Here is a 66,042-nt window from a genome sequence, read left to right as displayed (position 1 = left end):
ATAGCCTTCTTATAATGTGTTAACCTAATAGGGTTCTCATTATCTTCTAAGTTCATTTAAGTCCATATCATCTGATTTGGTTGTCTAAGGGACTCACTTGATTTGATCACATAAAATAAAACCCACTAATGATAAATAACTAATGTAATTGTCTTATAATATTAACCCACATTAATTATTAAAATAGAAAATTTCAACAATCTCCCACTTGGGCTACATATATATTGTACAAATTATATAAAGAATCCTTAAGCGTGCATATGTATGCTATTTATTTTTAAACTTTCACCTTAACAATCTGGTTCATCTCATGTATCAATAATGAAATCATCGCAGCTTTTGTCACTACAACAAATGTAACTAGACCCCAATGACCACCACATTAATACATTCAATGACATAGGTCAATATGGATAAATAACATGGAAATTACATGTAATGTGATCTTAGTCATGTCTATTTCCAACTGATCCAAACTTTATTCTTTATATAGATCAATCCAAACACAACATGCTTGTAAACTGTAAGATATATAACATAAGTAAGACTCCCACTAAACTAAGGTACTATCAGGAATTACACCCATATGAACAATGTGCTCATGAAAAACTTTAAGTGTCATACCTTTAGTAAGTAAATCAGCTAGAATGAAATGAGTTCCTATATGTTCTATACAAATCTATATTTTTTGAATTCTTTATTTAAGAACCAAATATTTTATGTCAACAAACTTTGACTTAGTTGAATCTTTAATGATATCATTAAGATATTGTTGCAATAAACATCTGATGGCTAATTAATGTTGGCAACAACAAGCAAGCGAGTTACAATAATTTAGCAGTTATAAATTCTAGTATGATGTCTCATAGCTAAATATTAACTCCACCAACACGATTAAATGTGGATCCTTATGTGGAGTGATTACTATTAAGACATTTCGAAAAAATCAAAGTCATAATACTCAATGATCTCTAAACTTCTAGACTTTTGATATGAAAACATGTAATTTCTTGTTCTCTTCAATTAACGCATAATTTGTTTTACTATTTTCTAGTGTTGCATACCAAGATTAATCATATATCACCTTAGGACCCCCATACAAATTATTTTATACATGCATATTTGAGATTTAAATAATGTGAGTAATTTAAATCATAGTAGTAGCAACAACAATTAAAGAAGAGAATATAAACATACAATACAAAAATAATATTTATGGTAAATTTCAAGAGTCAAACATGATACCTAGCGCATCATTAATCCTCAATCTTTGGATCGAAAAAGATTAATTGCAAGTGATACTCTCAACGCATTGATCAAACATTGGTGATAAGTCCTGTCAAACAAAAGTTGTCGTTGGACACTTCATTGCTCACATGAAAAACTTATATGATAATTACCCCAGTCAAATAATGATTGCCTTTGAACATTTCATTATTCACATGGAAAATCACACTATTTATAATCACCACATGTTTACCATCGCAAGCAATAATTATTCTACCAAATTGTGTTTTCCTTTGGGCCGAGCACAATTCGCATGAATAATTTCATGCAACATCCATGTAAATTCAATCAAATCAGCTTATGCAACAAAGGTTACTTTGACAACATGTTGTTTCAATCAATTAAACCAAAAAATACAAGACAATTTAATATAATAAATGAGAGGTATTAAAATTACACAACTTTCACATATAATTTAGTTATATAAAAAATATATAATAAAACATGTAAATATTTTACAGAACACACCCATTACAAGATACCTAACACAACATTAATTTCTAGATAAATTAATTTGTAATTGGTACTCTTAATGCAACGATCAAATATTAACAATAAATCTGTCAAATAATAGTCTTTCTTTGGACCGACTATTATTCACATGAAAATACCTTATAATTGTCACACATTTATCATCACAAATATAAAATATTATTTGGTCAAATTGTGTATTCCTTTGGTCTGAACATAATTCACATAAATGATTTTATACAAAAATTTGTAATTTTAATCAAATTAATTTTCACAATAGGGATTACCTTGACAATATATCGTAACAATCAATTTAATTAAAAAAATCACTAGATATGCAAATAAATGGAAAGGATATGTTAAATTAACTTCCATCATGATACTAAAAAAATATAAAACATTAATTACGATAAGTAAATATCATATCCTTAAATTATATTTAATGCTATCATTGATTTACACTTAAAATACCCCAAGTAAATATTGCATATTTGTTTTGTTTCTTTTGCTAAGGGCACCTTTTGTTTCCCCTTTTTAAACAAAAAAACAACAACAACGACGACGACGACAACAACAACAACAACAACAATAATAATAATAATAAACAAAAACAAAAATTATATGAGCAAAAACTTTTTTATATAACTTTTGCCCTTATACTTCATGGAGATGAGTTTAGCCAAAAGGTTACTCGTTTCCGCCTTTTCATTTTTGGCAAAGTATTATTCAATTCCCTCAAGAAGAGAAACTATCTATGTGTCGGTGATTCAGTATATTTGGGGGACGATAGCCTTCTTGTAATGTGTTAATCTAATAAGGTTCTCATTATTTTCTAGTGAGTCAACACTGACACTGCTCATTTAAATTCGTATCATCTGATTTAGTTGTTTAACCGAGATTACTTAATTTGATCACATAACATAAAATCCAATAACAATAAATAACTAATATAATTATCTTATAATATTAGCTCATATTAATTATTATTGAAATAAAATCCAAACAATGATTAGATAAAGAACTCATGTTTGTTTTGGAGGAACCTTTCTCCTAAATAAATTCTAAAATATAGTAGGTTCATTATTTTCCGAAAATATCCCAAGTGCCAAGACAGTGAGCAAAATACAGCTGTTGTTAATATCAGTATTGTAGGGAAGACTATGGTAACGGTTGACTGGCCAGCAAAGAAAAAGATGTTCACCAACCCAAATTAAAGCAATCGTACTCAAACGCGTGACACACAGTGATTAAAAAATGTCATGGAAAATATTCCAAACGCTACCCTCTGTAGAATTATAGCCACTGATTCATTCATGGAATAAAGCTCACACTGATATTCCTAACATGTGCTACTGTATTTGCTAGCAAAGATCGTTCATAAAAATAACTTATTACTTATTTCATCACTTCATTAACCCTGCACTGAATCTGGCCAGCCTCAATATATAAACTTAATGGTGTACATTTGAGTTATTTAATTAATTTGATCAGAGTTTGTTATGCTCTGTTGAGCTATTTAAGTTGTTCTTTTTACACATGTTCATTAAATTAAATATGTGTAAGATGTTAGATATCTTGAATTTAATTAGACTAACTATGTTGGTGTTTCTTTATGTATATCTGAGATTTATATTTGTTTTGTAATAAAAAAATCATTTTTTCTTAATATTTTAATTTTTTTTACTGCTGATGACTTAATACAAACTTTCTTCTTTATCCGAGCTTGGTGGGACCACCTATAATTTATTAATGATACAAAATATCTTCTTGCAATAATCATGTCTCAGAAAACATGTAAAATAATCGGTATTATTTTGCAGACCCGAAAGTTGATCGAAGACATAAAATTTGCTAATGACATGGAAATGCAAGGTGGCAAAAACAAACTAGAAACTGATTCCAAAACTCTATTAAGAATATTATGCGAAACAGTACAAAATACCCAGTTCTTCTGCTTAGAGCTTGGAATGTGTATAACAAAAGGGACTGGCAAAATTTTCATGTTGATGTGCTAGCTTTATGTGAATATCAGTTGCTGCCATTTTTTCATTTTTTTTGTCAGAATTATTAAAAAATAGCTATTGGTCCGTTGTGTGGATTTATAAATAAGACTCAGAATATATTTTGATACTCAATAAATATAAAAAATTTGTGTTTGTTTTTAGATAAATTTTTCTTTACATTAGATTCTTAATAAAATAATTTTATTTTTGTCCTTCATACTTTCTGTTAGTCTATTATCAATTAGTTAATTTTTTTATTTTTGTTCTTAATAAAAAATTTCATTTGTTAATAGTCGGAAATAAATATTTTTTATTTCTCAAACAATAAACACAAAATTTATTAATTCAACAAGGACAAATAAAATATGAAAGGTCAAAAAATAAAATTTTTGTTTTACTAGGAAACAAACATACATATCAAGTATTTATTAGGAATAAAAATATATTTAAGTCTATAAATAATTTAAATGATATAATTTTGAGATATATTTCTAAATATTTTTAAAAATATTACATTAAATTATGAAAGTAATCCAATGTAAAATGTTTGTTGGAATTACACATAAAAACATGTTTAAAATAACATATATTCATTGTATAAATTATTTGTAAATTAATGTTTGTATGTGATATAATTTGAAATTGTTAAAAGTATTGAAACAAAATAAATAGTTCATTAAATTATTTGAATAAAAGTGTAAAAATATTTCTTGAAATTATACTATAAAATAAATATTTCAAAAATAATATTATTTATACAAATTAGAAAACATTAACATGATATATGATATGATTATGTGATGTATCTTTATCTCCATATAATATATATATATATATATATATATATATATATATATATAAAGGAAGTAGGTGGAGCAATATCAGAAATATATTTGTGGTAAGTAAATGTGAAAAAAAGTTTTAATTGAACTTAATTAGAATATGAAAAGAAAATAATTGAGGTTGTTATGATTTGGGAAGGCAAGGTTCAGACCCCTTTTGCAGTTGTGCAGAGAGCTAAAAATGGCTTTAGAGAGTGGAAAACCCTCGTTCTTCATGTTCTTATTCTATTGATTATTCTTAATTATCTTCTAATAAGCAGTTGCAACCTGCCGAATGGGAAAAGCGCCTAACAGAGTGCTGTTTTTGGTCCCAAAGGTGAGTTTGGAGTGGAAATCTGCATAAGGGATCAGACTTCACCCGTATGCAATAAGTAGTTTGATAAAAAAAAACTCAAATTGAATTAATTTTAAATTATTTTAGTTTAATTTTATATTTAAATAATTAAATTAATTTAAAAATTAATTCAGAATCGAATTAGTTCTAAAAAATTGATTCTAAATTGATTTTTAATTAATTTTAAACTAATTATAAGGATCAGATTAATTTTAAACTGATTTTCAAATTTTCTTTTTTCAAATAAAATATTCAAATGAAAACTAGTTTAGTTAACCAATTTGGTTTTGTACAAATAATTTTGTTAATTGAATTTGTTTTATAAATCAAAGCATTTCTTTTTTCTTGAATTATTTCAAAAAAAAATCTATTCAATTTATGTTGGGTTACAATGAGAATAGGAATTTTTACACACCCGCATGCAATAGAGGTGTGTTTTTCAGGGCCAAAACGTTTTGTTCTGATGGAAATATTCTTCCATTAGAGGCTGAAGCTTTGGCCCTTTTTCATTGCCTGGCTGAATGAGCTTGGTCTTCAGGGAGTGCAAATCAGTGTTAAAGGTCCTTATTCTTAGAACTTGCAAATGCAGGATTAATTTTTACCCAAACTCTAGGGAAGACTATGGTTGACAGCCACAAATAAAAATTTGCTACTGTTTTTAGTAAGGTCCATTCATAAAATAGCTTGTTAGTTTTTACACGTTTCATCAGTACATTAACCCTCCACTGAGTCCGGCCAGCCCTAATCTATAAACTTAATAAGAGTGAACGAAAAAATTAAGAAAATGAAAAAAATGGAAAAAATGTGATAAAAATAACAAAATGTTCCAAACGAAAAATGGTCGGAAAATGAAAAAAAATAAATGATTTATTCAATTAGTTTTTTTTATTGAGTTATTTAATCAATTCGATCAGAGTTTCTATCCTCTGTTGAGTTGCAGTACATGATTTATATAAGTCATAATGGCACGCTATTATGACTTAAATATTTTAACCACTGAAATTGACTAGACAGACTAAACTTTTCATTAATTAACCAAGATCGGACATAACTTAAGAGCTACCAACTACCAACAAATTAATACCATTCTTTGGACATAATAATTAAATCATCAAATTTAAACATACTATCGGACTAATTGTGCTAAACTTGCTTAATTAAATATTTCATTAAGTGAATAAAGTAAGGGTATCAAACATATTTGCATGCAATATATTATATCGGGTTAAGAAATCCTATCAAGTGAGAGAATATCCAAGAAGTTGGAAATTTGGGAAATACACTTAAGAAATAAGACCTCCTCTCTTTCTCTATGTTGTTTTCTTAATTAGAATATGAAAAATAACATGATATATGTTAATGGATATGACGGTGAAATAAAAAGGTCAACAGAAAAATAATTGATTAGAAAAATTGAATGAAACCAAAATATCAAAAACATTAACATCAATAGTAATTAGTGGACATAAAAATATCATTTCAATCAATAATCATTTTTTCGATTAATTGTGTAAATATCAATAAACACATGAAAACTTCTGATTTTATGTTATATTACACTATTTTTTCATCCAAATGAGACCCTGTAGAAAACTTCAATCAAAACATTATTTTTCATCCAAAATATTTGAAGAAAAATGTTTTTCTATTGTTGTCTTAAAGTTTAATACCTAATAATGGTATTTGAAGAGAAAGATTTTCATTTTTTTTATCAAAATAGATTCATTTAAGGTTAACATGCATACATCTATTCGTCAAATTTTTAATATATAAATACATATATCATACTATGTCATCGTTCCATTTTTTATTTTTATATAAGACATATCGTCATTTTATTTTCAATTATTTTATCTTTTTCATTTCCCACATATAATTTGCTTTATAATTGGAATATATAACAACTTTTAGGCATGGATCTAAAAGGATACCCAGGTAAATGCGTATGTAACAACAATTTAAATTGATCGAATTAATAAATATTTTTAAAATTTTCATTTAAATCATTAAACATCTATATATGTTTCTTATTATTTAAATGATAAATTAATTTTGACTTCATTAGAAAGTTTGAATTAAGATCAATTTTATACTTATATGAATAAATATTTTAAAATTTAACTTTATATTGTTTACCATGTTTAAATTTTGAATTAGATAATTGCACTTTTAAAGTTATTATAAAATTATTTTATATAAGTTTATATAAGGGTCAAAATCTTCAATAATTTGTTTTATACTTATTATTCTGATTAAAATTTAAATTTTAATTAAAAATACAAAAAAATGCATCTTGAACAATAAAAATATTTGAATTATTGATTATTTGTTACAGTTTTGATAATGTTTAATATAGAAGATATTTATACTTTTAATAAGAAATTATAACTAAATCAAAATCAAAATAAAAAATTCAATTTTATAATAATAATAATAATAATAATAATAATAATTGGGAATAGAATAAATATTTGATAAAAATCCAATTTTTTAAAAAATTTCTAGGTAGGTACATAAGTTATAAGCATTTCTAATATTTTATTGATTGCAAAATTTTAGTCTAATTTTGTGTCACTAATGCACTTAAATTTAGTATTATTTATGATATGTCTCATTTGTTCATGTAAAAAATTATTAAATCCTAACTCAATACACAATTTTATTAAAAAATAACCATGATTTCTAATTTTTCTAAAAAAGTATAATAAAATAGTTATAAAAAATATATTTTACAAATTCAATTTAATGTGTTAAACGGAAAGAATTTATTTTTGATTTGTAGGATAGAAAATTTAAAAGTTTTCAGCATTAGAAACAACAAAATATTACTCATCAAAATTGATTTATTCAAATTCAATATAATATTAAAAACTTTCTAATTGGTTTTTATTATCATAAATTAAGTTTGACGTAAATACAATTAGTATAAATTAATTAAAAAATTGAATTAGGATCAATTTTATATTTTCAATGATAAATATTTTAAAAATTGAAATTATGATATTTAAAAATAGTGTTTCTAATAGAATTTAATGTAACAATAAATTTTATTCATGTAATTTAAATTGGATCATTTGATTGATATTTAATGCTTATTAAAGTATCATTAAATCACATTTCAGACAATTGTTTCATTTACTAATTTAATTGGTATTTAAAGATAACCTTAATTTATCTAATAATTACAAAATTTAATTTAAGAATTGAATTAGTGTAGAGTGTGAAACGTTATATTGATTTTTTTTATTAAGATAAATCATATTATTGGATTGAAGTATGAATTAAAAATAAAAAATTATAAAATATTTTAATAATTTGTGATGTTCTGGAATATTCTTATTAGAGAAAGAGGTAATTTTTATATAAGAATTAAATTAATATAGTGTGAGACGTTGATTAATTTTTTTTATTATGATAAATCATATTGTTGGATGGAATAATAAATGAAAAATAAAGATTTATAAATTATTTTATCAATTTGTAATGTTCTCACAGATTTTTATTAGAGAATCATATATAGGATAAAGCTATTCTTTATAATAATAAGTATATATGTAAGAAAAGTAAATTCTAATTATATATATATATATATATATAAGAAAATTAAATTCTATTTATACTAATTATCCTTTAAAATGTATACTTTTATGATTAGGCCATATGATTTTCATTAGTTTTACAGACCCGAGAGTTGATTGAAGACTTGAAATCTGCTAGTAGCATGAAAATGCAAGATGACAAGCAAACATGGAACTGAATGTGCAATTTATTCCCTACCTTCCCAATAAAGCAGTTTTATTTCTATATATTGTACTTGAATGAGCAAAGTAAATAAAATGTATGTAAATCATCGTTAAGTAAGATAAGATCGTTATGATATATTTAAATGCATGTTTGGTTAAAGTTGTGAGAGGTCAAAAGTATTTTTATTCTATAATCAACATTTTTTTCTTATTTCATTTGGTGTTTTAAAATTTGTTATTGTGCATTAAAATTTAGAAAAATATTTACCAACTCGAATCCTAAGATAACCTAAGTTATATTAATATTGGATATGGTTTTGGTAGTCATTAGATACAGTACTCATGTTTGCTTTAGGTGAGTTTTCTTTTTTCTTTTTAGGTGAGTTTAGGTGATCCTACATTATTTATAATTTAGGCGACTTTCCTTTTTTTCTTTCAATTACAATTTTTGGGTTTGGTTTGTATTTTATTCATGGTTTACTTCGTGTTTTATATACATTAGTCTTCGATTTATTCATTGTTTAATTTATCTTCTTTTAATTATAATTGTTGGGTTTAATTTCATCTAGATTTTTTTGTCATTTTTTTCAAACAATCTAATATCATATTATTTCTATTTTTATATAAAACAATCATTCTTCTACAATCTTATTCCATTTCATAAATATTAATTTCTCTTACTCAATACGGGTGATGATTATTATTGGAGAAAAAATATTAGTAAATAATCACATACAAACTATGTTTTAATGATTTTGAGAAAATGAGTGTAAAATTTTAGTATTCATGTTCAAGTTATAACAATATCACCCATCTAATTATTTTGATAATTTATTATATTACTTCAACAACTTTTGATTTAATTGTAAAGAAAATAATAAACTGTTTAGTTTTAATATCTAAAAGTTTAAACATTTTTTGTTTTTATGTTTAATCCTAAATTCTATAATATAGTAGGTTCAGTATTTTCGGAAAATATCCCAAGAGCCAAGACACTGAGCAGAATCAGTGACTCATTCATTCCTGGAAAAACACAGCTAGCTGCTGTTAATGTAAGTATTGTAGGGAAGACTCTATGATTGACGGGCCATCAGAGAAAATTAAAGATGTTCACCAACCCAAATTAAAGCAACCGTACAGAAACGCGCGTGAGACACAACCTTTGGAATAATAAGTCATGGAAAATATCCTAAAAGCTACCATTTGCAGAATCATAGCCACTCATTCATTCGTGGAATACAGCTCACACCTACATTACATGCATGCTTATGAATTCAAGTCTCTCACTAAAAAAAATTAACTTATTAACAACTAAATATTTGCGGGTTAAAAAATAAAAAAATGCATGCTATTGTATTTGCTAGGAAAGTTTGTTTATAAAAATAGCTTATTACTTATTTCATCAGTACATCGACCCTGCATGAATGAGCTTGGTCTTGAGGGTGTGCAAATCAGTGTTAAAGGTCCTTATTCTGCTCAGTCTCACCCTTCCACAATTCTTAGAACTTGCAAATGCAGGATTAGTTTTTACCCAAACTTTCAGTTAAATTTTTTTTTCTTTCTAGGGAAGACTATGGTTGACAGCCACAAATAAAAAAATCTCAGGCCATCGTACAGAAATGTGTGACACACAGTACGTACAAACAAAACCCTTTCTAATCAAGTCATGGAAAATATCCCAAAAGTTTTACCCTTTCAGAATAAGAGCCACTCATTCATTCATAAAATAGCTTGCTAGTTTTTACACATTTCATCAGTACATTAACCCTCCATGAGTTTGGCCAGCCCTAATTTATAAACTTAATAAGAGTGAACGAAAAATTAAGAAAATGAAAAAAGGATGGAAAAAATGTGATAAAAATAACAAAATGCACCAAAAGAAAAATGGTCGGAAAATGAAAAAAAATAAATGATTTATTCAATTAGTTTTTTTTATTGAGTTATTTAATTAATTCGATCAGAGTTTCTATCCTTTGTTGAGTTACGATATATATATAACGGCATGCTATTATGGCTTAAATATACATGTACGATATTTTAGCTACTGAAATTGACTAGACATACTAAAGTTTTCATTAATTAACCAATATCAGACATAACTTAAGAGCTACCAACTATCAAGAAATTAATATCATTCTTTAGACATAATAATTAAATCATCAAATTTAAACATACTATCTGACTAAATGTGCTAAACTTGCTTAATTAAATCTTTCATTAAGTGAATAAACTAAGAATATCAAACAAATTTGCATGCAATATATTATATCGGATTAAGAAATCCTTATCAAGTCAAAGAATATTCAAGAAGTTGGAAATTTGGGAAATACAGTTAAGAAATAAGACCTCCTCTCTTTTTCTATGTTGTTTCCTAAATATAAAAGTACAATGATGTATAACTTGATAATTTAATGAATATGAAGGGAGGAATGCAGGTGTCATTGTTTGTCTTATCCGGAAGACTCAGCAGTTATTGGTCATCAAAGAAAAAAATGTTCATTTTTCGGCAACCTTCTTCAAGTAAAGCCAACCATCATTCATAGAATATCTTATTACTCATTTCACCAAAATATTTTGATCGTTCCCTGCACTTAGTCATTGGCATAAACTGCTCTTTTCAAATTACTCATTTTCATTCATCTACTTTCATTCCTACCATGGCAGCAGAAATGGTTGCTGGTGCTCTTGTTTCTACTTTCGTTGAGAAGACAATTGACAGTTTGGCTTCTCGTTTTGTGGACTACTTTCGTGGAAGAAAACTCAATAAGAAGCTGCTGAGCAAAATCAAGGTGAAGCTACTAGCCATCGATGTTCTTGCTGATGATGCTGAACTTAAGCAGTTCAGAGATGCTCGTGTCAGAGATTGGCTTTTTAAGGCCAAAGATGTAGTGTTTGAAGCAGAGGATCTCTTGGCTGATATAGACTATGAACTCTCCAAATGCCAAGTAGAAGCTGAATCCCAGCCCATTCTTAACCAGGTGAGCAATTTCTTCAGACCTTCTTCTTTGAGCTCTTTTGACAAGGAAATTGAATCAAGGATGGAACAAATCCTTGAAGACCTGGATGATCTTGAAAGCCGAGGTGGTTATCTAGGTTTGACAAGGACTAGTGGTGTTGGGGTTGGATCAGGATCGGGTAGTAAAGTGTTAGAGAAATTGCCATCAACATCTTCGGTGGTAGAAAGTGATATTTATGGCAGAGATGATGACAAAAAATTGATCTTGGACTGGATCACTTCTGACACTGATGAAAAGCTATCAATACTTTCTATCGTGGGCATGGGCGGGTTGGGTAAGACCACGCTTGCCCAACTTGTATACAATGACCCAAGAATAGTGAGTAAGTTTGATGTCAAAGCTTGGATCTGTGTTTCAGAGGAATTTGATGTTTTCAACGTATCAAGAGCAATTCTTGACACGATTACTGATTCGACTGATGATGGTAGAGAGCTAGAAATAGTTCAGAGAAGACTAAAAGAAAAATTGGCAGATAAAAAATTTCTCCTCGTTTTGGATGACGTTTGGAACGAAAGCAGGCCTAAATGGGAAGCTGTGCTGAATGCTCTTGTTTGTGGAGCTCAGGGAAGTAGGATCCTTGTCACAACACGCAGTGAGGAAGTTGCTTCTGCCATGAGGTCAAAAGAACACAAGCTGGAGCAATTACAAGAAGATTATTGCTGGCAATTGTTCGCAAAACATGCATTCAGAGATGATAATCTTCCACGAGATCCAGGATGCCCAGTGATTGGTAGGAAGATTGTTAAAAAATGTAAAGGACTTCCTCTGGCCTTGAAGTCAATGGGAAGTCTATTACACAACAAACCATTTGCCTGGGAATGGGAAAGCGTGTTCCAAAGTGAAATATGGGAATTAAAGGACAGTGGTATTGTTCCTGCTTTAGCATTGAGCTATCACCACCTTCCTCTCCATCTCAAGACATGCTTTGCTTACTGTGCTTTATTCCCCAAGGATTATGAGTTTCACAGGGAGTGTTTAATTCAGTTGTGGATGGCTGAAAATTTCCTAAACTGCCATCAAGGCAGTAAGAGTCCAGAAGAAGTTGGCCAGCTGTACTTCAATGATTTACTATCAAGGTCCTTCTTTCAACAATTAAGCGAATATAGAGAAGTATTTGTCATGCATGACCTTCTAAATGATTTGGCAAAATATGTTTGTGGGGACAGCTATTTCAGGTTGAGAGTTGATCAAGCAAAATGTACACAAAAAACAACCCGTCATTTTTCAGTTTCAATGATTACCGAACGATATTTTGATGAGTTTGGAACTTCATGTGATACTAAAAAATTGCGTACATTTATGCCAACAAGCCACTGGCCTTGGAATTGCAAGATGTCGATACATGAATTGTTCTCCAAGTTAAAGTTCTTACGCGTCTTATCTCTGTCTCACTGTTTAGACATTGAAGAGCTGCCTGACTCTGTTTGCAATTTTAAACATCTTCGTTCGTTAGACCTTTCCCATACTGGCATTAAAAAACTACCTGAATCCACATGTTCACTCTACAACTTACAAATACTGAAGCTGAATAGTTGTGAATCTTTGAAGGAGCTGCCCTCGAATTTGCATGAACTCACCAATTTGGGTGTTTTATCTTTGTCTTCATGTCATTACCTTACAGAAGTGCCCAACTCTATAGGCGATCTTAAACATCTTCGTTCTTTAGACCTTTCCCATACTGGCATTAAAAAACTACCTGAATCCACATGTTCACTCTACAACTTGCAAATACTGAAGCTGGATGATTGTAGATCTTTGAAGGAGCTGCCCTCGAATTTGCATAAACTCGCCAATTTGGGTGTTTTGTCTTTGTCTTCATGTCATTACCTTACAGAAGTGCCCAACTCTGTAGGCAATCTTAAACATCTTCGTTCTTTAGACCTTTCCAGTACTCACATAACAAAACTACCTGACTCAACATGTTCACTCTCCAACTTGCAAATACTGAAGCTGAATAGTTGTGAATATTTGAAGGAGCTGCCCTCGAATTTGCATGAACTCACCAATTTGCATCGCCTTGAATTTGTAAATACTGAAATTATAAAGGTGCCACCACATCTGGGAAAGTTGAAGAATCTTCAAGTATCCATGAGTTCGTTTCATGTTGGTAAAAGTAGCAAGTTCACTATTCAGCAATTAGGAGAGCTCAATCTTGTTCATAAAGGATTATCATTTAGGGAGCTGCAGAATATTGAGAATCCCTCAGATGCATTAGCTGCAGATTTGAAAAATAAAACACGCCTTGTGGAACTAGAGTTTGAATGGAATTCGCACCGGAACCCTGATGATTCTGCCAAAGAAAGGGATGTAATTGTAATTGAGAATCTACAACCTTCCAAACACCTGGAGAAGTTGTCAATCAGGAACTATGGTGGTAAACAATTCCCTAATTGGTTATCCAATAATTCTTTATCAAATGTGGTGTCCTTAGAGTTGAGAAACTGTCAATCTTGCCAACATTTGCCTTCCCTTGGACTTTTGCCATTTCTCAAGAAACTTGAGATTTCAAGTCTTGATGGGATAGTGAGCATTGGTGCTGATTTTCATGGGAATAGCTCCTCTTCATTTCCATCGTTGGAAACATTGAAGTTCTCCTCTATGAAAGCATGGGAAAAATGGGAATGTGAAGCTGTGAGAGGTGCTTTTCCATGTCTTCAATATCTTGATATAAGCAAATGTCCAAAGCTGAAAGGTGACCTCCCAGAGCAACTTCTTCCTTTAAAGGAGCTAGAAATTAGTGAGTGCAAACAACTTGAGGCTTCAGCTCCCAGGGCTCTAGTACTAGACCTGAAAGACACTGGAAAGCTGCAACTGCAACTTGACTGGGCTTCTTTGGAAAAGCTCAGAATGGGCGGACACAGCATGAAAGCATCGTTGCTGGAAAAGTCTGATACTTTGAAAGAACTGAATATTTATTGTTGCCCGAAATATGAAATGTTTTGCGATTGTGAAATGAGTGATAATGGATTTGACTCTCAAAAGACTTTTCCGCTAGATTTCTTCCCAGCACTCAGGACCCTTCGTCTCAGTGGCTTTCGTAATCTACTGATGATTACACAGGATCAGACCCATAATCATCTTGAAGTTCTGGCATTCGGTAAGTGCCCTCAGTTAGAATCATTGCCTGGAAGCATGCATATGCTGCTTCCATCTCTGAAGGAGCTAGTAATAAAAGATTGTCCAAGAGTTGAGTCGTTCCCTGAAGGAGGTTTGCCATCAAATCTAAAAAAGATTGAACTCTATAAATGCTCATCCGGACTCATAAGATGCTCCTCCGGACTCATGGCCTCACTGAAAGGGGCTTTGGGAGACAATCCCTCTCTGGAAAGCTTGGGGATAGGAAAGCTGGATGCGGAATCTTTTCCTGATGAAGGTTTACTGCCACTCTCTCTTATTAATCTAAGCATATATGGTTTTCCAAATCTAAAAAAACTGGACTACAAGGGGCTCTGTCAGCTCTCCTCTCTCAAGAAATTGATTCTTGATGGCTGCCCCAACCTCCAACAGCTACCAGAGGAGGGTCTTCCCAATTCCATTTCAAATCTTTGGATTATTAACTGCCCCAACCTCCAACAGCTACCAGAGGAGGGTCTTTCCAATTCCATTTCAAATCTTTTTATCATAGCCTGCCCCAACCTCGAGCAGCGTTGCCAGAACCCAGGAGGCCAAGACTGGCCAAAGATTGCCCACATTCCAACTGTACGATGTACATCTTATTTTAGGGATAGAAGAGATGCTTGTGTAATAATGTGAAGAGTTTACTTTTAAAGAGATAATTGTATTTCTTATATAATAAAAGTATATTATAATAAAAAGTGATATTATCTCTTAAATTTTATTTGTGTAATATGAAATTTATTTGTTATAACATGAAAGTCTATACTCAATAGTTAAAAGTGATGTTATCTCTTAAATGACATTATTTATCTTAATAATTAAATCCAAAAAAATTATATATAAGTATTTATTTGTAAATAGTTTCATTCTTTGTTAATTTTAAAATATTCATCAATGAACTCATCTAAAATTGTGGGTCAATAAAATGAGTATATTTAAATATACTTATCTTATAATTACTTTTATAACTACTACTTTTATAATTAAAAATATTATTTTTTAGGCTTGTGAATTTTAACTAATAACTTTTTTAAGATATATTTTTTTTTCATTCATGGATATAATGAAATATTGTATTGACTTCTATAGATCTTTGATTATAAATTTTTTATTCAAATCGATAAACTCTAATATGATTACTTATGTAATACACGAATACAAATATGGATTAACATGATAAAAATAAAATAAATAATAGTTTTAAAATATAATTTTTTATATAACCAAATTAAGAAAATGTTTTGATACAAAAAAATTTAAACATCCCAACGAATTTTTCTTAGTATATGATTACCCAGTGATAGATGGATACAAATATGAATCAACGTAACATAAATAGATTATATAATAATTTTAAAAATACAATTTTTTATACTTTCAATTTGAAAAGAAAATGAAAGGTGTTTTAATATAAAAATAAATATAAATTAAAATATGTTAAATATCTAAGACTCTTGTAATAAAAAGTCCAAATGATTTTATATGATACTTGTGTTGATAGATAAATATAAATATGAATTAGGCTAACATAAATATAATATATAATAGTTTATAAAATATAATTTTTATAATTTCAAATTAAAAAAAATGATGCTTTGATATAAAAAAAAATTAGACATCATTCATATAAAACTTGTATGAATTAATTTAAATATAAATATTTTATAGTTTCTTAATATAAAAAAACACAATGATTATTAAAAAAAATAATCATCAAAATGAGTTTGTTCTAGTATGATTACCCGGGTGCATAAAAAATATAAAGATGAATTGATGCAACAAAAGAAGAATATATAATTGTTTAAAAAGTATAACTTTTTATAGATTCATATTAAAAATATGAAGGATGTTTTAATATAAAAAGAAATATAAGCATCATTCTTATAAACAATTTATACATTAATTTAAATATAAATATCTAAGAGTATCTTGATATTAAAAAAATCAATGATTATAAGAAAATCACTCAAATGAATTTGTCCTAATATGATTACCTATGCAACGGATGGATAAAAATATGAATTATCGAGATCAATATCTTGTTATAAAATTTTCATATTTAACAATAGAAATAAAAAAAACTTTAAATTTATAGACAAATGAAATTTAATTCCTTTTTAATAAAAACCAATGGTATATCAATCTTTTGAATCATGTTTTAACAATTGACGTGTAATTAAAGTTTTCTTTAAAGAAAAGATAAGCTTCCCAACCACCCCAAAAAAATATATTGCTTAACCATATGAAGAGTTTACTTCTAATGAGATAATTGTTTTTCTTATATCATAAAAGTTTGCTATAGTTAAAAGTGATGTTATCTCTTAAGTTTTCCTTGTGTAATTGTGGAATTTATTTGTTACAACATGAAATTCTATACTCGCGAAATATTGTTTTTCACCAATGATGCCATTTAGCTTAATATTGAAATCAAAAAAGCATTTATACATGTGTTTGGTTGTAAATAGTTTCAATCTTTATTAGTTTTGAAATATTCACCAATGAGTCATCTAAAATTTTGGGTCACTAAATAAGTATATTTAAATATACTTATCTTATAATTACTATTACAACTACTACTTTTATAGTTAAAAATATTACTTCTTAAGCTTGTGAATTTGAACTAATAACATCTTTAAGATATTTTTTTTTTCATCCATGAATATAATGGAATAATGGAATATTGTATCAACTTCAAGGGATCTTTGATTATAATATGGTCACCGATATAATACACGAATATAAACATGGATTAACATGTCATAAATAAAATATATAATAGTTTAAAAATATAATTTTTTATACATTAAATTGAAAAAATGAAAGGTGTTTTAATATAAAAAGAAACATAAATTAAAATATGAAATATGTAAGACTCTTGCAATAAAAAAACCCAAATGATTATTTATATATATATATATATATATATATATATATATATATATAATCATCCAAATAAATTTGATTTTGAATGGATACGCATGATAAATAAAGATATAAATTAGGGTAATATAAATATAATATATAATAATTTATAAAATATAATTTTTACAATTTCAAATTAAAAAAAGAATGATGTTTTGATATAAAAAGAAATTTAGATATCATTCATATAAGAGTTGTATGAATTAAATTTAAATATAAATATTTAAGATTCTTTAAACATAAATAAAACCCAATGATTATTAAAAAAATTAATCATCCAAATGAATTTGTCCTAATATAATTACCCGAGTGACATAAATGAATATAAAGATGAATTAATGCAACATTAAAAGAATATATTATTGATTAAAAGGTATAATTTTTTATAGACTCATTAAAAATATGAGGATGTTTTGATATAAAAAGAAATAAAAACATCATTCTAATAAAATTGTATTCATTAATTTAATTATAAATATCTAAGAGTCTCTTTACATTAAAATTTTGATGATTATATAAACATCACTCAAATAAATATGTCCTAATTTGATTACTCATGCAACGGATGAATATAAAGGATTTTTATTTGGTTCATGTAATTAATATTTAATATGATTATTTTATATTATTTGTTTAATTTAATTGTTAAACTTTAAATAAATGTCATAGTTCTTGTGTTTAAAGACTAAAGGAGTATATTAAAATAAGATAAAACTTCACAATTAAAGCATGCCTAATCTACCATCGTCACATATATACCATAATATGTTAAAATCATACATAGAGCATAAGTCTCATAATCCACATAACAAAGAAAATCATAACAATCACCACCTCATCAATATCATATCAAGATTCAATCATTAAACACCATCATCATTATGAGTGAATCAATCATCATCACCATAATTTATCCAACAAACACCATCATCATGTAGTATGCGTATGAAATAACGACATTCAACTCTTTTATGGCTCAAATTTTATCTTCCCACAACAATTTCATGATTTCTGCATGTTACACATAAAGTGTGATTTTATATAAAGAAGAAAGTAAAACAAGATGACACTTCACCAGCACTACTTGATAGGAAAATATAAGGTTAAAATATATTTTTCATCCTGAAAAGTTACCGTAGTTCAGATTTAGTCCTTGCAATTTTTTTCTTGTCCCTGTAAAAATCTAATGTACTACTTTTTGGCTTGGAATTAAGTTTGAATAAATCCAAACCTACATGAAATTTTTTAATTTAAATTTTAAAATGCAATTTATGGGAGTTAAAAATTGTCATAAATTCCAAAAAAAAAAATACAAGAATTAAAGAAAAATTTAAAAGAAAAAATTGGGACAAATTAGATCTTAAGTTTGAACAATGAAGAATAAAACTTTGTATGAATGTTCACCACACTTGGCATAGCTGCCTTTGACATTTATTCCCTCTATTCCCAATTCAACAACTACCCACCCCTAATCAAGAACTTCAACTCAATGATGGCCACTCTGTTAATTTCAACAACTTCTTTTTTCTTTCCAACACCACCACTATTTAATTCCCCAAACACTCTTCTCACATCCAACTCATTTAGGTCACCGAGAGAAATGACGTCCCCACCATATTCTATGATGCCATTTATACACACTCTTCCATAACCCAATCTATGATCTCAAATGGAATGCAAATCCCTTTGTTATCCAACCAACTCATTGATGCTTCTTCTCAAGTTTCCATCAAAGACAAACCCCCGATGGAGAATATTTAGTATATGTATTCACCCATGAGATGTTGAAATATAAACTTGATTTTGAGCCTTATTAGTCTAAAAGCCCAATTTCTAGAAACATCGTTAGGCCAAATTCTACAAGAATGTTCTAGAGAAATCTATTTTAAAAGATAATTCTAAAGTAGCATATAGAATGATCTATAATTTGTGAGTAAGATTGTATCTACGAAGAAAGTTATAGAGAATTATTTGCAGTCATTAAATTCAGTGTGTGTTAACAAAATCCTAACCATTGGTTTAGGAGGAGCCTCTAATATAAATAGGGGTGATGTCTTAGAGTTTGTATCAAATCAAGCCAAAAATGAAGAATCATTTATACAAATAGTATCTTCTTCTAAAATGTCTAATCTCTCCCATTCTCAAATATTTCTTACACTACTAAAAATTTCATTTCAACAAATAGGCATCAAAGCTAAAAGGTCCTTTATAAGGAGATGGCAAGTAGCGGCATGGTTCCATTCCAAGTTCCAATGCTCAACAAGAACAACTATGAAAATAAGAGCATGAAGATGAAGGCTATCCTTGGCACACAAGATGTTTGAGAGATAATAGAGAAAGGCCATACCGAGCCAGGGAATAAGGATAGTCTCTCTCAAAATCAAAGGGATGGTTTGAGAGACTCAAGAAAGAGAGACAAGAAGGCTTTCTATCTAATCTATCAAGGATTAGATGACAATGCTTTTGAGAAGGTTTCAAAAGGAAATTTGGCAAAAGAAGCATAAAAGACGCTTCAAACCATATACAAGGAAGTGAATCCAGTCAAGAAGGTATGTTTTCAAACATTGAGAGCCAAGTTTGAAATGTTTCATATGAAATAAAATGAAGTCATCTTTGACTATTTCTCTAGAATTTTAACAATCACCAATCAACTTAAGAGAAATGGTGAAAATATTTATTATCTAAAAATTATGGATAAAATTCTTAGACCGTTAGATCCAAAGTTCGAACATATTGTCACCATCATCGATGAAACAAAAGATTTGTAGGCTATAACCATTGAGCAAATTTTGGGCTCATTACAAGCTTATAAAATAAAGGAAGGGATCATGGAACAACTACTTCAGACACAAGTTTATTCAACCAGCGAAGAAAGTAGCCAAAATAATAGAAGCCAACAAGGATGAGGTTGTAGTGAAGATCAAGGAAGAGGACAAGGTCATGGACAAGGACAGGGCCATGGGCAAAGCTCAATAAATTTCAAAGAGGAGAAATCTCAACAAGAGGTCATGGCCAAGACAACTCAAGATCAAGGTATGACAAGTCAAATGTGAAATTTTACAATTGTGGCAAGTTTGGTCCTTATGCTTCTAAATGTAGAGCTCCTAGCAATGATAGAGTTGAAGAAAAGGAAAACTACGTTGAAGAACAAAGTAAAGAAGGTGATCCTTTATTGATGACTTGCACGACTGATGAAAGAAGAAAAGACAATAAATGGTACCTAGACACTGGTGCAAGCAATCATATGGGTAGTAAAAAGATCATGTTGGTGGAGCTTGGTGAATCGATGAACGAAAATGTGGCCTTTGGAGATGAATTCAAGCTAGAAGTGAAAGGAAGGTAATATTCTTATCCGTTTGAAGAATGGTGAGCATCAATTCATCTCAAATGTTTATTATGTGCCGAATATGAAAAGTAATATCTAAAGCTTGGGGCAATTCTTAGAGAAAGGTTATGATATTCGCTCAAAAGACAATAACCTTTCTATAAGAGACAATGCAAGTAATTTGATTGCTAAGGTGACAATGTCAAGAAATAAAATGATTTTGCTCAACATTCAAAATGATGTCGCAAAATATCTTGAGATGTGCTACAAGGATGCATCTTGGCTTTGGCATATTCAATTTGGGCATCTCAATTTTGAAGGATTAATTAGAGTTGCTCTCCAAGAAAGAAATAGTGAGAGGATTGTCTTGCAATAGTAACCCTGATCAAGTGTGCGAAGGATGCCTACTTGGTAAGCAATTCAAGAAAAACATTTCAAAGGAGTCTAACTCAAGAGCTAAAAAATTATTGGAACTTATGCATATAGATGTGTGTAGTCCTATCAAGACAAGCTCACTTGGAAGGAGCAATTATTTCCTTTTCTTTATTGATGATTTTTCAAGAAAATCATAGTACTTTTTCTGAAGCATAAATAAGAGGTGTTTGAGAATTTCAAAAAGTTCAAAGCCCTTGTTGAGAAGGAAAATGGCCTTGAGATCAAAGCCATGAGATTCGATCACGGTGGAGAATTTACATTGGATGAATTTCAAAAGTATTCTGAAGATCATGAAATTCAATGACCCTTAATAGAACCGAGATCTCCCAAGCAAAATGGAGTCGTAGAAAGGAAGAATAGAATAATATTAGACATGGCGAGGAGCATGCTCGAGAGTAAAATACTTCCAAAGGAATTTTTGATAGAAGGAGTGACTTGTATAGTTTATCTTTCCAACCAGTCTCCAACAATAAGTTTATGGGAAAAAACACCACAAGAAGCATGGAGTGGAAAGAACCCCGACATTTCACATCCAAGAGTCTTTGGAAGCATTTCCCATGAGCACGTACTAGATGAGAAAATAAGCAAGTTGGATGACAAAAGTAAGAAGTACATCTTCATTAGTTATGACTCAAATTCCAAAGGCTACAGGCTCTACAATCCTAATTCGGGGAATACAATCATCACTCAAGATGTCAATTTCAACGAAGAAGGAGAATGGGATTAGGGACCACATGATGGAACCTACAACTTTTTTTGTGTTTCAAAGAAGTAATAAAGGATCCTAGTATCCCATCAACTTCACCAATTGCAAATACTCAAGAAGATGAAAGATCTAGTTAAATAGTTCCATGCTTCAAGAGCTTACAAGAAATTTATGAGGTAACCTAAAATCAAGATAATCTTACTCTTTTTTGTCTATTTGTTGATTGCGAACCCATGAGCTTCCATGAAACCATTGAGAACAAGAATTGGAAAATTGCTATAGATGAAGAAATAAAGGCAATCAAGAAGAACGACACATGGGAGCTTGTTTCACTTCTAAATTTGTCAATGGTAGGTGAAAGTTATTGTTGGACATGTGGCCTTAGTTATCTTAAGAAGTGGTGAATTAATTTCTAAATGCTCTCTCAAAAGAAATCCTTGGCCAAACACTTGCAAAATTTATAAGGATTCTTACATGATCTTAAATTGTAATATCCTTCTTTTAAAGAGAGAATTCCTCTTCTTTCTTCTTATTCAATGTAATTGATTTAGGGACCGAGGGTCTCTTAAGTTGTAAGGAATGCTGAACACAAGGGAATGGTTGTCCCTGTGTGGTTCAAACTTTGTAAAGGATTTTTACAAAGATAGTGGAAAATCTCAAATGGGTTGCTTGAGTACTGGACGTAGGCAACGGACTTTGCCAAACCAGTATAAAACTGAGTTTGCATTCTCTCTTCCCTTATCTCATTTATTTTGTTATAATCAATTTTGTCTTCCATGTTTAAAGAACATTATTAAATTGATTGTTGCTCCTTCTGCATTCTGAGTCTATCTCATTTAGAAGGGAGTTAAAAGTTTGTTAGTGGGAAATTAATTCACCTCTTCTTAAGATAACTGAGGCCACATGTCCAACAAGTGGTATCAGAGCAGGATTCTTGTATAAAGTTTAAAAACTTCAAGAATACTTGTTAGTTTAATAATACCATTTTCTTTAAAAAAAAATTAAAAAACAAAATTATAAAATTTAATTTAATAAATAAGTAATTTTAAAAATAATTAAAAAAATTATATAATATAATATTTATTTTTTATAATATTTAAAAATTTTTTAAAAAAAAAAACAAAAAAGGACAGAGAGTTGGGTATAGATGGCATAGCTATATAACTTGTTTGTTCTGAGTAGTCCCTTGGCCACGTTGATTTGCAAACTAGTGTAGATTGACCACTTTTAAAGCACAAATTTCGAAGTAGTATATATTGAAAATTAAATTGTAAGGTAGTGTAGATTGGGAAAAAGCAAGAGAGACAGAGTGTATTGGCGGAAAAAAAAACCAAAAAATTATACTCTAATTTTACCCAAATTTTTTATTTTTCTTTATCTGTATATTTTTCTTTAAAAAAATAAAAAACAAAATTATAAAATTTAATTTAATAAATTAGTAATTTTAAAACCAATTAAAAAATTATATAATATAATATTTATATTTTATAATATTTTAAATTAAAAAAAAAACAAAAAGGAGAGAGTGTGTAGATTGGGAATTAAATTACAATGTAGTGTAGATTGAGTAAAAGCAGGATAGAGAGGGTGTATTCACGGAAAAAAAACCACAATTTTTTAGTTAAGTTGTATGTACTTTTGTAGTTAAATTTATGTGCTGTTTATATTTAGTTTGTTATGTTCGTTAATTTAAAAAATAAGAAAATTAGTTAGTAGAATTAAAACAAACTAAAAAACACAGTAAAAAATAATGAAACACGTTAAAAAAATACAGTGGGTTATGATCAAGGGAGAAAGAGGACTGCAAATGGTCGTCCCGTCTCGACTCGCATTCCTACCGAGATGAAAAATGAATGAGAAAGTAGTAAAAAATGTGGAATTTGTCGGCAACATGCTCATAACAGAAACAATTGTCCTAATATATCTTCATTTAAGTTTTTTCTTAGTCAAGTGTAATTGTTTAAGTATTTTATTGATAATGCAATATAATGTTTTTCTATAAATAAATTGTTGAACAAAAAGTCTTCTCATTTTTAATTAAATCTAATGACATAAACAAACTAATTATATTTAGTAATATAATTATATTATAAAATTCAGATTTTAAATAAAAATATTCACCTAAAAATATGTTAAGTTAATTAAATAATAAAATAAAAATAATTATATTTAATAATATTATTTTATTTTAAAAAATTAAAAAACAAAATTATAAAATTTAATTTAATAAATAATTAATTTTAAAACCAATTAAAAAATTATATAATATAATATTTATATTTTATAATTTTTAAATTAAAAAAAAAACAAAAAAAAGAGAATGTGTATATTGGGAATTAAATTACAAAGTATAAATTGAAAAAAAAAGTAAGAGAGAGATGCATTCACTTAAAAAAAACCCATTCATTTACTATCCTCTTAACATGTGATTTTGAAGTAAAGGGACGTTAAATAAAACTTCATAAAAATTAATCAGATATTTTTACTATAAATTGATTACAGAATAAAAGACTTTAATTTGTATACCAAACAAGACTCTTGAAATAGAAAACGCGTCTTTGTCACTTAGATGCCTCCTACTTAACCAAGAGAAAAATTCATCCAAAAAAAAAAAAAACTTAAGCAAGAGAAAAATTCACCAAAAAAAAAAAAAACTTAAGCAAGAGAAGCAGAAAATGTCAATGTTCAACATTTATTGGTTCTTGACCTTGATTTTGTGAAGAACAAAATCTACGTGTTATAATAGTTTTTTATAGAAGCAACTTAAAAAGTAAATTTTATATATTTTTAATTTTTTGTATAAAATTGTTATAATTGAAGAGTTATCTTCTTTCTTTTATTTGATACAATTGACTGTTCTGAGTATCATAAGAGAAACAAGATTTTTTTGAAACAAAATCATCAAATAGTCCCATGGAGCAGAATCATGGTTTGGGTATTGTTGAAGGATCAGAATTTTCTCATCTTGATTAATATAGGCGGATAGTTGGACGCCTTATTTACCTTTGTTTAACTATACCAAAATTGTCTTATTGTGTTTACATATTGTCTCAGTTCATGCATCAACCTAGACAAGAGTATTAGGAGGCTGATGTGAGTAGTAGGGAATCCAGAACAAGGTGTGTGCTCTTGAGTAGAAATTTTGATTTGCAATTGACGGCCTAGTGTAATTCAGAATGGGGAAGTCGTCTCCATACTTACATATCTTCTCATTCTCATGTAACATCCTAAAATTTTAATATAATAATTGTTATTAATTTTAATTAAAATAATTATGATAATATATATATATATATATATATATATATATATATATATATATATATATATCTTTGAAATATTGAATAAAAAGATTATGTATCTTTTAAGTACTTTATTGAGTTTTATAAATAAAAAAGATTAGTCAGTTAATATAAAAATTGTTGAGATTATTTTATAATTATAAAAGAAAGCGTGACTCTTTCATATCCTAATTAAGAGGATTAAAAAGATTATTATTATTGTAAAAATAATTATTCTATTAATAATATAGCATTGTATATCTAGTTTGGATAAGATATTTGTTACATGTAAAATTGTGATAATTGACAATGATTTAAATTTTACCATGGTTTATCTTAATATATCTTGAAAGAAAATAAAATATTAGATAATTTTAATAATCAGGTAAATCAAGATAATAAGTAGGAAAAAAAAGAAAGATTTGATTAGCCAAATCTACTAAGAATATATCTCATGTGACCTAATCTTAAATTATATATCCTTGTATTATATAGGAATAAATAATTCTCTTCTTCTAAAGTTTTATAGACAGTCTCTTAGAAAATAAAAAATTAGTAAATTATATAGGATTGAGAAGAAAGAAGAAACAAAAAGAATCTTGTTGTCCCAGTAGAAGAAGAATAATAAGTGAAACGCGTGAATTACTATGTGTTTCAAGAAGTGAGTAAAATGACCTTCTTTTTCTAAACTTTCATGATATAGATTTTAGAAATACATCTTTTTGAGTTTACCAATGATAAATCGATAAATTGATACATTGATATTTGTGTCAATTAATCCATTGATGATGCAAAATTTAGGTTCCGTCGTATCATTGCATGACATTATTTAAGGGTCTGATATAACCATATTCACATGTAATTGTTACTATTCGTGGGGTTTGATTTAATTTTACAAAAGGGGTATTATAATGTACAAATCTTCATTGGTTACATATTTAATCTTGGAATTTATTTAAAAATTCATGAATAAGTTTGCTTGAGTTTTGTGTTTAGCTATCATATATATCAACTAAAATATATTTAATATTGTGTGTGTGTTTTATTTCATAGTTAATTATTAATTGACTCTCATGATGTTATAATTTGGGGTATGACTTTGTAATTTATTAGTCATCTTTTAGGAAGTGGTGACAATGTATATTTTATTGAAAATTGAATATCCAAAAGATATTTTCATTTGGGATGAGAGAAAGATATGAGATATCTCCATCTGAGATGAGGATGAGATTATAGATACCTTCATATGGGATGGGAAAGAGATTCTTGACACCTTCATCTATGATGAGGTAGACAGTGAGATGTCATTGCATGGATATAAACTCATAGATCCTTTAAAGAATTTGAGATGCACATCCGTTCTAAAAACCAAAAAGTTGAGTCTAGTGATCATAGAAATCACTAAGTTGTGTTGTAATACTTGTTAGTTTACAACTCATGATCACTATCTGGAAAGTAAAGACTGCCTGCAATACATGTTGGACTAACACAAATGATCTGCAATAAGAACAAAGGCCAAATATACATCATTTCCAGACATCATATGATGTTTTAGGAAGTGCTTGGCCTAATTTATTTTGGGTTTCTCTTCTCCTTAATAAGAGAAGCTGGACTCAAACAGAATTCTAATCCCACACTTCTACTGTGGGACTCAAGTCTCGTACCTTGCAATTGGATCCAAATATGACCTCTCCAATCTATTTAGATATTTTAAAGGATCATAGAAATCCCTCCAACAGAGGCATGGACACAAAGAAGCCATTATATTATATAATGCTTAGTTGGATGTTACTGACTCATGGATGAGTGGTGCCAGGGCTAATTAGTTCTGATTTAGAAGATGGTTCCTCTTGTAATTCATACTGTACATAATATAAACATATGCATGTACTGATGAAAATTCACACATACTTTTCCTCACTTATATTTCATATAAGATTTATGCAGAAAGAAACCTTGGCTTTTTTACATCCTCTTTAAGCTGCACATGTTGTCCCCTGTCTAATGGAACGACTTTTACAACTTTATTGGCCAAAACACTATAATACTCTCCAGAACAAAATGAAGCAATGAGATTATCTTTGTCTGGAACTCTCTGCAAAAAGCCCACCTGCTTCTGCCGATCACCTTCCCACCCATTTGTTGGAGTTATGGAAGTTTTTCTAAACTTCACCCAGTCTCCCAATTCAAATCTAAAACAATAAACAAAAATTATAAAAAAATAGTTGGATGTGGTTAGAAAATAAATATGATATCACATCTATTGAATTTATGGGGCTTAAGGTAGGAAAGGAGGGAAAGAGAAAAAGAAGGAGCTAAATTGTATTGTTTTCTCAGTGAAGGTTCTTGATAGTATTCCATTAGATTACAGACACTGGCACTTATTTATACTATGAATTAGGTCACTTACAGGTGTAGTTCTATGCTACAAGTGCAAAAAGCACACTAAGACAATAAACTCCTAACCCTACTTAAATAAGGAAAATAATTAAAAACATAATGAAGTTAGGAAACAGCTAAAATTTCTTCCTATATTCGAGAGGTAATTGATATGACAAAATTCAAAGATTTCCTACGATATTCTAAAATATTTTAAGACATACAATGAAGATATTTCAAGAACAGTAAATAAAAAAAATAATAATAAAATGTCGTTGCCTTACATTGCAGGAGAGAGACAAACTCCTTTCTTCATGAGTGCCTCCATCAGATCTTCTGATATCCATTCTCGGGGAAGGACATCCAAGATGTCACCTAGAGTCTTGCCACTGTAATAAAACATAACTCTATAAGTCATAGGAGGGACTTTCTTTTGGAATGGAAAAATGAAAGTTGCCAAAGTTTTCTAAAAGGATGGACAAAAGTTTTTCAGATGGTTAAAAGATGAAAAAAAATGTAATCAAAATCTAATGAGAATGAGTGCACAGAGCTGCAACTTGCCAGTAGTTTCTGACTATCAGCATTAGGATTCCCAAGCATACAATGAGCCAATCAAGATTTTCACGTATCATTTTTGCTGTTCATGCTGCTATATGGAGAGCAGTGTTACCATCATCATCCTGAGACAAAATAAACAGCTTAGAACTTTAAATTAGAAACATAATAGCAAAACTTATTTCAGACAATAGGCGGACACTAGAATGTCAACTTTCAAATATTTATAGCATGTAACAATTTTTTGTTAAAAAAACATATTCCACCCTGTTTATCCTTGTGCATGTACACAAGCCAGCCTAAAATGTAAAAGATAGATATGATAAAGACAACAGTAAATCAAAACTAATGCCTACTTACTGTTTAGGATAAAAGGTAGATTTAAAGTTTATGCACTTTTCAGTGTTGGTACAGAAGTTACGCTAGTAACACTTTAACAACCCCTGAACTCTGGCTCACTATTGAGGAGTTAAAATGAATGGTGAGGTTTCATTTGTAAAACTTCATCCTCCAGAAGTTCGGTGCAATCTAAAAACTGTCATTGAGAAGATTTTAGTTCCAGTCAGGTGCTACTTGTAACTGCCTAGTTGTCAATTTTAGAGTGCACCATAAAATGTTATGAACCAACTCTTAGTTTGAGATATTATGTACTAACTTTTTGAAGAGGATAAACCTCAAATTGTTAAATTGCAATTTGTCTGACAGATTAAATGCCTGCAATGGAAGCAAACACTAAACTTTCAAGTTTCAACTATATCATTAGATCTCAAATATTCCCAAACAGATGACAATTGTATAAACTTAGAGAGACTTCAATATTCCATTCTACATTTTCAACAGCATATGTAACTTTTTGAGTTCTAATAAGAATCATGTCCCTTAGATTAGTCAGTCCCCCAACCATTTATAACCATATAAATTATCATTAGGCTTAATTTACTCTGTGACGAAGTGGCTGACTACAGTGAACTGGAGACTGAACTCAGCAATCAATCAGTCATATGATGAAGTTCAATTCCAAATCTACTATAATCAAATAGAAAAATCATTTTATAATGTATCAGAGAGATCAAGAGGAAAAAAGAAATAAGATCAAAGCACCATATATTCGTTTTGAAACAATACAATAATAAGAGATATGAAACTTTGCCTTTATATTTACTTTTGGAATCAAATTTTAATTTATGACATTATTAATTAAAATTAACTAAACTACTTTGATTGGTCTTGATGAATTAATTATTTGTTTCTTATATAAAGAACCAACAGTAGTATAACACTTAGTGTAATGCTGTAGTTAAACAGAGTAAATTCAGAACTTGAATTAAAACCTGCAAATTGCAATCTGCCCCAATACATAGAAGTAGTTCAACACATGACTTAGCACCCCTAGCTAAGGCTATGTGAAGAGGAATGCCATTGTGCACATTACGAATGTTCACATCAACACCAGCAGCAAGAATAACCTACTCAACACCAAAAAAAAGAAGTTAGTTAACATCAGATACAAAAGGCACATACTTCATATTCCAACATGATATTGAATATTGATGGATATTTAATCATTCTAATCAAGAATCTGGTTTACTCACCTTAACCAATTTAACATCGTCAATCATAACAGCTGTATGCAAAGCTGTCCGCCCATGCTGTGAATGTTGAGCAGATGGATCTGCTCCGCAGAAAGCAAAATTTGCACCTATTCTCTCTCCTCTATATTTTGCATGAGCAAACAAAATCAGATGACTTAACTATTTTAGAAAACAGAAGCTTTATTAATTATTAGCATAAATTAGGAATACCTACTAGAAGAAAATATGCACTGAACTTTGTTTGGAATAAAAAAAAACAGCAATAACAACAGGTATGAATAAAAAACTATAATAGCCCAATCAACAGACAATATGAATTCTAAAATCATTATCAAGTATCAACCAATAATCCCAGATATTCATACCACTTTCATGATCTTTCTTGGAGGCAGCAGCCATCCACAAAGCAGTGCTCATAGGGCTTGGGATGTCATGTCAATTGATTCAGCAATCTCATCAGAAGTTGCAACTTCAGCAATCCCATGTTTGAATTTAGATATCATTCCAAGTTGTCACACACAAGTGCAGCAGTCTGCAACATCAAAAGTGTAAAACTAGATGATCACAGATGCATGTGAGGCGAAATGATATCTATATTCAAACACCCACACAGAAACAAGAATGCATTTAAAATGTTGCAATCCCATATAGAAATTCCAACAAATATGAGAAGAAATAAAACACCCAAGAACTAAAAAACTAACCCCCAGAATTATGATAAAAAGAAGCAATTTCCTTTAAAATTAGCTAAAATACCAGCTTCAGTGGTATTTAACTTGCTATTATATGATTGACCTACAGCATATGCTTTCAGTTTCCTAGAAGCATTGAAGGGGATGTGAATCATCGCATTCAAGCAGGATGGATGAAATGGAGAAAAGCATCGGGGGTGTTATGTGATGCAAAGGTACCGATCAAGCTAAAGGGAAAGTTTTATCGGACTGCGGTAAGACCGGCAATTTTGTACGGAACAGAATGTTGGGCGGTCAAGAGCCAACATGAGAATAAAGTAGGTGTAGCGGAGATGAGGATGTTGCGGTGGATGTGTGGTAAGACTCGACAGGATAAAATTAGAAACGAAGCTATTAGAGAGATGGTTGGAGTAGCGCCTATTGTAGAGAAGATGGTGGAAAATAGACTTAGGTGGTTTGGGCATGTAGAGAGAAGACCGGTAGACTCTGTAGTGAGAAGAGTAGACCAGATGGAGAGAAGACAAACAATTCGAGGCAGAGGAAGACCCAAAAAGACTATAAGAGAGGTTATCAAAAAGGATCTCGAAATTAATGGTTTGGATAGAAGTATGGTACTTGATAGAACATTATGGCGGAAGTTGATCCATGTAGCCGACCCCACCTAGTGGGATAAGGCGTTGTTGTTGTTGTTGTTGTTGTACTACTTAAATAAGGACAAAGAAGAGGTGGCCATGGTTGATTCAGACAGGAATAATTGATTTTTTTCTTTCCAGTTTTCCCATCAGCAATATCACAGTGCAGAAATCTTCTACTGTGGTTTATTCAAAGTAAAAGAATAGACTACCATCTTTTACATCTAAGAAACCATTCCTTTGCCCTAGATATATTACGACCAGACCCAACTTACTCATGAGGAAAAACAAAACAACGGATACAGGTATAAAAACCCAAGCTTCACAAAGACATTTGTCAAAGTATCCTGATGATATCTATAATCTATCAGTATAGTCTAGCATGAGAGCAAAAACAAATGGAATATAACACCAACAACTTAATAATTACTCTATCCAAAGTAAAAATAGTACTAGTGATAAGAAATAAGAACCATGTAGATCTATTCTCTATACAAAGGTCGTCAAATAAAACAATGATCATATCATCATACTATTGTAAGTATTCATATATTATGTAATTTATAAATAAATAAAAAATCTCTATTTACAAATATGGTTATTCTGAAACTTGATTACTAAAATTATTGTAATATAAAGCATTACAATATGATTTTTTTTTCCTTTTGCTGACAAAAGCTCACACTAAAAACTCAATAGAATAAGGAACCAGAATGACAAGGGACTGTTGATTAAACCTAGATAATGCACAGAAGATGAAAAAAAATCAGTAAAGAGGTCTGCCAGTGCTAGGGGGAAACCAACAACCTGTTTGTTTAGCCCGCAGACAACATACATCAATAAAGAACTATCTATTGAAAAGGTAAGATCCATGACCTCTAAATTTGGAGAGAACTATGGAAGACCACAAACAAAATTTGGCATCAATAAGATAGTGTCCACCAGCAAATTAGAAAGTTTTTCAGTGGAATCAAAATTCAGAAGGAACGCACCATAATGAAGAGATAATAAGAATAAATGTCACTTATGTAAGATATTGAGCATTAGCAGCAATTATTCATTATACATTAAAGGATTTTAGAGAAATATATTGTCATTCTGTTCCAATTCCTATCCTAAATTGTACTCAATTGTACAAGCAGCTAAGAAATTACAGAAGTAGTTTGTATCAATTTTATCCAGCTAAGGTGCATGTTTCGACATGAGTTTGCTGCTCCATGCTAGAGAAAAGCCATGCTGTCATTGCAGTGGACTGAGACAGCTAAAGTGCATGTTTCACATTGATCATTGGATATGCAAAATTGATGAGTAAGATCCGTTTCTTTCTGTACCTCTGGAGTCCTAGACTGATTGACAAGTTTGGCAAACACATTTTAAGCTTAAGAAGAAAATTGATGGGAAATCTATACTTAAGACATATTCTTTGGATTCAAGATGGCAATTGATCCATTTCCCCCATTTTCCAGTATCACAAGGGCACAGTCAGCGGACTTCTTGTTGGTTAATTTTGAAAATCGAGATAATCCTGGATAAATCTGAAGTCGTGTATAAACACTTTCAGATTGAATCAAATTTCGGGGTTCAACCAAAATTGTTCAATCGGATAAAATCAGAAGATTATAATTCAAGAGTTTTGTTTTGGTCTTGTATGTTTTTCACATGTTATGCTTTCTGAACCAGGATGATTATTTATAATCAAAGAACAGGTGGTTTTTGGCGGTTGAAGGAAGTTATGGAAGTTTTATCCTTTAAAATAAAACGGTTGGCGGTTGATGGAAGTTTATCTTTTTTAAAAAAACTTTCTTTTCTTGAAAAATAACTTCCATGTAACTTCCAAAATTTGACTTCCATGTAACTTCCAAAATTTGCTTAAACCGAGCATCTCGTTATTACATTAAAACAAGCGTGCACTCTTATTTTAACATAATAAAGAGATCAATTACACTAAAATGTCCAACAAACCTCCCCCATTTTAGTGTAATTACCGATCAAATCACCAAAGTCATAACATACAACAAACTACTGCATAGATGAAATATCGTGACGATTGAATTTCATCTTAGCAAATTACACGTTTCAAATATTCGAATATCAGGGTGTCACTAAGGATTGAACCCTTTCTATTCATAATGAATACATGAAGATAATCTGCACAATAGTTTATAACATTACTCTTGCTCGACACTAGTTTTACTAGCCTGTGTCCCTATCCTTCATAAGCATATCAAAGCCAAGTCCCAGCTTCTTGAAGCGGCTAAACTTCATGCTTATATAGGTAGTCCTTTTCTTTCTTGCACCTGTAAATGCAATTTTTCAAAAGAACCATTGAGAAGTTATACTTCAACCTCCTTAACTTACAGAACCGAACACATTCCTTTTGGGATAATTTCGATGATGTGTTCCAATCTCTACATGTTAAGCTTTCCACATTGAATTCAGCACCTAATGTCATATTAGATGGGAATTGGGTATCTTAACATAAGAGATTTCAGATGGACTTTAATCCTAATCCCACAGCCGACCTTTTCACGAGATCTCTACTTAACCCTTTGGTTAAATGATCGGCCAAATTATGCTGAGTTCTCACAAACTCCACTGATATCACACCATGCATGATTAACTCCCGAACTATGTTGTGTCTAACACCCAAGTGTCTAGACTTCCCATTATACACTTGACTATATGCCTTAGCCAAAGTTGCCTGACTATCACACCTGATAGACATGGGAGGTATAGGTTTGGGCCACAATGGAATCTCATAGATCAGATTTCTTAGCCACTCAGCTTCTTTACCAGCTGCTGCTAAAGCTACAAATTCAGATTCCATTGTTGAATTTGTAATGCAGGTCTATTTCTTGGATGCCCAAGATATAGCACCTCCTCCAAGGAGGAATACTCAACCACTTGTGGATGAATAATCCTCCATATTGGTTATCCAACTTGCATCAGAGTAACCTTCAATAACCGAAGGAAATCTAGTATATGTCAAACCATAATCAATGGTTCCCTTTAAGTATTTGAATACTCTATTCATAGCTTGCCAATGATGAGAACTAGGATTACTTGTAAACCTACTGAGTTTAGCAACAACATAAGCTATATCAGGCCTAGTACTAATCATTGCATACATGAGTGATCCTATCGCCCTTGAGTATTCAAGTTGAGACAATGCTACACCTTTATTAGGTAATAGCTTCAGGTTAGGATCAATGAGAGTACTTACCGGAGAACAATCTTTAAAATTAAATTTCTCCAATATCTTCTCAATATAATGTGATTGAGAGATGAAAATACCATTGTTTCCACGTTTAATCTTTATTCCTAAGATCACATCCGCCTCCCCCATATCTTTCATATCAAACTTAGAAGACAAAAATGCCTTAGTTTCATCAACTTGATCTTGGTCGGTACCAAAGATCAACATGTCGTCTACATACAGACAAATGATAACTCCTTTGCCATGAGTATCAAACTTGCTGTATAGACATTTATCTGCTTGGTTTATAACAAAACCACTAGACAACACAACCTCATCAAATTTTTGATGCCATTGCTTAGGCGCTTGTTTCAAGCCATAAAGAGATTTCATCAGTTTACACACCTTATTTTCATTTCCTGGCATAACAAACCCTTCAGGTTGTTTCATGTATATCTCTTCATCCAATTCACCATTTAAGAATGCAGTTTTCACATCCATTTGGTGAATCATCAGATTGTGGATAGCAGCAAGTGCTAACAACAGTCTAATAGTGGATATCCTAGCAACAGGAGCATATGTATCGAAAAAATCAATACCCTCCTTTTGCCTAAAGCCTTGGATAACCAATCTGGCTTTGTACTTGTCAACAGTACCATCCACTTTCATCTTTCTCCTAAAGATCATCTTACATCCTAATGGCTTACATCCAGGAGGTAAGTCAACCAATTTCCAGGTATTATTTTGCATGATGGAATCCATCTCACTTTGGATTGCTTCTTTCCAGAATACAGCATCCCTTGAAGCCATTGCTTCACTAAAAGTCTTTGGGTCTTCCTCAACATTAAGGCAATATTGATATTGAAATTCAATATCATTCCTTGACCCTTCAACCAAATAGAGTTGAAAGTCATCACCAAATGACTTAGCTTTTCTTACTCTCGTACTCTTTCTAGTTTCAGTACTAGTTAAAGGTATATCCTCAATATTAACTGAGACTTTCGACATGGAATTCATGTCCTTTGGCCTAGGTATAGATGTAAACCTTTGTTCATCAAAGATAGCATCTCGTGACTCTATAATCGAGTTCACAGCAACAGAATCATTAGATTCTAGCACATAGAATCTATATGCTTTAGAATGTTCAGCATATCCAATAAATATGCAATCTATACCTCTTTCACCTATGGTTTTCCTTTTAGGTTCTGTAAGCCTGACTACAGCCCTACATCCCCAAATTTTGAGATAACTCAAATTTGGTGTCTTTTTGTGCCAAAGTTCATATGGGGTAACCTTATTCCTTTTGTTAGGAATTCGGTTCAACAAGTAACAGGCTGTCAACATAGCCTCACCCCAAAATCCTTCACTTAAACCCGAATAGGATAACATGGAATTCACCATTTCTTTCAAGGTTCTATTCTTCCTTTCGGCTACACCATTCTGTTGTGGTGTATAGGGAGCTGTAGTTTGATGTATTATTCCAGTAGATTGAAAATAAACCGGATCATAATACTCACCTCCCCTATCCGTACAAAGAGTTTTGATTAGCCCATTTTGATGAAGTTCTACCTCTTTCTTATAAATTTTAAATTTATCAAGAGCTTCATCTTTTGTATTTAATAAATATACATAACAATACCTTGATGCATCATCAATAAAAGTAACAAGATATTTTTTATGACCTAATGATGGAGTAGCATGCAAATCACACAAATCACTATGAATAAGGTCTAAGACTTTAGTCTCACTTTTAACATCCTTAAAAGGTTTCCTAGTGATCTTGGTCAACATGCAAGTTTTGCATTTTTCAATGTTCATATCAAAAGGAGGAATCATACTTGTTTTTGACATATCTTTTAATCTTTTGTAATGAACATGTCCTAATCTAGCATGCCAAATTTCTGATTTTGTCATATTAGTTATAGAACTACACGAGGCCATACAAACAGATTCATGAACAAAAGGAACATCAATGTTTAATTTAAACATTCCATTACAACGATAACCAAATCCAACAAACGAACCATGTCTTGACAAGATGTACTTGTCACTTTCAAGTACTTGCTTGAAACCACAATTATTTAAAACCATACCAGACAATAAGTTCTTACGAATACCAGGTACAAATAAGACATTATCCAAATACAAACTTTTTCCGGAAGTAAAAACTAAATTCACACAACCTAATCCTAGGATTGGTTCAGTTGCAACATTGCCCATCTTCACAATAGAGCCATCATCGATTGGTCTAAATTCCTTGAACCAACGACGATCTTTGCACACATGGCTTGTTGCTCCCGAATCAAACCACCAAGCAACGTCATCATCCTGCACATAGAATGCATCAGATATTAGTGATACATAATTTGAATTCGTATTCGAATTAAAATTATTCACTACAATCTGACCTTGTTGCTTTTCAGGATCATTAGACCCACTTGGACCAACCTTGTTCTTTCCTTTGAACACCCGGCAATCCCTCTTTAAATGACCAGGTTTCCCACACTTCCAACAAGACAATTTTGTCTGTTTGTTTGGACCTTTGTTCTTATTTCCTTGAAATTTTCATTTGTTACCTTTAGCATTGTAATTTTGCTTAACTGTTCCACTTTCCTCTACCATATTAACGGAAGAGGAACCTGCTACGGTTTTATTATTGACTTTGTCAATTTCCTGAGCCCTCAGCGACTCCTCAATCATGAAATGACTACCGAGTTAAACCAGAGTCAACTCTTCCTTCTTATGTTTCAAGGTATGCTTGAAGTCTTTCCAAGAAGAAGGCAGTTTATCAATTATAGATGAAACTGCAATGGATTCATCCATTTTCAAATCATGTTGAGTAAACTGACCCAAAATCCGCAGCAGTTCATTATATTGCTCCATAACAGGCCTCGAATCAATCATTTTGTAATTAAAGAAATTACTAACTAAGAATTTGTTACTTGAGGCATCTTCTGCCATATACTTGGATTCAAGAGAGTCCCATAATTCCTTAGCAGACTCAACATTTTGATAAATATCAAAGAGAGAGTCAGACATACCGTTCAGAATATGTCCACGACAAATGTAATCGTCGTTCTCCCATTTCGAACGCTTCCTTGTTTGATCCAGAGTTTCGCCTTCCATATACACCGGCATCGGTGTACTCAGCACATACACCACATTCAATGTTGTCAAGAGAAAGTGCATCTTCTTCTGCCATCTTCTGAAATCCTACCCTTCAAACTTGTCCAACTTTGCAAACTTGCTTGTCATCTTCGAACTATCGTTCGTCATCTCGAAAGATTTGATTCAATCTTTTGTTGGTTAATTTTGAAAATCGAGATAATCCTGGATAAATCTGAAGTCGTGTATAAACACTTTCAGATTGAATCAAATTTCGGGGTTCAACCAAAATTGTTCAATCGGATAAAATCAGAAGATTATAATTCAAGAGTTTTGTTTTGGTCTTGTATGTTTTTCACATGTTATGCTTTCTGAACCAGGATGATTATTTATAATCAAAGAACAGGTGGTTTTTGGCGGTTGAAGGAAGTTATGGAAGTTTTATCCTTTAAAATAAAACGGTTGGCGGTTGATGGAAGTTTATCTTTTTTAAAAAAACTTTCTTTTCTTGAAAAATAACTTCCATGTAACTTCCAAAATTTGACTTCCATGTAACTTCCAAAATTTGCCTAAACCGAGCATCTCGTTATTACATTAAAACAAGCGTGCACTCTTATTTTAACATAATAAAGAGATCAATTACACTAAAATGTCCAACACTTCTTGGGAACTGCTCTATGCAGGATAGATTCACCTTCATCATCCACTGCATTAGGATCAGCTCCAGCTAATAGTAATTCCTGTTATTTTACCATATATTTATATGAATATAGCTCTAGTAAATGCAAAGACGAACCTGAATATGATTAAAGTAAAACATACTCGCATGCATTCTGGTTGGCCATGATGTGCACAAACATGAGCAACAGATGGGCCAAAGCCATCTCTTAATTGTGGCCTCACATTAGCACCTCTTTTGATAAGACTGCGAACGCATTCTGGGGATCCAGCAGCTAATGCATAAGCAAGAGGAGGATCTCCATCTTTGTCCAAGACATCAACATTTGCCTCTTCATACTCCAAAATTGCCTCAACAAGTTCTGCACTGCCACATCTACAAGCTAAGTGGAGAGCAGTTTGTTCATCAGCATTTTGAGCTTCCAGCAGAGAAGATAGGCTGTTGCTGCCATAGTCTGATGCAGCCTTGAAAAGAAGATCACTGTACGGAAAGTACAAAGAAAAAGAATGAATTGCAAAATGAAAATGAAAGCAAGCTCAAGGAAGATTGTTTGTGACTTTGATGCACCAACTGACCTAACACTTCTAACATCCCCGAGACACACATTGATGAAGATGGAATGGGTTTTTCTGAGAAACTTCTAATTCTTGCACAGGGGACAACTCTATCACTGTATTTACAAAAATATAAAACATGTACAAGTCAATTGTTTGGCATCTACGACAACTGCAAATTTGGCTCATTTCCACACCACACATCTAAAACTATAAATAGGCTACATTTTGACTGCTCAATCAGATGCCATAAAAACAGCATAGAAGATACAAGTCATGGATAATTATAATGGGCTTACTTATTTGGGCTTGCAGGAAGGCTGCGCGGCATTCCCTGCGAATGACGGAGAAATATTGCCAACATTGCAGTTAAACTAGGCCTTTTAGATGGCTTGAACTGCAAGCACTCTCCAATCAACCTCCACAAATCACTAGGTATTCCACCACCAACCACACTGGCATAGTGTGGAAGCAGTTTCTTTGCCTTGACAACTGCTTGATAAATTTCCTCCGAACTTAAACCAGCCCAACTACACAAGCATAGAATTTGCGATATGCAACTCTAGAAAACCAGAATGCAAAGAAAAAGAAAAATTGAATGATGAGTTGATCCATGTACGGAACAAAACCCGTGCCCATCTCCACCAGTGTACAACCAAAACTCCAGGCATCAGACTCTGCTGATATACCTATTGCATCATCCCAGAACAAATTTAATGATTTCTTCAGAAGTTGCCCCCAAGCCTCTGGAGCTGTATAATGTGTTTGAGGAGTCATGCTCAGGTTGGCCCTTCCAACAGGAATGCTTCTTCAGAATAGCAGTAATCAGAAATCACAGCAAGGCCAGTTGAATCAAGAAGAAGATTGGATGTTTTTATATTCATGCAAACAATGCCTGCAGCATGTAACTCAACAATCCCTCGTGCAATGTCTGCCCCATATCTACATTCGGGCAAAATTTGATGACACTATTCATACTTCATAGTTATCACAGGCAATTGATATGCAGTAAGGGAGAACTCGAACTTCATGGAAATGGCTTTTAAACTGCCCATATTGCATAAATAAGAATTAAGAAAAGCAAACCATCAAGTCATAGATAAAACGGTTCTGGTGAGAGTGAGACGTTTTCAAATTTCAACATAATTTTAACCAAATAATTCAATCTTCTCTTTGTTTATGATTTATTTGCATGAAAACAGAAAAGGCAGCGGCAGAACACAGTTAACTGATAAAGTTGTATCAAGTTCCGGCAATAAATTTCTTGCCACAACCTTACCAAAGAAACCACATAGAAAAAGGAAATAAATTGCTGCAACCAGGAATTTGATTAGAGAATAAAAACAATAAAACAATGTTTGTTAGTACAACATCAGAATGCTTGAGTACGTTAAACATATCTATTGCCTTGATTTCATAATTTTTAATCAAATACATAGTCTGTAATATGTTAACACAGAAAGGGGTCTAACGTGAATCTTATTTAGCAAGATACTTAAAAACTGAAGTTTATAATATCTATTTACTTACTTTTTATAAACCCAACTTTATATTTAGAATTTCAAACCGTATTCAAGGTTTGTCATACAAAGATTAAAATAAATTTTTACCACACAACATATCTACAAATTATATTTTATTTCTATTTATAACTAATAATCATATCCATAGTTATCAAGCAATAAAACAACAATTAAAAGACAAAAAATCACTTGCAGAAAACTCCAACAGCTTGTCTCCTTAAAATAAGATAAATGTAAGCCAACTGTAAATGCTGGATTTTCCTACCATAGTAAAAAAATCTTTTACATTTATTTGCACAAAGATTTTAAACTCTAAAACTGAAAGTATATATCTTATTTTGATAATTGAATATGCATGAGATACTTTTACTTGAGATGGAGAAGAGATATGAGATACCTCCATCTGGAATGACAATGATGTGACACCCTCTATCTTACACATATATATACTAATAATAAAAGGAATAAAAAAGCATAACTAATTAATAGTTTTCAAAAACATTTAAATAAAAGTATTTCAAAAGGGTAAAAGGCTCACATTCGCTTTAATAGTCAAATAAAACTTATACAAATACATATTCAGCTCGGAGCAAGACTGTCAAAGTTTACAAAAGAAATTGTGTTAAATAAGTGAGATAAAATAAAATAAAATAGCATCATGCAATTAAAATAAAAACTCATTCCCAATGTCACATCCTATCAGAGCATTGCGTTCCAGCGTCCTCTAGCACTGTTATTTAAAGTCATCCACCTAGTCATCTGCTCCCACGAACCCAAAGTTTGAGATCATCACAGGATCTAAACACAAATAGCACACAGTGAGTAAGTTATCACATTTAAAAAAATACAAATAAATAAAGACATAATCCAAATATATTATAAAAATATTTATAACATAGTTCAACTTAATACAACTCACATCACTTCACCACTTGATCATTTAAAATTTCATTCTTCAATCACCTATCACATTATATATGAATCACACATTCAAGTCAAGATGTAATAACACTCTTCAATTTCATGATAAACAATTAGCAAGTGTTATGCAACAATTATACTAAAACTCAAGCCTATATGTAATGTGGTATCATGTCAGTAAAAAATCACCTGAGACACTTAGAAGTACATAACAAGACACACCATACAATGGGTATGTCAGGTCACTCTCACTAAGTAAAATCATAAGGTAACCAATCAGGTTCACTCTGTTTTACATGAATGCTCCAACCATATGAAATCAACATAGGCTTAAAGGAGCATTCAAACCGAGTGCCTTTACCCCCAAGGCCTAGACTCCGAAGAATTGGTTAGGGTCTCACCTTCCTAATTCAAGTCCCACCCCTAAAACCATTTTTGCACGTAGATACTACTCATGAATTATATAATACCCACGACCCCACACTCGTGTTTCAAACACATTCAACATATTGTGCTATAATTTAACATTGGTTCCTAAATATGAATCCTACATTTTCCCTTTAACACTGTGCATAAACACTTTTCTCAAGGTAAACACTGGTCAGGTTATTGTATAATTCACAGCTCACAGTACAAGTATTGCCTTATCAAGTGTTAACCATATACTTATTCACAATCAAATCTCATGTCCACAATTTAACGTCTCATAATGTCACAATCCATCATCACATGTTTACGTGTATCTCACAAATTAACACATTCAACTTTGCACTTATACTCAATCTCAATAACAATGTTATAATCTCAAAGCAATGTGTTATCTCACAATTCATCACATATTCAATTTATCACTTATACAAAATTTCAATCACAATTTAATGATCCTAGTGTAACTATTTATCATGCTAATCTTATCCAAAACACAAACAAATCATACAAAAATGTTTCTCACAACACAGGGAGTAAAATCCCTCAAATAGTTCACATAATCATACAGAAAGAATTACAATACAATAAACATCCTAAAATAAACCCCAATTTGATCTCCTAAGAATTCCTACACATATTTATTCTAATCTCAATGGCGATAAACTCAACCTTTACCTCTAAGCGGGCTCATGTATGTAGTCCAGTAATGATAGCGGTGTCTCTGGCAATTCCTTAAGATTCCTCAAGTTTTTCCTCTTTTTGCTCTGTTAGGGTTTCCAAGCATTAGAGATAATGAGAAGATATTATAACCTCCATTTTACTGTCAACGTGCGACACTAATTTCTCTCTGCAAAAACATTATTCCGCACATCCCAATGGTGATTTGCGAAAATGAATTCCAAAGCTGGTGTCCAAATTTTACAATGATCCAACGATTAACGAATACGGGATTGTAGTTTTACTAGGATAGGTTTTGGGTCTCTACGGGAAAAGAGAAAGCTACAATAAAAGGGAATCTTTATCACCTCTGATGACATTGTTTCGCAAATTCTAATGGTGAGAATGTTCAGAGATGAGTTCCAAACCTGATGCTCAAATTTCTTGATGATCCAACGGTTAACAAGTTTGAGATCGTCATTTTACTAGGACAGGTTTAAGTGTATGTGGGAAAAAGAAAGAGAGTTTTGAGAGGAGGAAAAGGGAAAACGAAATTGAGAGGAAGAGAAACCGTAAAGACTATCGTTTGTCTGAAAACTGACATAACATGTCTCTATTTATAGTTAGGATACTCTCAACCTATTATTTACTCTATTTTCTTTATTTATTATTTTATAAAGAAATACTGTAATTTATTTTTTATCAAATGAATAAATCAAATATCTTTTTTTTATTTTCTTTCAAACCATTATTTTAATTAATAAAGTTATTTCTCCTTATTTATTTAATTATAAAAATCTCATCATTTTTTTTCAATTTTATTTATTTTTAAATAATAAAAAATTAAATTTATTTACGAAAAATGGAATGTTATAGATGAGATTATAGATACCTTCATATGGGATGAGAAAAAGATTCTTGACACCTTCATCTATGATAGGGATGGTGTAGTGAGACATTATTGCATGAATATGAGCTCATAGATCATTTGAAGAGTCTGAGATCCACACTGGTTCAGGAACCAAATAGTTGAGGCTAATGATTCTGGGAATCACTATGTTGTGTTGTGATATTTGTTAGTTTGTTCAAGAATTGAATGTAGTGAACTGTTGATGTTTATTGACCGGAGTGTTATTTCATTGTGTGAATAATTTGTGATTGTTTATAAGTATGTATATATTATTTTAAATTTAATTTTGCGGATACAATGATTGGATTTTTAGGTTATTGCGTCGATTGAGAACATTATTTGCGAAATCTTTTAGAAATTGTTTTATTCAATAGGATTATTATCTCATTAAAAGTGTTGTTTTCAGAGTTCAATGAAGAAACTTTTCAGACGAAGGAGAATTGAATACTTAGTTTATTGTTAGTTCAACTTTGTAGATACCCATATTTGAGGATACAATTGTTTAATTATGTAAGGACTCATTTATTATAATATTTGAAGTATTTTGAACCAATGAAATTTCTAAATCCATATCTTATAGGCATTTTAGAGTATATTTTTATTACGGGTTGTTATTATATCGAAGGACGGTACATCTCACATGATGCTTTATTCATTTGGGAAACTTTTCCATTTCGTGGAAAACTAAAAAAGCAACCCATGATTTCATGCTCATCCACTAAAGTTGAATACCATTTCATGCTAACGATTATTTACGAGTAAAAATGGTTAAAGAAAATTCTTTTCAACCTTAGTATCTCACGTTCTCAACCTATCCATCTTCATTGTGATCACCACCAAAAAGTTAGGGTGTGTTTGGATTGCATTTTCATTTTCTGTTTTTCATTTCCTGTTTTCATTTTCTGAAAACTGTTTTTATTTTCAAAAGATTAGAATTCTGAAAATATGTTTGGTTTGACTTCTTGTTTTTTGTTTTTAGGAAATAAAAACACTGAAAATTTATGATATATTGATTTCTTGTCTTTTTTGTATTTTTAAATTTGCTTAAATTACATTCATTGTCATCTCATTTTCATTTTACCCAAAATGAAGTTCCTGTTTTCAACTGAAAACATTGAAAATGAAATTTTATTGTTTTCATTTTCTGGTTGTTTTCTGTTTTTATTTTCACTGAAAATGTTTTCAAAAATCCAACCAAACACATTTTCATCACTATTTTCTGTTTTCAGTGAAAATGAAAACAAAAAACAGACAAACCAAACACTCCCTTAGTTTTTCATGAACTTACCAAACATATCGAAGTTGACTGTCATTTTATTCATGATGAAATTCAAAATGACAACATTGGACCTACTTATGTCTAGATGTGAAAATGGTTTAGACAGAGTCAAACTTTACCTAAGCATAGTCTAACCCACTTTATAACTTTATAGCCCAAGCATAAACCTATTATACGTGACCGTCTTATTTTTTATGTTTGGCCCTGACATTATATAAGTACACTGATCCTTAAACCAATTTAAATGTCAATATAATTTTAAGGTATCTTTTGTGCATAATCACCTCAGCCATATCAAATTTGACTTTTGCCACCATGTTATTCACTCTTCCGATTTATTCTAATCACATGTTTTTAGATTATTTTGTTTTATAAGAACACTAGTTGCATTACTTCATACTTGCGTAGAGAAAACTTAAGGAAATAGGATTTCTAATTTTATTTTAGATTATAATATTATATATCATATTAATAATAATATTTTTATTTAAAAATATATTATTGCTAAATGGATTAAGCCATCAAATCTCATAAGTTTTTCTTAAGACCATGTCTGGCCTTTTTAACTAAACAAGTTTTTTAAAAAAAACTCAGTTTGATTTTTTTTGCTAAATGAGCCTGACCAAGTTGCCATAGGATCTAACCTACTTCTATCCCTTCTTAAGACCTCAGACTTGATTTATATACTCACCAAAGCACTTGGTCCAACTAAGTACTCGATTTACTTATTGCACAATATGGACATTTGCGATTTGCATACTCCAACTTGAAGGGAGTAATGAGATTATTTGTACATAATCATGTATATCCCTAATTATTTGTCTATCTTTATGTAAGATATCCAGCATAATTGTTCATAATTTGTATATTAGACAGATTTTTAGGACAAATTTCATAGGACATTTGTAGGGATATCACTCATGTATGTGCAAAGAGTACGATGAAAGAACAAGATCATTGAGCTGGTGTACAAGGAAGTGGAGCATCTAGGAAGGTGTACAAGGTGGTACATAGCAATAGTGAGCTGGTGGAGGTAAAGCACCTACAAATGTAGATAAAAGTGTTGGTTTTTGAGGAAGATGATGAATTTGATGTTGAAGTTGAGACGTCAAGGAGGATTAGGCACAAGAATATTGTGAGGTTGTGTTAATGTAGAAAAAAAGAAAATGGTAATTTCATCATTCAACATAAAATTATAACCATTAATTAACACCATTTTATTAAAGGGAGTCAAAGTGATGCCAAAAAAACTAAAAATTGGAGTATTAGGTAAAATTGGAGTAAAATATAGGTAATGCAAGTGCAATTTACTTTTTTTTTTCATTGGAGTTTAAAGTAAATGCAAAATAATCTTTCTAATAATTTTATTAATATGTAATCAGACATCTTAAGTATTTTACAACGCCATTTACATATGTATTTTTACTAACAAGTTTATTACAAATAATATAATAAATTTTTTCCATCCAATAATTTATTATATTGCTTTAACAACTTTTGATTTAATTGTAAAGAAAATAATAAACTGTCTAGTTTTAATATGTAAAAGTTTAAACATTTTTTGTTCCTTTGTCATTTTGTTGATATTTTATCTTGTATCATCTTTTTGTTATTATATTTGTACTTTTACTACTATACTATAAATACTATATCTTAATAATAATTTTACTTTTATTTTATATCTTAAATTTACAATATATATTTTTTGTTTAAGAAAAAAATAATAGGCTTTAATGAGTCTTAATTAGAATATGAAAAATAACACATGATATGATATATGTTAATGGATGTGATGGTGAAATGAAAAGATTGGGTAGATGCCAAAAAAAAAATTGGTGAGAAAAAAAATGAATGAAGCCAAAATCTAAAAAACATTAAGATCAATAGTAATGAGTGGACATAAAAATGTCATTTGAATCAATAGTCATTTTTTATTAATTGTGTGAATATCAATAGGTACATCAAAAAATTTTATGGTATGTTATGCATGTTATGTTATTTTTTCTTCTAATTAAACAAATGAGACTCTCAACAAAACTTTAATCAAAACATTATTTTTCTTCTATTTAACCTACATCTATTCTTTAATTTTTTTAATAAGACATATTTTCCAATTATTTTGTCTTTTTCATTTCCCACATATAATTGGTTTTATAATTGACTTTAATTGAGCCTTATGGGACGGGCTATAATTTATTAATGATAGAAAATGTTGAATGAAGAATTCAAATCTGCCGGTGGCATGAAAATGCAAGATGACAAGCAAGTTGGGAACTGAATGTGCAATTTATTCCCTAACTTCCTAATAAAGCAGTTTTATTTCTATATATATATATTACACTTAAATGAGCAAAGTAACTAAAATGTATGTAAATCATCTAGTAAGATAAAATCGTTATGGTATATTTAAATGCATGTTTGGTTAAAGTTGTGAGAGGTCAAAAGTATTTTTATCCTATAAGTAACATTTTTTCTTATTTCATTTGGTGTATTAAATTTTTTTATTGTGTATTAAAATTGAGAAAAATATTTACCAACTCCAATCCTAAGATAACCTAAGTTATATTAAGATTGGATATACTGGTTTTGGTTTTGGTAGTGATAGTTGGTTAAAGTTGTGAGAGGTCAAAAGTATTTTTATTCTATAAGTAACATTTTTTCTTATTTCATTTGGTGTATTAAATTTTTTTATTGTATTAAAATTGAGAAAAATATTTACCAACTCCAATCCTAAGATAACCTAAGTTATATTAAGATTGGATATACTGGTTTTGGTTTTGGTAGTGATAGTTGTAAATTTTCAGGGATCCTTATAAAATACCAATAAAATATAAATATCAGGAACACATTACCTTATATTATCAGGAAGAGTTTTAGGAATACTTGGGTCCATCATGATTGATGAAAAAAACACAAGGGAAATTGAATCTTTATGTGATTTCTTATCTATGTGCTCTTCATAGGACCTGTTACAGAATGCTAACAATGTAACCGGTGGCTTCATGGTTCTTCTTCAACCGGAACCTTTTTATTCTTTAATAAGACCTTCATAACTCTTCAGGTGGGGAAAAGAGAAACCATATGTGTCAGCGGCTCGGTATATTGGGGACCATAGCCTTCTTATAATGTGTTAACCTAATAGGGTTCTCATTATCTTCTAAGTTCATTTAAGTTCATATCATCTTATTTGGTTGTCTAAGGGACTCACTTGATTTGATCACATAAAATAAAACCCACTAATGATAAATAACTAATGTAATTGTCTTATAATATTAACCCACATTAATTATTAAAATAGAAAATTTCAACAATCTCCCACTTGGGCTACATATATATTGTACAAATTATATAAAGAATCCTTAAGCGTGCATATGTATGCTATTTATTTTTAAACTTTCACCTTAACAATCTGGTTCATCTCATGTATCAATAATGGAATCATCACGGCTTTTGTCACTACAACAAATGTAACTAGACCCCAATGACCATCACATCAATACATTCAATGACATAGGTCAATATGGATAAATAACATGGAAATTACATGTAATGTGATCTTAGTCATGTCTATTTCCAACTGATCCAAACTTTATTCTTTATATAGATCAATCCAAACACAACATGCTTGTAAACTGTAAGATATATAACATAAGTAAGACTCCCACTAAACTAAGGTACTATCAGGAATTACACCCATATGAACAATGTGCTCATGAAAAACTTTAAGTGTCATACCTTTAGTAAGTAAATCAGCTAGAATGAAATGAGTTCCTATATGTTCTATACAAATCTTTATTTTTTGAATTCTTTATTTAAGAACCAAATATTTTATGTCAACAAACTTTGACTTAGTTGAATCTTTAATGATATCATTAAGATATTGTTGCAATAAACATCTGATGGCTAATTAATGTTGGCAACAACAAGCAAGCGAGTTACAATAATTTAGCAGTTATAAATTCTAGTATGATGTCTCATAGCTAAATATTAACTCCACCAACACGATTAAATGTGGATCCTTATGTGGAGTGATTACTATTAAGACATTTCGAAAAAATCAAAGTCATAATACTCAATGATCTCTAAACTTCTAGACTTTTGATATGAAAACATGTAATTTCTTGTTCTCTTCAATTAACGCATAATGTGTTTTACTATTTTCTAGTGTTGCATACCAAGATTAATCATATATCACCTTAGGACCCCCATACAAATTATTTTATACATGCATATTTGAGATTTAAATAATGTGAGTAATTTAAATCATAGTAGTAGCAACAATAATTAAAGAAGAGAATATACACATACAATACAAAAATAATATTTATGGTAAATTTCAAGAGCCAAACATGATACCTAGCGCATTAATCCTCAATCTTTGGATCGAAAAAGATTAATTGCAAGTGATACTCTCAACGCATTGATCAAACATTGGTGATAAGTCCTGTCAAACAAAAGTTGTCGTTGGACACTTCATTGCTCACATGAAAAACTTATATGATAATTACCCCGGTCAAATAATGATTGCCTTTGAACATTTCATTATTCACATGGAAAATCACACTATTTATAATCACCACATGTTTACCATCGCAAGCAATAATTATTCTACCAAATTGTGTTTTCCTTTGGGCCGAGCACAATTCGCATGAATAATTTCATGCAACATCCATGTAAATTCAATCAAATCAGCTTATGCAACAAAGGTTACTTTGACAACATGTTGTTTCAATCAATTAAACCAAAAAATACAAGACAATTTAATATAATAAATGAGAGGTATTAAAATTACACAACTTTCACATATAATTTAGTTATATAAAAAATATATAATAAAACATGTAAATATTTTACGGAACACACCCATTACAAGATACCTAACACAACATTAATTTCTAGATAAATTAATTTGTAATTGGTACTCTTAATGCAACGATCAAATATTAACAATAAATCTGTCAAATAATAGTCTTTCTTTGGACCGACTATTATTCACATGAAAATACCTTATAATTGTCACACATTTATCATCACAAATATAAAATATTATTTGGTCAAATTGTGTATTCCTTTGGTCTGAACATAATTCACATAAATGATTTTATACAAAAATTTGTAATTTTAATCAAATTAATTTTCACAATAGGGATTACCTTGACAATATATCGTAACAATCAATTTAATTAAAAAAATCACTAGATATGCAAATAAATGGAAAGGATATGTTAAATTAACTTCCATCATGATACTAAAAAAATATAAAACATTAATTACGACAAGTAAATATCATATCCTTAAATTATATTTAATGCTATCATTGATTTACACTTAAAATACCCCAAGTAAATATTGCATCTTTGTTTTGTTTCTTTTGCTAAGGGCACCTTTTGTTTTCCCCTTTTTTAACAAAAAAACAACAACAACGACAACAACAACAACAATAATAATAATAATAATAATAATAATAATAATAATAATAATAATAATAAACAAAAACAAAAATTATATGAGCAAAAACTTTTTTATATAACTTTTGCCCTTATACTTCATGGAGATGAGTTTAGCCAAAAGGTTACTCGTTTCCGCCTTTTCGTTTTTGGCAAAGTATTATTCAATTCCCTCAAGAAGAGAAACTATCTATGTGTCGGTGATTTAGTGTATTGGGGGGACGATTTGTAATGTATTAATCTAATAAGGTTCTCATTATCTCTTAATGGACCAACACTGACATATGCTCCTTTAAATCCATATTATCGAATTTGGTTGTCTAACGAGATTACTTAATTTGATCACATAACATAAAATCCAATAACAATAAATAATTAATAGAATTATCTTATAATATTAACTCATATTAATTATTATTGAAATAGAAAATCCCAACAATGATTAGATAAAGAACTCATGTTTGTTTTGGAGGAACCTTTCTCCTAAATAAATTCTAAAATATAGTAGGTTCATTATTTTCCGAAAATATCCCAAGTGCCAAGACAGTGAGCAAAATACAGCTGTTGTTAATATCAGTATTGTAGGGAAGACTATGGTAACGGTTGACTGGCCAGCAAAGAAAAAGATGTTCACCAACCCAAATTAAAGCAATCGTACTCAAACGCGTGACACACAGTGATTAAAAAAAGTCATGGAAAATATTCCAAAAGCTACCCTTAGTAGAATTATAGCCACTGATTCATTCATGGAATAAAGCTCACACTGATATTCCTAACATGTGCTACTGTATTTGCTAGCAAAGATCGTTCATAAAAATAGCTTATTACTTATTTCATCACTTCATTAACCCTGCACTGAATCTGGCCGGCCTCAATATATAAACTTAATGGTGTACATTTGAGTTATTAATTAGTTTGATCAGAGTTTATTATGCTCTGCTGAGCTATTTAAGTTGTTCTTTTTACACATACATTTTAAATTATTATTATTATGTATTGGCGTACTATCATTAAACTCTCTCTCTATATATATATATGATGTTAGGCTTCTTAAATTTCTTTAATGATAAGTCAGTCACCAAAATTGACTAAACACACTAAAGTCTTCATTAAATTAAATATGTGTAAGATGTTAGATATCTTGAATTTAATTAGACTAACTATGTTGGTTTTTCTTCATGTATATCAGAGATTTATATTTGTTTTGTAATAAAAAAAATTATTTTTTTCTTAATATTTTAATTTTTTTTACTGCTGATGACTTAATACAATCTTTCTTCTTTATCCGAACTTGGTGGGACCACCTATAATTTATTAATGATAGAAAATATCTTCTTTATCTTCTTGCAATAATCATGTCTCAGAAAGCATGTAAAATAATCAGTATTATTTTGCAGACCCGAGAGTTGATCGAACACTTAAAATTTGCTAGTGACATGGAAATGCAAGGTGGCAAAAGCAAACTAGAAACTGATTCCAAAACTCTATTAAGAATATTATGCGAAACAGTACAAAATACCCAGTTCTTCTGCTTAGAGCTTGGAATGTGTATAACAAAAGGGACCGGCAAAATTTTCATGTTGATGTGCTAGCTTTATGTGAATATCAGTTGCTGCCATTTTTTCATTTTTTTGTCAGAATTATTAAAAATTAACTATTGGTCTGTTGTGTGGGTTTATAAATTAATAAGACTTAGAATATATTTTGATTCTTAATAAATATAAAAAATTTATGTTTGTTTTTAGATAAATTTTTCTTTATATTGGATTCTTAATAAAATAATTTTATTTTTTATCCTTGATACTTTTTGTTAGTCTATTATCAATTAGTTAAATTTTTAATTTTTTTCCTTAATAAAAAATTTCATTTGTTAATAGTTGGGAATAAATTTTTTTATTTTCAAACAATAAACACAAAATTTATTAATTCAACTAGGACAAATAAAATATGAAAGGCAAAAAAATAAAATTGTTGTTTTACTGGGAAACAAACATACATATGAAGTATTTATTAGGAATAAAAACATATTTAAGTCTATAAATAATTTAAATGATATAGTTTTGAGATATATATCTAAATATTTTTAAAAATATTACATTAAATTATGAAAGTAATTCAATGTAAAATGTTTGTTGGAATTACACATAAAAACATGTTTAAAATAACATATATTCATTGTATAAATTATTTGTAAATTAATGTTTGTATGTGATATAATTTGAAATTGTTAAAAGTATTGAAACAAAATAAATAGTTTATTAAATTATTTGAATAAAAGTGTAAAAATACTTCTTAAAATTATACTATAAAATAAATATTTCAAAAATAATATTATTTATACAAATTAGAAAGCATTAACATGATATATGATATGATTATCTGATGTATCTTTATCTCCATATATATATATATATATATATATATATATATATATATATATATATATAAAGGAAGTAGGTGGAGCAATATCAGAAATATATTTATGGTAAGTAAATGTGAAAAAAAGATTTAATTGAACTTAATTAGAATATGAAAAGAAAATAATTGAGGTTGTTATGATTTGGGAAGGCAAGGTTCAGACCCCTTTTGCAGTTGTGCAGAGAGCTAAAAATGGCTTTAGAGAGTGGAAAACCCTCGTTCTTCATGTTCTTATTCTATTGATTATTCTTAATTATCTTCTAATAAGCAGTTGCAACCTGCCGAATGGGAAAAGCGCCTAACAGAGTGCTGTTTTTGGTCCCAAAGGTGAGTTTGGAGTGGAAATCTGCATAAGGGATGAGACTTCACCCGTATGCAATAACTAGTTTGATAAAAAAAAACTCAAATTGAATTAATTTTAAATTATTTTAGTTTAATTTTATATTTAAATAATTAAATTAATTTAAAAATTAGTTCAGAATCGAATTAGTTCTAAAAAAATTAATTCTAAACTGATTTTTAATTAATTTTAAACTAATTATAAGGATCAGATTAACTTTAAACTGATTTTCAAATTTTCTTTTTTCAAATAAAATATTCAAATGAAAACTAGTTTAGTTAACCAATTTCGTTTTGTACAAATAATTTTGTTAATTGAATTTGTTTTATAAATCAAAGCATTTCTTTTTTCTTGAATTATTTCAAAAAAAAATCTATTCAATTTATGTTGGGTTATAATGAGAATAGGAATTTTTACACCCCCGCATGCAATAGAGGTGTGTTTTTCAGGGCCAAAACGTTTTGTTCTGATGGAAATATTCTTCCATTAAAGGCTGAAGCTTTGACCCTTTTTCATTGCCTGGCTGAATGAGCTTGGTCTTCAGGGAGTGCAAATCAGTGTTAAAGGTCCTTATTCTGCTCAGTCTCACCCTGCCACAATTCTTAGAACTTGCAAATGCAGGATTAATTTTTACCCAAACTCTAGGGAAGACTATGGTTGACAGCCACAAATAAAAAAATCCCAGGCCATCGTATAGAAACGTGTGACACACAGTGCGTACAAACAAAACCCTTTCTAATCAAGCCATGGAAAATATCCCAAAAGCTATCCTCTCATAATAATAGCCACTCATTCATTCATGGAATACTATTCAAACCGACAATCCTAACATGCTATTTGCTACTGTTATTAGTAAGCTCCATTCATAAAATAGCTTGTTAGTTTTTACACATTTCATTAGCACATTAACCCTCCACCGAGTCTGGCTAGCCCTAATCTATAAACTTAATAAGAGTGAAGGAAAAAATTAAGAAAATGAAAAAAATGGAAAAAATGTGATAAAAATAACAAAATGTACCAAAAGAAAAATGGTCGGCAAATGAAAAAAATAAATGATTTATTCAATTAATTTTTTTTATTGAGTTATTTAATTAATTTGATCAGAGTTTTTATCCTCTGTTGAGTTACAGTATATATAACGGCAGACTATTATGGCTTAAATAGGCAAATTTACCTCAGTGGGTCACATTTATAAACTATTTACGTAAAGGAGTCTCTTTTGTAAGTATTTACGGAGGGGGTCGGTTTTTGCATGGAAGCCGCCACCTGCAATTGCGATACCACTAATACCGCCATTAGCAATGACGAGAATGGTGCTGACGTGGCTGGGTGCCGCCAGCACCAACAGCGATACACACCATGCCGCCAATACCAATGGCAGGACATGTGCCAACATGGACAGTCCCGCCATTGGCTCCTGTGAGACCAACGAGACAGCTCATCCCGCCAATACCAATGGCGGGACATGTGCCAATGTGGACAGTCCCGCCATTGGCTCATGCGTGACCAACGTGGACGTGAATTTGCAAGTCCCATCAGACTACTAGCTAGGGCACTGTTCTTGCATTGCAGGTTACAGGCTAGGGCATCAGGTTAGGGCATTGCTGATTTTCAGGCTAGGCATGCAGCAGGGTCACATGCATACAGTTTTAGGATCACATGCATGCTTTAATGGCGTGTAAATTTACGTTGCAGATCACATGCATGCTTCAGCTTTGGTGTAAATTTTCTTTAAATAGAGCACTTGCAAAATTTGACACTGAAGAGAGTAACAAAGTAGTGTGAAGAGAGAAAGAAAGGCGTTTCGTTTTGCTTGAAGTTTGCTGATTCTATCTTCTATTTATTTAAAGTAAGGATATTTTGTATTTATTTAAAGAAAGCCTTCTTTCATTTTGTTTATTTATCATGTACAAATTTTTTTATTTTGAAGTAATAAATTTTGTGGTTAGAATCAAATTTGAAGCTCAAATTTAAGTGTATTAATTTTGTGAATTAGATTTTTTATTTAAAAATTATTAGCAGTAATTATTTGTAAGCCTTTTTTTATGGTTTTTGTGTCTGAAATTTTTTTAAGTGTAACCCTTCCATTTTGTGTCTGAAATTTTTTTGAAGTTGAGGAATTTTTCATAAATTATTTAATTAGAGTAATTTTTTTTAGAATAAAGTATGAATGTGTAGTTTAAGTTTAATAGAGCAAGCAAATAAATATTTTTATTTGTATCATTGACAAAATATTTAATTGAAGTAATAATTTTTTTTGTTAGACTAAAATTTGAAGGTAAAGTTTAAGTGTATTAATTTTTTGAATTAGAATTTTTATTTTAAAATTATTATGAGTAATTATTTGTAATCCTCTTTGTTCATGGTTTTTGTGGCTTAGAAATTTGACGCGTGACCCTTCCGCTTATAAACTTTTGTTGATGCTATTTGTGAGTTAAAAATATTTAGAGGTGACTCTTCAAGTTTTTGAAGTTAAGGAATTTTTTTTGAATTATTTAATTGGAGTAATAATTCTTTTGTTAGAATGACGTATTAATGTCTAGTTTAAGTTTAATAGAGGAAGCAAATAGATTTTTTTTTATTTTTATCATTCACAAAATATTTAATTGAAGTAATAATTGTTTTATTTAGAAACAAATTTTAACATGAAGTTTAAGCTTATTAATTTTTGTAATTAGGTTTTTTACTTTGAAGTTATTTTAATAATGTTTAATTATTTATAAGCCTTTGTTCATGGGTGGACAGGCCTTACAAATAATTACCTGATTCCCTTCTAGTTTTTTGAAGTTAGAATGAAATTTTAATCTGTAGTTTAAGTTTAAGTTTAATTTTAAGTTTAAGTTTAAGTTAGTAGATGAAGCAAGCAAATACACTTATTTATTTTAAAACTACTGTTGTTATGATTAATTATTTTTAATTTTGTTCATGTAGGTATATCATGAATTCAATTATTACAGTGTTGTATTTCAACGGAAGAGTATATGAAGACAATGATGGTGTAATATTTGAAGACAGTAAAAAGGCGATTCAGATTAAACACGGAATTAGTTTCAATGCTTTGAAAAAAAAATTGGAGATAAGGTAAAGTTAGAAAATAATGAAATTATTTCTACTATAAGTTGTAGATTTTTAGTTTCAGGAAAATATGTTGCATTGTAAATTTCTGATGACGAAGATGTTGAAACTATGATCGAAAGTTTTCAACAACAACAAATGTCAGTTCTAGAATTGTACGTAGAAAAGGATGTTGCTGGTGGTTCTATGTTTCATGCTGCAAATTCTGTTACGTCATGTGGACATAATGCATCTCATCATGAGTCGGAACTACCAAGAAATATAAGCAATTTACATGATGAAGATGATGATGATGATTATCTTGCATCTAACTCATACGTTGAAGAGTCTTTCGATGAAGATGATAGTGTTGATGGAATATCTGATACAGACGATGAAGTCATCGACATCGTTGAACCAGTTTCAATTGTTCACCCAATTGAAGGTAAATTTTATGAAATACAAAATTAGTTGAATACATCTATCTTTTTATGAGAATTGTATTTAATGGTAACTAAATACGAGTAGTTTGTTGACGTGATTTTTTTTTTGAAATTATTAGGTGTACCAGGAATTCAAAATCCATTTTGAAATGATGCTTTACATTATAATAATATCAATTGGAGTCATCCGAACGAGGAGGACATTTGTGGTTTGGACATGCCAACGACTTTTAATGTTGGACAAGAATTATATGTTGGCATAGATTTTGACAGTAAAGATGTGGTCAAAAATATACTGAAATAATATGTGATGAAGGTGCATCAAAGTTTTAAGGTTGTTGAAACGAAATCGCACAAATATATCGTTTATTGCCCCAACAATAGCGCACAGTCTCCTTGCCCTTTTTATATGAGGGCAATTTTATCTAAAAAAACTGATGCATGAAAAGTGACACAATGGGGTGGACCGCACACATGTCTAAATATGACTATGACACAAGACCATGAGAAGCTTGATTCAGATTTAATTGCGACTTGCGTAGTAGGTACATTTTTTATGTTCATATTATCCTACTTTTGTGTTATTTGTTATTTTAATTTATTATTTGAATTACAGACCCAATGACTTGGAAACAAATAAGTGGCACCACCGCGCACCACGCGACACTTCTGACTACACAAATGGGAGGCAACAATGATATAACAGTTGTTGTGTAAGGCTCCCACACAAACTGCATATAACAACATAGTTGACATCATTTTAGTAAAATAACACATCATTTTTTATTTTACAAATACAATACCATGTTCTTACCTCATGACGTTTCATAATATCCAACTTGCAACAAAAAACTCTCACATCATCATTGTCAATATGTTGGTTTCCACGTCGCAGCCACCTACAAAGATTAAAATTTAATATACCCTAAAATCATTTATTCTTTTGAAATGAAAGACGCTTTTAAAAATGACTAACCTGTACCCCAGTGATTTATTTTCTACTTGGGAAGGAGTCCTCTTTGGAGCCAAGGTTGGACATTGTTCCCATGCCCACATTTGTAGTAAGATGCACATACCTCCGATTGATTTAGTTTTATGATCGGTGGTACTGCACATCTCTCTGTATAGAAAAGCAAGTACGGAAGGTCCCCATGCATATGTGCTACAGTCTCCAAAGTCACATAAAAATTGAAGGTACCTTAGCGAAACTTTGTTACTGCTTTTGTCAACGAACAAGACACCTCCAATGAATCTTAGTATCCATGCACGGACAAACCTTCGTACTTGTTCTTCGTCGTCGTGGTTATTTATTTGTGCAAAATGGTGAGTCAGCCAACTTAATTTAACCACACTACCTTTAATTTCACCTTCTTGTGGTCTGACTCCCAATAATTCCTCACATAAATAAGCCCAATTAAGATTTGTTGGACCGATTAATGGTCCAACAAATGAAAGACGCTTTTAAAAATGACTAACCTGTGCCCCAGTGGTTTATTTTCTACTTGAGAAGGAGTCCTCTTTGGAGCCAAGGTTAGACATCGTTTCCATGCCCACATTTGTAGTAAGATGCACATACCTCAGATTGATTTAGTTTTATAATCGGTGGCACTGCACATCTCTCTGTATAGAAAAGCAAGTACGGCAGGTCCCCATGCATATGTGCTACAATCTCCAAAGTCACATAAAAATTGAAGGTACCTTAGCGAAACTTTGTTATTTGTCAACGAACAAGACACCTCCAATGAATCTTAGTATCCATGCATGGGCAAACCTTCGTACTTGTTCTTCGTCGTCGTGGTTATTTATTTGTGCAAAATGGTGAGCCAACCAACTTAATTTAACCACACTACCTTTAATTTCACCTCCTTCTTGTGGTCTGATTCCCAATAATTCCTCACATAAATCAGCCCAATTAAGATTTGTTGGACCGATTAATGGTAAACCATCCACACGTAGACCTAACAATATAGAGACGTCTTGAAGAGTAATAGTACACTTTCTGCATCTCATGTGAAACGTATGTGTTTCCGGCCTCCATCTTTCTATCAAAGCACTAATTAATGAGGCATTTATTTTTAAGTATCCCATCTTCATAATCCAGTAAAAACCAGATTGTCGAAGGAAAGGAAAAATTTGCTCTGGAATTTCTTCCCCTTGATACGTGGGGACAACTCGTCTGATATGTAATTTCCGATCTTCTTCCCCATTCCAAACATGTTCTGAATCATGCTTAGGTTGCATCCGTAATACATCACCATCGATCGGGCTAGACTTAATTTTGATATGTGATGGACATGGCGATGAAGATGCCATTGATACTGCAAAATAAAATATAATACAATAAATTCACAAAACAATTTATACATTATATGTAGATAATATAAATTAAACTACGCAGATTTATAAAAACGTTATTAAATATATATAAATAAATTTGTAATAAATAAAACTGGACAATTTTGAATATATTCTATAGATAAATTAAAATACATGTGAAGACAAATTTAAATAAATAACAAAATATATTTATTTGATAACAAAATATATTATACAAATAATAAAATTTAAATATATTCTACATATACATACACACAAACAAATTTAAATAAATAACATAATATATTCTACAATTAAAAAATAAATAATTAAATAAAATATGGACTACCAAATAAATTAAAATACAAATAAATATTGAAATGCAAAAAATTATTTAAACAACGTGTAATACAAAAATAATAATAATTTACAATGTATCATATATTTAATCACGTAATTTTCTAAAACAAATAATATTAACCTACAAACTAAAACTAAAAAATAATATATATAACATTCTAACTAAAAATAATTAACTCAAATAATATTAACTTATCAACTCATTTATTTAAAACTGTACTATCCATATATAACATACAAAATTATAATACTAAAAAGATAAATTTACGTGTGTGAAATGTCTAATATTACAATTATTTATTTACGTGTGAAGTATTTAATATTACAAAAACTAAAAATTTACGTATGCCTAAAATTTATAAATATATACCTAAAGTTAATATTAACTTGTGCCTAATACTACAAAAGCTAATATTACGTGTGCCTTGGCTAAAGTATCATGCGTGTATATATATTTATTTGGCTAAAGTATCATGCGTGTAAATATATACCTAATACTATAAAAGCTAATATCACATATATAAAATCTAAGAATATATACAACAACTAAATAATAATTTCATACTAACTAATCAAATAATATTTTCATACTAATTAACGTAAGCTTAGAATACCTATTAATACTAACTAACCTACTATTTTTATAATTTAACAACAGAATATATATCTTATTTAATTTAAAAATTACTTACCAGAATATATAAATTTTACGTGAGCCTAAAATTTACAAATACATATCTAAAGCTAATATTAACTTGTGTCTAATATTACAAAACTTATATTAAGTGTGCCTTAACTAAAGTATCATTCATATATATATATATATATATATATATATATATATATATAGTATCTAAGAATATATACAATAACTAAATAATATTTTCATACTAACTAACCTAACCTTGAAATATCTATTAATACATAAAAATTAAGAACATAAATAGTTACTAACCTAAGCTTAGAATACCTATTAATGCTAATTAACCTAAACTTACAATACCTATTAATACTAACTAACCTAACAGAATATAAAAATTTTATTTAAGAAAATCACTTACCATGAATTATGGAAAAGAAAGCACACAGCAAAACTTTAAGGAAGCGCACCACGCACACACTGAAACACTCAAAGGAGACTCAAGATTAAGAAAGGAGAAGCTGAGCTTGGAAGGAGAAGTGTAGTATTTACGTTGATGGAGGTTTTTTTTTATAGCAGAAAATGTAAAGAAGCAACGGTCAAAAGGCTACTCTGCATTTTCAGGTCCAAGCTGTAACCTAGCCTACATAAGGCTGCAACCCTAAACACTGATGTGACTGACCCTGGGCAAGCTGTAACGTGAAGGTGTGACCCTAGGCAAGCTATAACAGTGTGAGCCTGCAACGTGAAGGTGTCTCGCCAATGGGAGAGGCGAGACCCTATGTGTGGCGTGTCTCACCAATGGAGAAAGCGGCACCCTCCACGTCAGCCAGTATCGCCAGTGCCACTGGCGGCACCTTCCACGTCAGCCATGTATCGCCAATGACAATGGCGGCTCATGCTTTCTCGTCATTATCATTGGCGGCTTCTATGCAAAAATTGACCCCCTCCGTAAATACTTAGAAAACAGACCCCTTTGCATAAATAGTTTCTAAATGTGACCCCTTTGCGTAAATTTGCCGACTTAAATATACATGTACGGTATTTTAACCACTGAAATTGACTAGACAGACTAAACTTTTCATTAATTAACCAAGATCGGACATAACTTAAGAGCTACCACCAAGAAATGAATACCATTCTTTGGACATAATAATTAAATCATCAAATTTAAACATACTATCTGACTAAATGCGCTAAACTTGCTTAATTAAATATTTCATTAAGTGAACAAAGTAAGGGTATCAAACAAATTTGCATGCAATATATTATATCGGGTTAAAAAATCCTATCAAGTAAGAGAATATCCAAGAAGTTGGAAATTTGGGAAATACACTTAAGAAATAAGACCTCCTCTCTTTCTCTATGATGTTTTCTTAATTAGAATATGAAAAATAACATATGATATATGTTCATGGATGTTACGGTGAAATGAAAAGGTCAACAAAAAAAATAATTGATTAGAAAAATTGAATAAAACCAAAATATTAGAAACATTAACATCAATAGTAATTAGTGGTAGGGTGGGAATAGGTCAGGCCGGCCTACAAGGGCCTACGACCTGACCTACATAAAATCTGGCTTGAACTGGCCTATTTAATTAAAAGGTTAGGCTCGAACTTTTTTAAAAACCTATTAAATTAAATAGATCAGGCTTAGGCTTATTAAAAAATCTTATAAGCCTGATAAGCCGACCTATATATATGTATATATACTTATGTTATTTTTTGGGTACCAATATATACTTATGTTATTTTTTTGGTACAATTAATTTTTTTTTAAACTATCAGACTTTGATTACACATTACTGTTCCATAATTTCTATTCTTATAATCAAGTAAGACTTTAATTACAATTTAGGTGTAAATCATGTGCCCCTTTATATTTCTCATTATTTTTATTGGCTTTCCTATTTCTGTTAACGTTTTCTTTTCCTTTAACTTTCCTATTACGTGTCTACTTAAGAGCAAAAGGGATATTAAAGATGTAATGTAAAGAAGGCTTTTAAAAAGGCTATCAGGTCAGGCTAGACTTTTAAAAAGGTCAGGCCGAGCCAAAATAAAAGCCTTTTATAAACTATAGGTCAGGTTCAGGCCTCAAAAATTCATCGTGCTAGGCTCAGGCCTCAAAAATTCATCGTAGTCTAGGCTCAGGCCTTTCAAAGCCTGGCCTATTCCCACCCCTAAGTGGACATAAAAATATCATTTCAATCAATAATCATTTTTTTTTATTAATTGTGTAAATATCAATAAACAAGTGAAAATTTTTTATTTTATGTTATATTACACTATTTTTTTCATCCAAATGAGTTCCTGTACAAAACTTCAATCAAAACATTATTTTTCATCCAAAATATTTGAAGAAAAATGTTTTTCTATTGTTGTCTTAAAGTTTAATACCTAATAATGGTATTTGAAGAGAAAGATTTTTTTTTTTTACCAAAATAGATTCATTTAAGGTTAACATGCATATATCTATTCGTCAAATTTTTAATATATAAAGACATATATCATACTATGTCATCGTTCCATTTTTTATTTTTATATAAGACATATCGTCATTTTATTTTCAATTATTTTATCCTTTTCATTTCCCACATATAATTTGCTTTATAATTGGAATATATAACAACTTTTAGGCATGGATCTAAGAGGATACCCAGGTAGATGCGTATGTAACAACAATTTAAATTGATCGAATTAATAAATATTTTTAAAATTTTCATTTAAATCATTTAACATCTATATATGTTTCTTATTATTTAAATGATAAATTAATTTTGACTTCATTAGAAAGTTTGAATTAAGATCAATTTTATACTTATATGAATAAATATTTTAAAATTTAACTTTATATTGTTTACCATGTTTAAATTTTGAATTAGATAATTGCACTTCTAAAGTTATTATAAAATAATTTTATATGAGTTTATATAAGGATCAAAATCTTCAATAATTTTTTTTATACTTATTATTCTGATTAAAATTTTAATTATAATTAAAAATACAAAAAAATGCATCTTGAACAATAAAAATATTTGAATTATTGATTATTTGTTACAGTTTTGATAATGTTTAATATAGAAGATATTTATACATTTAATAAGAAATTATAACTAAATCCAAATCAAAATAAAAAATTCAATTTTATAATAATAATAATTGGGAATAGAATAAATATTTGATAAAAATCCAATTTTAAAAAAAATTCTAGGTAGGTACATAAGTTATAAGCATTTCTAATATTTAATTGATTGCAAAATTTTAGTCTAATTTTGTGTCACTAATGCACTTAAATTTAGTATTATTTATGATATGTCTCATTTGTTCATGTAAAAAATTATTAAATCCTAACTAAATACACAATTTTATTAAAAAATAACCATGATTTCTAATTTTTGTAAAAAAAGTATAATAAAATAGTTATAAAAAATATATTTTACAAATTCAATTTAATGGGTTAAACGGAAAAAATATTTATTTTTAATTTGTAGGATATAAAATTTAAAAGTTTTCAGCATTAGAAACAACAAAATATTACTCTTCAAAATTCATTTATTCAAATTCAATTTAATATTAAAAACTTTCTAATTCGTTTTTATTATCATAAATTAAGTTTGACGTAAATACAATTAGTATAAATTAATTAAAATTTTGAATTAGGATCAATTTTATATTTTCAATAATAAATATTTTAAAAATTGAAATCATGATATTAATAATAGTGTTTTTGATAGAATTTAATGTAACAATAAATTTTATTCATGTAATTTAAATTGTATCATTTGATTGATATTTAATGCTTATTAACGTATCATTAAATCATATTTAAGACAATTGTTTCATTTACTAATTTAACTGGTATTTAAAGATAACCTTAATTTATCTAATAATTACAAAATTTAATTTAAGAATTGAATTAGTGTAGACTGTGAAACGTCATATTAATTTTTTTATTAAGATAAATCATATTATTGGATTGAAGTATGAATTAAAAATAAAAAATTATAAAATATTTTAATAATTTGTGATGTTCTGGAATATTCTTATTAGAGAAAGAGGTAATTTTTATATAAGAATTAAATTAATATACAATGTGAAACGTTGATTAATTTTTTTTATTGTGATAAATCATATTGTTGGAAGGAATAATAAATTAAAAATAAAGATTTATAAATTATTTTATCAATTTGTAATGTTCTCACAGATTTATTAGAGAATCATATATAGGAAAAAGATATTCTTTATAATAATAAGTGTATATGTAAGAAAAGTAAATTCTAATTATACATTTGTTATATATATATATATATATATATATATATATAAAAGAAAATTAAATTCTAATTATACTAATTATTCTTTAAAAGGTATACTTTATGATTAGGCCATATGATTTTCATTAGATTATAAATTAAAAATTACACACTTTATAAAGTATATAAACATTTCTTTAGATTTTACACTAGTAAATATACAAAAGGCAATTAATGAATAAGTTGTTATGAGAATAAGAGCTACCCTCAGCAGAATCATAGCCACTCACTCATTGATAGAATACAGCTGTTAAGGTTTGTGTTGTTGGCAAGACTCAGTAGTTGTTGGTTGACTGACCTTGAAACAAAAAGATCTTTACTTTGATTTGATGACCACTTCATTCCACTGAGTGATTGGCATAAGCTGCACTTGAGAACACAGATTTCCATTAATCGATTCCACTGCTCCCTTTCCTACCATACAATGGCATTAGAATGCGTTGGTGGTGCTGTTCTTTCTTCTTTCCTCGGGGCTCTATTTCAGAAGCTGGCTTCTCCTCAAGTTCTGGATTTCTTTCGTGGAACAAAGATCGACCAGATGCTGCGGAAGGACTTAGAAAACAAGCTCCTCTCCATCCAAGCTGTGCTTGATGATGCTGAACAAAAACAGTTTGGAAATATGCCAGTGAGAGACTGGCTTATTAAGCTCAAAGTTGCCATGCTTGACGTTGAAGATGTCTTGGATGAAATACAACACTCCAGACTCCAAGTTCAACCTCAATCTGAATCTCAAACCTGTACTTGCAAGGTACCCAATTTCTTCAAATCTTCCCCTGTTACTTCCTTTAACAAGGAAATTAATTCCAGCATGAAAAATGTCCTTGATGACCTAGATGATCTTGCAAGCCGGATGGATAATCTAGGTTTGAAAAAGCCTAGTGATCTTGTAGTTGGATCAGGATCTGGTGGTAAAGTGCCACAATCAACATCTTTGGTGGTAGAAAGTGATATTTGTGGCAGAGATGATGATAAAGAAATTATCATTAACTGGCTCACTTCTAACACTGATAACAAGCTGTCAATACTTTCTATCGTGGGCATGGGCGGGTTGGGTAAGACCACGCTTGCCCAACTTGTATACAATGACCCAAGAATAGTGAGTAAGTTTGATGTCAAAGCTTGGATCTGTGTTTCAGAGGAATTTGATGTTTTCAACGTATCAAGAGCAATTCTTGACACGATTACTGATTCGACTGATCATGGTAGAGAGCTAGAAATAGTTCAGAGAAGACTAAAAGAAAAATTGGCAGATAAAAAATTTCTCCTCGTTTTGGATGACGTTTGGAACGAAAGCAGACCTAAATGGGAAGCTGTGCAGAATGCTCTTGTTTATGGAGCTCAGGGAAGTAAGATCCTTGTCACAACACGCAGTGAGGAAGTTGCTTCTACCATGGGGTCAGAACAACACAAGCTGGAGCAATTACAAGAAGATTATTGCTGGGAATTGTTCGCAAAACATGCATTCAGAGATGATAATCTTCCACGAGATCCAGTATGCACAGATATTGGTAAGAAGATTGTTAAAAAATGTAAAGGACTTCCTCTGGCCTTGAAGTCAATGGGAAGTCTATTACACAACAAACCATTTGCCTGGGAATGGGAAAGCGTATTCCAAAGTGAAATATGGGAATTAAAGGACAGTATTGTTCCTGCTTTAGCATTGAGCTATCACCACCTTCCTCCCCATCTCAAGACATGCTTTGCTTACTGTGCTTTATTCCCCAAGGATTATGAGTTTGACAAGGAGTGTTTAATTCAGTTGTGGATGGCTGAAAATTTCCTAAACTGCCATCAATGCAGTACGAGTCCAGAGGAAGTTGGCCAACAGTACTTCAATGATCTACTATCAAGGTCCTTCTTTCAACAATCAAGCATATATAAAGAAGGATTTGTCTTTGCTGAGCAAAAAAAAAGAGAAGGATTTGTCATGCATGACCTTCTAAATGATTTGGCAAAATATGTTTGTGGGGACATCTATTTCAGGTTGAGAGTTGATCAAGCAAAATGTACACAGAAAACAACCCGTCATTTTTCAGTTTCAATGATTACCGAACGATATTTTGATGAGTTTGGAACTTCATGTGATACTAAAAAATTGCGTACATTTATGCCAACATGGTGGG

General features: G+C 30.1%; 2 protein-coding genes and 1 pseudogene across 4 annotated transcripts in view; 2 read left to right on the top strand and 1 right to left on the bottom strand.

Annotated features, from left to right (window-relative positions):
• The first annotated feature begins 10,934 nt into the window (after nucleotides 1–10,934).
• LOC100784466 (putative disease resistance protein RGA4) lies at nucleotides 10,935–15,530 on the top strand. Of its 2 annotated transcripts, XM_041009688.1 has the most exons (2): nucleotides 11,152–13,274; nucleotides 13,701–15,530. In XM_041009688.1, the coding sequence occupies exons 1-2, from the start codon at nucleotides 11,338–11,340 to the stop codon at nucleotides 15,448–15,450; spliced, it is 3,687 nt and encodes a 1,228-aa protein (XP_040865622.1). In that variant the 5' UTR covers nucleotides 11,152–11,337; the 3' UTR covers nucleotides 15,451–15,530. The 2 variants fall into 2 exon arrangements, with proteins under 2 accessions (XP_025981563.1, XP_040865622.1); XM_026125778.2 differs by having other exon boundaries at nucleotides 10,935–15,530.
• Nucleotides 27,334–32,824, bottom strand: LOC102665944 (E3 ubiquitin-protein ligase KEG-like; annotated as a pseudogene).
• Nucleotides 64,138–66,042, top strand: part of LOC547639 (putative disease resistance RPP13-like protein 1) — a 3,921-nt gene continuing 2,016 nt past the window's right edge. The window contains exons 1-2 of one of the 2 annotated variants that reach the window (XM_041009690.1): nucleotides 64,454–64,667; nucleotides 64,766–66,042. The exon at nucleotides 64,766–66,042 is cut by the window's right edge and continues 2,016 nt beyond it. In XM_041009690.1, the coding sequence (XP_040865624.1) occupies nucleotides 64,594–64,667; nucleotides 64,766–66,042 (1,351 nt within the window). In that variant the 5' untranslated portion in view covers nucleotides 64,454–64,593. The other variant, XM_026125703.2, reaches the window with a different exon arrangement.

This window comes from Glycine max, chromosome 15, assembly GCF_000004515.6.
Source record: "Glycine max cultivar Williams 82 chromosome 15, Glycine_max_v4.0, whole genome shotgun sequence".
Taxonomy (NCBI): Eukaryota; Viridiplantae; Streptophyta; class Magnoliopsida; order Fabales; family Fabaceae; genus Glycine; species Glycine max.
This window is presented reverse-complemented; position numbering and strand designations above follow the sequence as displayed.

Coding starts and splice junctions, on each gene's coding strand:
- LOC100784466 (XM_026125778.2), top strand. CDS start 11,338: ATGGCAGCAGAAATGGTTGCTGGTGCTCTTGTTTCTACTTTCGTTGAG.